The sequence below is a fragment of the Diceros bicornis genome, chromosome 24, assembly GCF_020826845.1.
Source record: "Diceros bicornis minor isolate mBicDic1 chromosome 24, mDicBic1.mat.cur, whole genome shotgun sequence".
NCBI classification, from domain to species: Eukaryota; Metazoa; Chordata; class Mammalia; order Perissodactyla; family Rhinocerotidae; genus Diceros; species Diceros bicornis.
In genome coordinates, this window is record NC_080763.1 from 43,694,981 (window position 1) to 43,767,069 (window position 72,089).

The following is a 72,089-nucleotide window of genomic DNA, read 5'->3' on the forward strand; positions in this document are numbered from 1 at the left end:
AACTGTCTTTGTCTCTGACAAATGTCTCTGTTGCTTCTATGGAATCAGATAATTTACATTTTCTCTCTCTTCTGGATTAAGTTTTAGTGAATTATATTCTCCTAAGAAATTATCTATTTCATCCAAGTTTTCAAGAATATTTAACTGGAGTCACGTCACTCTTGCTTTATGAATGTTACTACCATGTCATTTTTGCATAGATATTGAGAACTGTTATATCTTTACTATTAATGGCAATTGTTAGCATTATAAAACGCAAGAAAGAAATCTTCCAAGTATTCTGATATCTATACTGTGTAACAAACCATCCCAAACTTTAAAATTGTAAAGCAGTAATCATTTATTATTATTCTCTCTCATAGGTCTGGGTTGATGGGCTCAGCTGGATGGTTCTTGTTCAGGGTCTCTCATACAACTGAAGCTAGAGAGTGGTTCGGTCTAGAGTCATCTCAAAAGCCTCCTCACTCATTTCGACAGTTGATGATAAGTGATGGCTGGACCCCCCCGAAGGTCTCGGTGAGAACACCTACATACGGCCTCTACATGTGGCTTGGGTTTTCTCAATATATGGTGGCTGGTTTCCAAGATTAAAGATTCCAAGGGAAAGATGGGCAGAAGCTATATTTCCTTTCCTGACAGCTTCAGCAGCCATTCAGAATCCCTTCTGCCTATTTTTTTTTTTTTTTTTTGGTAGGAAGCAAATTTCTAAAGTAGTCTATATTCAAGGGGTGGGCTATTGGATTTCATGTCTTGATGGAACAGGTGTCAAATAATTTACAGACATGGTCTAAATCCACCACCACAAAACCTGCTTTGTTTTAGTTTTCATTACTCTGGTATACCTTTGCCCAGGCTTTTGTGTTTAACCTTTCCGAATCACTTTGTTTTAGTGATACATAACAAAAAATATGCAATGAGACTTGCCATAGAGGAAATGATGGTGTCTAGAGAGTTACCTGGCAGGAACACTACACTAGTCTTGGAGCCATGGGACCTAGGGGAGAAATAACTTTCTAGGAAAGTGATATTACGCTGAAATTTTGGAGGTAAATAGGAGGTAACAGATCAAGGATAGTGAGGGCAAAGGGGATGGAGTACTCTAAGCAGACAGCACAGCACATATGAACGTCTGGAGGTCAGTCAGAATAACTGACAGTCATTTAGCCTGTCTGGACAAAATGTGTAGAAGATCAGGGGTGCACTAGAGGAGGAGGGAGAGCCGGAGCCCATGGTGCTTTATAAGCCACAATAGAGTGTTTGAATTTTATCTTGGGAGTAGGAAGTAGCTATGGTGGGATTTGAAGAGTGAAGAAATATGATTACAAATGCCAGGCAAATGGGAACACAGTCACATGTTCTATTTCCTCCTGGTCACAGGAATTAAATGGAACAGGAGAGGGAGCCCATAAATAGACCCACAGAAATGTAGTCAACCGATTGTTGACAAAGGAGCAAAAGCAATTTAATGGAGCCAAGATAGTCTTTTCAACAAATGGTGCTGGAACAACTGGACATACACATGGAAAAAAATTATGCTAGACACAAACCTTATATCCTTCACAAAAATTCACTCAAAATGGATCATAGAACTAAATGTAAAACATAAAATTATGAAACTCTTAGAAGATAATATAGGAGAAAACCTAGATGACCTTGGATATGGCAATGACTTTTATATATAACACCAAAAGCACAATCCATGAAAGAAATAATTGATAAGCTGGACTTTATTAAAATATAAACATTTGTGCTCTCCAAAGACAATGTCGAGAGAATGAGAAGACAAGCTATAGAATAGGAGAATATATTTGCAAAAGACACATCTGATAAAAGACTATTACTTAAAACTCAACAATAAGAAAACAAATAACCCAATTTATAAATGGGCCAAAGACTTTAACAGACATTTCACCAAAGAAGATATACAGATGGCAAATAAACACATGAAAATGTACTTCACATCATATGTCATCAGAGAAATTCAAATTAAAATGAGATACCACTACACACCTATTAGAATGGCCAAAATCCAGAACACTGAAACTCCATTTGCTGGTGAGAATGTGGAGCACCAGGAAGTCTCATTACTGGTGGGAATGCAAAATGGTACCGCCACTTTGGAAGACAGTTTAGTGGTTTCTTACAAAGCTAAACATACTTTTGCCATATGATCCAGCAATCACATTCTTTGATATTTACCCAAAGGAGTTGAAAATTTATGTCTACACAAAAACCTGCACACAGATGTTTATATTAGCTTAATCACAACTGCCAAAACTTGGAAGCAACCAAGATGTCCTTCAGTAGATGAATGGATAAATAAACTGTGGTATATATAGACAATGGAATATTATGCAGCACTAAAAAGAAATGAGCTATCAAGCCATAAAAAGACATAGAGGAAGGGCCAGCTCCATGGTGTAGTGGTTGAAGTTGGGCATGCTCTGCTTCAGCAGCCCAGGTTTGGATCTCAAGCATGGGCCTACACTGCTCATCAGCCATGCTGTGGTGGTGACCCACATATGAAGTAGAGGAAGATTGGCAACAGATGTTAGCTCCAGGCCAGTCTTCCTCAGAAAAAAAAAAAAAATACATAGAGGAAACTTAAATGCATGTTACTAACTGAAATAAACCCATCTGAAAAGGCTACTTACTGTATGATTCCAAGTATATGACATGCTGGAAAAAGCAAAACAATGGAGACAGTAAAAAAATCAGTGGTTGCCAGGGGTTAGGAGTGAGGAGGGGAGGATGAATAGGCAGAGCACAGAGGATTTTTAAAACAGTGAAACTACTCTGAATGATACCATAACAATGGATACACACCATTATACATTTGTCTAAACCCATAGAATGCACAACATCAAGAGTGAACTCTAAAGTAAACTATGGACTGTGGGTGATGATGATGTGTCAATGTAGGTTTATGAATTGTAATAAATGCACCACTCTAGGGGGGATGTTGATAATGGGGGAGGCTATGCATATGTGGAGACAGAGTGTATATGGGAAATCTCTATACTTTCCCCTCAATTTTGCTGTGAACCTAAAACTGTTCTAAAATAATAAGTTCTTAATAAATAATGTATATGCATGTATTCAACCTTACTCAATAAGAATTTATTGAGTAACTACCTACACATGGCAAGGGACTACGATAAATTAAGACATGGTCCACTGCAGTTACAGATGGTGACTCAAATGAGAGGGGAAAAAGCATCAATCCCTTCCCAAGTGGTCCAATTATGAATTTTTCCTGTCTCTAATGACCCTTGTAGTTGACAACAGAACTAAATTATTTTGCTGGGTGAGTGGACCCCTGACTACACTGGTCTTTCAAACCCTTGGATCATTCCCTCTGCTACTATGAGACTGAGGTGGTAGGGGAAGGTGGCATCATGAAAATTAGCTATATTAATTGATTCTTACTATTCACCAGTCAATGTTTCTCAGAATTAACATTGATTAACCCATTTAATCTTCACAACTACCTTATGAGGGAGGAACTTATTATTCTCCCATTTTATACATGAGGAAACTGAGGCTCAGAACAAGTAAGGTTTTCAAGAACTGTGAAGCATTTGAGATTTTGTGTTACCTACAACCTAAGGAGTTTGCTTGTCACAGTTTCATAGATGCTGGTAGAAGACATGAGATTCTTGGGTCAGAGATAAAGAACAGTTTTTAAATCATAGTTAGTAATGGACAGAGTATCAGTATTTCTTGCACCTGTTCCCTGAGTCTCAATTCCCACAGAGTGCACAAAGAGAGCTAAGTGACACCTGCACACATATAATTGTGTTACAAAAGAGGATTCCTTGGCTTAGGGAACCTGAATCTCTTATGATGGACGGCAAGGCTGCCAGCTCTTTCCTCTGGAGGGAGACACTATCTCTATCTTTCAAGCTGTTTGCTAGTCCAGAACAAAGAGCAGTCAATGCCTCAATTATAAGACGTGCAGAAACACAAGAAACTCATGGAGAATTGTCTCCCAAGATAAGGCCCTTACCCAAAGTCATGAGTGAGAAGGCTTGGATTCAAATGGGGAACTCCAGAGCCCCCACGCTTAACCAGCAAGCCGTACTTCCTCCCTAGCTATCAGAGCATCCGAAAGACATGGGTGGTTGAGTGGGCAGGGAAAGCACTTTGAGGGTCCATGGGACTAATCTAAAGCAGGAAGGTTCTCTAGGGCCGTGGGTGCCTTGGGCCGTGTATCTAACCTGGAGCTCATTACCTGTGAGGGAATAGGCAGGGGTTGGGAGCCAGCAGGCCAGAGAAAGAAGTCTGGAAGTGAGCTGGAATATGAAGACATAGAAATTAAGACCCAAAAAGATGAATGCAAGGCACTTTGACAGGGGAGGAGAGAGTGGGAGTAAGGGCAGAGCCGGGCAAATGCTTCAGGTACAGTCCCTGCCTCCATGGCTCACTCTGACCTGCATGACTTGTGAGATGGATCTTGTACTTCAAGGGTCAGTTCTGACATGGCTGCTATGAAACATAGGGCTTTTTAAAGGTGAAAAACCTGTTACACAGAATGCTTCATAGTAGAAGATCAGCAGGCTTGGGAATCGAGGGCACAGCCAGCCCCTAGCCGAAGGTTCCCATCCTCAGTGAAATGCCAACTACGGTGACACTGGGTGGGGGGACAGCTGAGGAGACGGTTTCAATGGCAGGGGCTCCGTGTTTGACAAAGTTCTAATCTAGGTTAGGGCTCAATGCCGAGGGCTCTTTGGAGTAAAATCATCTCTTTATTAATGAGATCCAGCCCCATCTCTCTGATAGAAATGATGGGAAAAGATGTCCCTTTGGTGCTATTCAAATGAACGGGAGAGAACAGTGGGTGTTTTTAAAACTCTCTCCCTATCATAGGAGGATGGAGCTCATTAGTGAGGGGAATGACTTCGCTGGGGAAAGGCTGTTACAATAAGAAAACATAACCTACTCAAGATGAACCAGATCCAAGTCAATTATGCTGGGAAAAAAAAAAGGGAGGGGGGAGAGAACAAGCGAACTTCAAAAATACCGCCTCTTTCCTTCCATTCATTTGAATAACAGCAAGGGGACATTTTAGTTTTTTAATCATTTTTTTTTCACTTGAATCAGTCTGGATCTCATTAATATAGGAATGATCTCACTTAAAAGACCTAGTGTTAAACTCCTGTTCAACTGAGATTAACCGACTCAAACATGATTTGACCAAAAAAGAAAAGTCTAAAATATTATATTTATTTCTAATACACTGCAATCTGCCTTTAAAAATAAAAAAGGGTACACATGACATTTATTATTCAGCTTCTTTCGATGTATCTGGAATACATTTTCCTAGGTAAACTGGTATTGAATTTGCAGTGAAATGTGGTTAGCCACACGAAGTTACTGAAAAAGAAGGGATTCAAATAATTTACATGTGTATGAGAAGGAGCAGGATCTGTCAGCCAATGTCAACTCTGGAAGACATATATCTTCCATAAAGGACATATTTTCCTAGGATCTGCCAGGGACGCTCATCGTATTAATCTGAATACAGGCCACAATTAATTAATCTGGGCCACAATTTCTATATGTTGTCAGGTAAATACACTTAATTTGAAGGTTTCTCAACCTCAGCACTGTTGACACTGAGGAGTTTCTCTGGGGCTGTCCTCTGCACTATAGGATGCTTAGCAGCATCTCTGGCCTCCACCGCTAGATGCCAGTAGCCCCCTCCCCTCCAATTATGACAACCAAGAATATCTCCAGACATTGCCAGATGCCCCAGAAGTTTATCTTGAGGACCTCGATCTCCCTCCTTGTCCCAGCCCACATGCTATACTAGTCTGCTCTCTCCCCTCACTCCATGGTAATTTAGCTGAAGTACTTCCGGTGGGAGGGACATCCTGAGGTCACATATTCTCTGAAAGAAAAACATGTGTGGCAAAGAACAGAGCCTTTGGAAACAGCCATAGCCCAGTTTGACTTTTGGCTCTGTTATTTCCTGAGTATAAAGTCTTTTGGCGAAGGCTTAACCTATTTGAGAGTAAATGAAGCTACTGCTAAGGGCATACCCGTGGCAGACAGACAGGGAGACAGAGGAGAAATACCCTGGCTTCTCCTTTCCACCTGCCTCCAGGTCTCTTACTGGGATCCCCAATGGCCACACCCCAGCAGAAGCCAGCTGACAAGGGAGGAGCCTGGAGAGGTGAGCACTCCAGGAGAGAGAGAGAGAGCTGAATAGGCCAGAGTAAGGAATGTGTCTGAGGGAAAACTAGGATAGGACCCACACGCATCCAAACCCCCCAGCATGGATAAGGTCATTATGTGTTAATTGCTTCTTTTTATTTTTATTGAGGCCATATTGGTCTATAACATTGTGTAAATTTCAGGTGTACAGTACTATATTCAGTTTCTGTATAGACTGCATCATGTTCTTTTCATGGTGGTTCTCCCGGCTTTTCAGAGTCAGAAACTGCTGTTGACAGTTGAGTAAAATATACTGTCAAGAATAAACCTCGGGAGACATCAGCATTATTTCTCGCTGGCCTAAGCCATCCAGAACCAGACCCAGACTCAAGAGAGCCTCTTCTTACAACTCTACAGGACGAGGTCCCTGTAATGGAGGAGGGGCCTTGGTGACATGAGGCTTGAGGGCAGGAGGTGGCAAACTTTCCCTGTACAGGGCCAGCTAGCAAATGTTTTCGGCTTTGTAGACCATACCATGTCTGTCGCAACTACTCAGATCTACTGTTGTAATGCAAAGCAGCTGTAGGCACTCTGTAACAGAATGGCTATAGCTGTGTTCCAATAAAACTTTATTTGCAAAAACAGTAGGCTATTTTTGCATACTTGGCTCACAGGCTGTAGTTTGCAAACCCCTACTCTGTAGGGCTGAACAATATCCATATCTCTCCAAGGACACTAGTTCTACTGGATTGCCCTGTGTGCGTGAATTGATCAGTTTGCAGCCATTGTTTGGGTTGGGGGCATTTAAGTAATGAAGCACTTTTTTGTCTAATGGTTCATGTTTAATGTAAACATAAGGCTGTACTAGTCACACTTAAAAATATACCGTGGATCAGGAGATTATTAAAAATGATTTAAATTGAGAGACAGACCTAATTGCACAGGAAGAAAATAATTTTCCACAGCATATGTGTTTCTTCTCTTGCAGAAATGCACATCAGTTTCCTTGGCAAATTCACAGCCTGGCATTCCGACGCTCTTAGTATTCATGCACGCTGCTAATGGATTTACAATTGCAAATCAGCCCTGTCCCGGAGCTGGTGATATTTTAGACGGTGTTTATTATGTCTCTGGTGTGCTGCACACACGTGTGATGATCCCTGTTTCTTATCCCAGAACAATTAGCAGTGGGCGGCCCTCCCATGTTCATACTGGTGTAGGATCTCTGATGTGGAGAAGGGAAAGGGCTCATCTCACTCTCTCTTCACAGAACCCCTTGTCTTTGCCGTGAGGAAGCAGCTTTCTCTCCTGGGACTAAACGAGGTGCAGTTTTCACTGAGGTCTGTCTCCACTTGGGACATTTAAGGAAATCTGACACAGGCTTTCCCCGTGCACCAGCTGCTCTGCAAAGGTGAGAGCAGTCCACAGATGCACCTGGTTTGTGCCTGTCCTGTTTCTACTGCTCACAGCCTCCTGTTGGCTCCCAGCTCTCGGTGGTGACCTTTACGTGGGTCTCCTCTGGGGCCCATCTCAGCTTCCCCTCAAAGACGCCAGTCTGGACTGTCGCCCTGATGTCAACTTATTCAGATGGAGCAATACAGTTTGGAGGGTGGGGGTGTGAGTTGTGGCTTGGGGCTGATCCAGGTTCCTATTCCAGCTTGCACTGGCTCACCATGTGACCTTAGGCGAATCCTTGGGCCTTGGTGCCTCAGTTTCCTCATTGGTAAATTGGGAGTAATGACACCAGGTATGGGCTGAATTGTGTCCTCCTCAAATTCATATGTTCAAGTCCTAACCCCAGTACCTCAGAATGTGACTGTATTTGGAGACAGGGCCTTTCAAGAGGTGATTCAGTTAAATGAGGTCACTAGGGTAGACCCTAATCCAAGATGACTGGTGTCCTTATAAGAAAAGGAGATGAGGGCACAGACAGGCACAGAGGGATGACTATATGAAGACACAGGGAGAAGGCAGCCATCTGCAAGCCAAAGAGGGAGGCCTCGGAAGGAACCAACCCTACCAACACCTTATCTTGGACTTCCAGCCTCCAGAACTGTAAGGAAATAAATGTCTATTGTTGAAGGACCCAGGCTGTGGTACTTTGTAATGGCAGCCCTAGCAAACTCATACAACACCCAACTTACCAGACTGTCCTAAAGGTCCTAGTATGTAGTGCACATAACAGTGGATACCTGTTTTTCTTTTGGCTACTTTGCATATGGAGGCTCTTTCAAAATTTGAGAACACACCGGTTTGTTTAGCAGGAAGCAGGATCAAACAAGGTAAGCTGCTCAGAATGGTCATGCCCTTTCAGGTTAAATGCCTCCAGAGACAGCACACTCACTCTGGCAATGCAGCCTGCCAGATTTTAGCAGAGTCCACTGTTAGAGAGTTCTTTATTAGTCTAAACTGCACTGATTTTCTGTACCTGTCTTCTGCTGCTCCTATTTAACCTTCAGGAACTTATAAAATAAGTGAGGTAGTTGAACACAACATACATACCCATGTTTACTTTCTTGGGGCTAAATGAGGCCAATCCTTAACTGATCCTCCTGTGATGTGATTTCAAATTCCTCCACCTCTCTCTCTGTCTCCTCTGAAGGATACAGCCTCCCCTATTTAAACGGTCCATGCAGCCTGGGTCTCAGTGTCTACGCTTTGCGCTTAGGACGACTATTTTGGTGGTTTTTTTGCACTTACGTGGCAGACCTCACAAGGTTCATCAAGATAGAAAAGATACTCTTTAATTAGGTTAATATTTTATTTATGTGGAATTCACCCCCTGGTCATGTCTAACAGAGGTTCTATTTACAATCTTGCCAAATACCACAGAATCAATCAACAGGACCTAAATTTACTTTTCCAAAAGACGCTGTTTGAATGAGATTTACATTTGAAAGTTTGTGTTTGCATTTCCATGTGGGCTCCCCTCCCTGACTCCTTCTTTACAAGAATATCAGCTTACACAGCTTCCCGAGGTTTGAAGATGTTACTTTCACTGCCCCCTCTGCGCAGATTAATAGTCAAAAAAAAAAATGAGGAGCAGGACGCCTGGGAACATGATTGAACTAGAAGTCAAACAAGTCATTATCGCAAAATTACAGCTACTTGTGCTAAAATTAATAATGATATGGCATGAGTGACAGCCTGCGTGGATGCAGGTCCTACTAAGTGTTAGGCACTGTAAGACCCTTTACGTTTCTTAACAGTAAACACCAAAACAACCTCGTGAGGGTATAGGACAATCTGTTCTGCTATGACGCGTATCCTTGAAGCAGGAATTAGCTCACATCCCACAGCTCAGTAGGGAATACTGTCTCAGCATGCAGGAGAGGGGTTTGCTTCACAGGAGAGTTCTCCCCTATTAAATTTCGCACCATCCGGTAACAGCAGCTAGACTTCAAGTGACTGGCCCCATGGATCTCCGCAAGCAGCGGAAGAAAACAGTCCTGTATTGTTGACACCGGCTCTCCCTCTGTTCTTTGTCATGGCTCAGTTTCACCATAGGCTCTTTCTCGAAAGTTCTTATCTTGTGGATCCCCCTACTCTGAATACATTTTGCCCTTAACCTTCCCTTACAGCCCCTTCCATCAGGATCTTTTACCCTTTATTACAGGTAAAGAACTATAGTTATGGTTGCGTGCTTTTATCTATTAGAATTTAACGCAGTTTTTGTAAGGGCACCAACCTTTTTGTTTGTATATTTTTAAGGGTCTGGTTGCAAAGTTACATGCCTTTTGAATTGCTAGCTCTTCTCTTCACACTATTTCTGCCATAAGCCCTGGTATTTTTAGGATGTGATCTTGCAGAATGCCAGGTTTTTCAGGCACATGTATATGGCATTCATGCAAGAAGCAATTTGAAAGACAAGGAAGGTGATGCTCATAGAAGTCAGGTAACATTCACGGAGCCCCACAGTTGGAGGGTTGATGGGGCTTCATTTAAGCCAGGTCTGCCGTCCCTCCTGAGGTTCACATTCTGTCTGTCCTGTAACCCTCACGACCAGAGTCACCCAAGGGAGAGATGACTCTTTCCCGCCACGCATCCTCAGGTTAGAAGGTTTGAGACTTGCAAAACATTAGTTAATACTTCTATTTCCCTGGAGAACCAAACCATGAACCAAATTATGAAAAAAAATGTTACAAATATTTTAATAGAAAAATCAATAAAGTAAATAAATAATATACTCATACCACACTTTTCCTCTTCCCAGATGCTGAATTTATGAGAAACAATGTAGAAAATGTGCTGTGAGCAGAGCCTGGCACATAATAGATACGCAATAAAATGGTACCTAATATTTGGATTGAAGGGACTCCACTGATATTTAATGCTTGGAACACAAGGAAAATGAACATCATTAGTCAGAATCCCCTACCTTCTGTCTTGGCCTACTGAGTGAAAACTACCTCCCACAGTACAGATTTCTTTATTTTAATGCTAAAAATTATCAATATAAACCTCCCCTTTATACTGTGACCTTGGTTTGTAAAGGAAGCAAAATAGCCTCAGGATGCATTGGGACCCCCTAAATTAGGGGCCATTTCTCTTTCTTAGAGGGGGGGTTGTTGTCTTAATATTGTAACTTAAGTTGGCCTGTTTTTGCATTTTATATAAAAATGAAATCACGCTGTCTATTTTCTCCCGTGCCCCAGACCTTGTTCATGAAGCTGAAAGTGAGTTTCAAAGTGAATGGACGTGTCCCTGGAGATCATGGTCCAGTGAGAAGAGGTAGGACTTCTGGATTTCAGGATTAGCGCTAGATCTGCTGTCTGTTGCTGCTGTTGGGTACTGGTGCCACACCCTGGCTTCACTTCTTGCCAGCATTTTTGCCCTGTGCACGTTATATCCCATCCCATCTCAAGGACTCAGTTTCCCCGTCTCTACACAGAATTGATGTCTCTTCCCCATGGCATTCTTTCTGGGTTAGGCGAGGGACAGGACGTGACCGTGTTCTTTAGGTTGAGAAGGGCTATTTGAACATAGGGAAAAATGATGATGACTATATAAACAATCATTATTTAGAGTGACATGACCTGACCATGGCATGGTGACCGTGTGGCACAGTTTGCAGGCATCACCTCATCTAATCACTTGCTGTTTCCCCCATTTGATGGTATGTGCTGGAATAGAGCACCATCACCTCTTTCTGGGTGGTGTCGTTCTCTACGAGTGACATGGACACATGTCCCAGCAAAGAAATTAATGTTCTCATCACAACGGACTCCTCTAGCAGGAACAAGTAGTGACCTGCCAGTGTGGATAGACACGGCAGAGGAAGGTCACCTCCTCTGGTGAGGGTGAGGGTGGCATAGATGGAGGTATGAGTCTATCTCGGCACCACATTCCACATGAAGAGGGACATGTCAATCTCTCTTGTTCCACAGTGACCCTGGGAGGCAGGGGAAATCCACCTGCAAATGTTGTACTGACACCAAGACAAATGCCGTGGATCAAATGATATGCCGAAGACGCGCCACCCCTCCTCTGAATACACAGGACGTCTCCTCTGAGAGCTGGTTCCTTACCTGAAAGGTTGAGGTTAGTAAATGCTTTTAGAGTCCCTGTGCACATTTGTGGGAAAATGTGCGTGGAACATCCCAAACCACACACTGAGTGCCTCACAAAGTGGGGACCGGTGGGCAGGGAGACCTGGCTAAGGCTACTCGTCTCCACTGCCAGACACCTCCCTCCCTTTCCAAAAGCCCCTTCTCTCCTTCATTCTGGCCTTCTACAGTCTGCCTAGAGTGGACTGGATCTTGGGTAGCTCCTTCCTTCTCTCTCAGATCCTACAACTTATTAAATTAGACCCAATCAGTGTGTCGGACTCCCTAGTCCTGCTACACAGGATAATAGCCCCAATTTTTGGGATCCTACTATGAGCCAAGAATTTTATAGATGCTTTGTTGTTAAATCCTCCTAACAAATTCCACGAAGAAGACATTATCATCCCCATTCTACAGATGAGAAAACCCACGCTCAGAGACAAAGCCAAGATTAAGGCTCAGGTCAAAGATGCATTCGTTATTCATGCATTTAATATCGATTAACAGGCACCTACTATGTGCCAGCAACTCTTCCATGTGTTGGAGATGCAGCTCGCCTCCCTGGTGGTACTCACAACCCAGGGGAGCTGGCCTTTGATTGGACCTTGACGCTCTCCCTTGACAATAGGTGCCAGGGTTAACATGCTCTGCCTCCCGTGTGTCATGTTTGCTTCCGACGTCTAGACATCCAGGAACTTCTCCCAGAGGAGTTGACTCTAATAAGAGGAATACCAGCCTTTGGTTTAATCCAGAGGCTTACGAAATATTAGAATTGGAAGGAGCCTTAGAAGTAGTTTAATCTACTGTTTTGTTTTGGTTCTCCCCAATGATACTACTCTGAACCATCAGGGTTTCTCAGAGGCCCTCAGGGATCCCTAGGGTTAGCATGGCAGTGGTGCAACAAAGTGGGGGGCTGGGCCGATGAGCAACAGCCCCCTCAGACACACCCCCACATGCAAGTCTTTGCTTCGAGGAGTGGGATCCTGCTCTTCTATGCTTCCCATGTCAGGCTGCCATGATTGCCTTCTTTTGAGCCAGGCTACCTCCCCCAACCAAGGGAGAAAAGCTGACATCCCCTCATCCAGCCGCACCTTTTGTTCTGCTGATGCTACAGCAAGGCCCAGAGTTCTTAAGTGCCCTGCCTCAGGCTGCACAGTGGGTTAGCAGCAAAGCTGTGGGCTTCAATCTTCCAACAGCAACATTTCTGCTGCAGAGCATTGATTCAAATCGATGAAAGATTAAAGAGTAATTACCAATCCTTAAATCATGCGGCAAAGCACACAGTGGCCTTCCATGGACCCAGAGGACCAGAGCTTCTTCTGAGCTGTCTTGTTCTATCAGCCACTTGGCCAGTCACTATAGTTCTTTGGCAGAGAGGGAGCCACAAGAAAATAGACTCTGCCCAATGGATGAGGTGGAGATGGATTTCACACGATGCCTTTCTTCTCCTTGGGAAGGATCAAAAACATCCAAAAAGCTTAGCTATAGACCTAGAGGCTCAATATTATTCCATTTCAATGGTCCTGTCCACTAGGCCTCTGGTCCACACCAGGTGTCATTCCAGGCACTGAATAGGCTCTCCAACGTTCTTGTTTTCAAGGAGCTCAGTGTCTGTTGGAGGAAGCAGGCTTATCAACGGAAGTCACTGGAAAGGGAGAGGTCAACTCTTTGAAGGAAGGGAGCTGGGAGGTCTTTCACAGGGAGGAAGCATCTCAGATGGGTTTTCATGTTAGAATAAAGTGAGGATATAATGAGACACACATATATTCAAATTTTATTGTTTTTTGTTAAATCTCATAAAAGTGAGATATGTCTTTGCATTTGCAAAATTGGTTTGGGAATTGCAAAAACACAGGGATTGAGCAGGTCACCCCCCTATTAGCTTATGGGTTCATTCCTCATGGATGATCAGATGGTTTGGCATTCACAAATTTTGGTGTCAAGGCTCAAGGTCCTTTCACTAGTTGTGAGTCTGGTCCCCCCAGAATCCTGGTCTCTCATGGGTAGATGGGACCTAGAAGATGCAAATATCTTCTCTTCAGCCGAGGGGTTTTGTGGAGAAGTTGAGAGTCTGTACCAGGGAGCTATATGTGCCAAGGGTGCTGAATTTGTGGCTTGCTCCCCAGTAATCCAAACTGCTTATCTTGAGTCAGCTTTTTCGTGCTTTCTATAAATTTTATTTTAAATTAAGTTTCTGGTATTAAAAAAAATTTTTGATTCTCTGCTTCTGGTTGTTGCCAGAGGATAGGAGGAGAAAGAAGTAGAGAATTGTTGAATGGATACAAAGTTACAGTTATACAAGATGAATAGCTCTAGAGTTCTAGAGATCTGCTGTACAACATAGTGCCTAGAATTAAAAATAAGGAGTTATGCACTTAAAAACTTAAGAGGGTAGACTTCATGCTAAGTGTTTTTACCACAAAAAAAGAAAGAAAAGAAAGAATGAAATCAAGCAAACAAGGGGACACAACATATCTTTTGGGGGTGATGGATACGTTTATTACCTTGATTGTGATGATGGTATCATGGGTGTGTGCATATGTTTAAACACATCAAAATGTATATGTTAAATAAGTGCAATTTTTAATATATTAAGTATATCTGAAATAAAGCTGAAAAAAATTTTAGAGTTTTGAAATTTCTGAACTAGCTAATTTTTTTCCCTTCGCCGCACTTAATTTTGCATTTAATAATATTTGAGCATTTACCAAATGCCAGTACTGCTGCCTCATTACTTCTTTAATCCTCACACCTCTGGAGGCAGAGGGTGTCCATCCCTTTAACAGAGATGGAGGCTGGGGCTCAGAGATGCAAGGGCTTAACTTGATTGGTCTCAGCATCACAAATCATAGACCTCAAACCCAAAATCTTTAATTTGGAAGTTCATGGTTATGCCACTCTGCCATGAAAACACACACACACCACTGAGATCTGAGGATACAGTATATTTGGACAGAGTTTGTAGCTTCTGATAGCAGCCATATTGAAGGGTGACACATATGTAGATGGGCAAGTACCAGAATGTTCATTAAAAGTAAGCAGCAGTTGTATTACTGTACAGTCTCAGGGTACACATATTTCTTTTTGCAAGCAGCGATGCCATGTGCGGAGAGGGAAAAGGATGACGCCGCTCTCAGACGCATTGGGGTAAAAAAAAAAGACAAGGAAAATCCTCCACAATTTTTCTTCTTTCTCTAAGAAGAGTCCACTCTTGACCTCATAATGTAGAATCTTCCAGGGAGGCATTCTCTGGCTCTAGCTAAAGTGAGCAGCCATGCTCTTCTCGAGAAGTCTCTTAAAGAAGAATACCTTGAACAATACCACCGGCCCAATGCGAGGCACAAGCAGTGCTGCTGAAAGTTCATGGATGCTCAGGTCCCAGAAGGGGAGACACATGACATTCAGGTTCAGCACAGACAAAAGCACCACCCGCCAAAGTCTCCTGTCTTAGGGAAGCTTGCGCGTGTGTGTGTGTGCGTGCGTGTGTGTGTGTGTGAAATCTTGTTAACAGTTTGTCACCAAATCCAAGAAAGAAAACAGGTCTTCTGCCAAGTGACATTGTCTACATCAGACATGGCTTCCCATCCTTCATTAAGTCAAAGCTTGAACATCACTTCCACTGGAACGCCTTCACCAGCTCCTCCAGCTAAGTTTACACAACCCTCTTAAATGTTTCCATATCACTCTGTTCTTCCCTCCATCATGGGACTTGACACAATGTAATAAAATTCCCTTGGTTTCTGGTCTGCATGTTACTGGCTCCACTGCCCACCATGAAATTACAAGCTCACTAAGGAGCAAAATCACGTGTGGTATTCAAGATGGCATCCCCAGCAATCACCACAGTATATGCAGTAAAGCTGAACAACTGGTAACTTTTTGCTGAATAAATGAATGAACAAATGAATAAATGAATGGACCTCAGTATACACGGTGAGCTGCAATATTTTAGCATCATTAGGGATGGACTTGGGAAAAAGGGACATGGTGAAGAATGCAAGGTTTTCATGAATCATGGGTTACACATGTTTTTATATTGTACCCTTTCTGTAGGTGAGGGAGAGTGATACGGGCAGGACCCCCACATGTCCTCATCCTTAGCATTTCAGCACGTATCAACCCTGCTCCAATTGTCAGGACTTTCCTTTCTTGGCTGAAGGATTTCTCTGGCCATCAGAGCCCACTTTGCTCGTGTGGACAAGCGGGGCCTGGGAAATCCCCAGGAACAGCATTCAACCAACTCCCGCCAGGTCTGCTTGAATATACACCCCAGCTCCCTTGCCCTACGTGGGAAAACTTGGAAGTATTATGCTTCCATTGCTGCCCCTGGTGGCAAGCTGCTGATTAACACACTCCTGGAGTCACTTCCTCATTCTCATACAAGTGTCTCCTGGGATCATGACCCAACTAAACCACATTTGTATTATGTAAGTGTTTTCTCATAAGCACAGAAGAAAGGAAGGTGGGCAACACTGGTTGTGTGGACCCCTTCCTCCATGATTGAAAGTCTGCACTTTCCTGAGAGTTGACTGGTAACTTAAAGGGAGGCATGGTGAGAGGTTCCTTTTAGAAAGATGGCGCTGCTCACTATGTGGAGTGGATGGAGTGAACATGGAGAAAGGGAGACGAATTAGGAAGCTGGGGAATTGTCCAGGGCACACACATCCCTGGCCTGCACTTCTAAGGGAACCTCTTTTTCACCCTCTCCTCAATAATGTGCACACACGTGTGTGTACACACACACATTTAAATCAAACCACATTTTGGAAGATGCCAGCTCTTCACCATGAGGCTAACACACACAGGGATGCAGTCCATCTTGGACATGAAGGCTTCCCTTCTGCACTTCTTGGATGTGACGGATGTTCCCCCACATTCCATTGCCTGGAGAGAGATAATCCTTGTCTCTTCTGGGACAACTGGGCAGTATATAAATTCAGCTCCTCCCTGCCTGCCCTTAACTTGTAGTCATTCTCAGTTCTTCTCTGTGAAAAGGGGCTTTGGAAAATGGAAAATGACTTTTGGAGAATTGGAAAATAATTGGAAAAATGAGCAGAATATTTAGAAATTGCCAAGTGCTTCCCTTGAGGACCAGGACAAGAGCTGACTCATTCTACCCCTGTATAAATCACATCTATATGGTGATGTCTACCCCTGCACTGTGGATCCTAAACCAGCTAGTGAAGCCAAAGGATGAGATGGGGAAATGAAGACAGCACAGTCAACAGGAACCTAATGAACTTCTCCATATGAACTTGCCTGCCTCCCTCATAAGGCATTTGAATTCAAAGGAGAAAAACATGCAGTGTCAATTTACTGCTCCTGATACTAATTAGATGGAGCAGGCTTCAGCCTCCAAAAATCAAGTCATGGAGAGCTCTTCCAAGAACAGCTGAAGATTGGACATGGACATTCCTCCAAGTGCACACATGCCCTCTTGGCAACCTGCCCAAATGTGACACCAGATCTTTCATCTAAGAGAGTTTCCTACCACAGCAACACTGGTTCTTTCTTCCTCGGGCACCTGCTCATAATGGGATAAGAAGAAGATGAGAGGACACACACTTATTAAAAGTCTGCTCTGTCCTACTCGACAACATTGATGCTTTTCATCTTCAAAATAGCCCAACTATTCACAGATTACAAATCTGAGAGTCTGAAAGGTTAACTTACTGGCTTAGGCTCACTCAATAACTAAGGCACAAGCACTGTCCATTTCCAGAGAAATTGTTCTGACTGGTTTCAGGCAATCTGTGATGACACAGAGAAATTAACTTGGATGACTCCACTTTATGGCTTGTTTAAATGTTCTTATTTCAACTGTGTTTCTTGAAATGACCTACGCTAGCCTCTGCTGTTGATCAAACCAGCCAATTTATTCTCAGAGGCAATCAGAAAATCTGAGCTGGACTTTTGGTGGATCTGAACTTGAATTCCACATTTTGGTGAGAATGTCTTTGGTTGCATGTATGGAAAATCACTTCAATGAATTTCTACACACACAAGGAAGATAATGGATAATCTTATGGAATCAAGGGCAGAAAGTATTGTGTGGCCATATAACAGACTGGAAACAGAATTCAGAAAGCTGTTGTGACCCAGCAGGCTCCCCCTCCTGACTTGGCCCCACTCAACAAATGTGTTCCACCCATCTCTTTTTCTCTGCAGCTCAACCCTTGGGCAAGGGCATAACACACAGGGCAGTTGTGAAGCATCCAGTTACATGTTCTCAATCCAAGAAACTAGCCTTGAGCAAAGAGTGTTTCTCAATCCCCCTTACAACTCTCCCCCAGCATAGACCGTAGGCTCTGATTTCAGGGCAAGATGGTTTACGAAGCACATTAATACCATCCTTCCTGCTCCAAACACATGGAAATATTAGATGACACATATAAATTATAAAGCAAATATTTTGCTGAGCTCAAAAGCCAGAAAGAAAATATACAGGGACTAGAAATGAAGAAGAAACCCAGAGTCCTGAGCTTGTGGTCCAAATTGGGGGATCTGGACCAGACCCCAGCTGTATAAACTGGCTCACTGGACACCACCCCACATCTAGACGTGAGAGTCTAGGACACAAGACCAAGAGCAGCAAGAAGGAGACAATAAGCTTGAAGCAAAGAATTGCCCTTTCTCTGAACTGGGACTAGAATACCTCAACCCATTGGCCTGAAGCTGGCTACCTGTCCCAAGCCATGTTGAAAACAGTAACTGATGAGACATGAGAACCACAAAGGTGTATAATAGTGGGTACAGAATTCAAAGAGAACAACGTATGGGATACAGAAACGAAACTTAAGACCCCCCAACCTGATTCATAGCCAGTGAACTCTGCAGGATCTGGGAAGAAGCAAACCCAAAATTTCCTAAAAGGACACCTCCGTACCTCAGACCATGCAGGAAAGAGAATGTCCACTGAAGATAATGCCCATTGGAGATAACCTAGAACATAAGAATTCCAGAACAAACGGCACCACAAATGATAGTCTATGGATTAACAAACGGGAGAACTTAGACCTGGGGAATGATGTAAAGTTGAGAAGTCTGAAAGGTACTTACAATAAGAATATTTAATATATTCAAAGATATAAAGTAACACCATACATAAAACAAGAAATAACAAAGGAAAACCTGTAGGAAAAATAATTGATTAGAAATCCTAGATATCAAAAATATGGTCATTCAAAAATTGTTTTTAATTTCAATAACTGAGTAAAACAGTAGACTTGATGCAGAAAACCAGAGAATTAGCAACTTGAGAGATAGGGGAATGCTAAAAGTATGTCTTCCAGAAGGATTAAGAGAGTGAAGATATAAAAAATAAGTTTAAAAATATAGAAGCTCAAACTTCTCTATTAAAACACCTTGGTGGAAAGAACATAGAGATTTGTAGAAAAGCAATCTTTGAAGTGTCAATGGCTGAAGTGTATCTAGAAATGAACACAATAGCCATAATTTGTTTGGAAGCATCTGAGTCAATGGCTATGCTATTTTTGGTTCCTACCTTTTCCACTGATTCTGCCTGGAACTTAAGAGAAGGCTGGACCTCCAGCAACCATGTTGTGAATATGAAGTGATCTACAGGCCATTGAAACAGAAACATAGCAGGAGGCCAGGTCCCTGAATATATTGTCAGAGCTATAACATAAGCTATATGGTCTGCCTGATTCTGGTTTTACGACTGAATGAGAAAAACAAAACCCTCATTAGTTTAAGCCACTGTTTTGAGAGACACTCTATTACATGTTGTTGACATAATCTTTATCAGATTCAAAAAACAGATTTTCAGATATTTGAAAAGTAGGAGAATTCTAGCCACAGATCTTCATTGAAAGGAGCCACTATAGGAGATACTTTAATAAGAAAATTAACTCAGAAGAAGTGGGAAGCAAGAAGTAATGATTATTAAACACATTGGTAATATACATTGGAAATGCTAAATCAGAATTGACTTTATATAATAATAATCATGATTATTGTTACTGTTAATCATTTGTGCATAGAAATGAATTAGAACTGAAATATTGAATAATAACCGAGAATTTAGGGGAATGAGTGGAATTCACAGTTAATTAAAAGACTTTAAATTCTTCAACTTGTTTTGGGGAAAGTAGAAGTACTAATTTGCTTTAGACTTTGTTTAAAGATGTAAATTCAAAATTTAAGAGTAGTTGTAGCAGGGCTGTCAGTGTTTGCCTTCCATTCCTTCTAATCCTTGACCATTACCCTGCATACCTGCAGAGATCTATTCAGGTGTGCACACCTGGGTCATGCAAAACTGGCCAGAGAGCAGGACCGCCGAGTAAAACCACGGCTACCCATGGACCCTTCCTGAGATAACCGTGGCAACAGTAATCTACAGAGAAGATGGTAGTGGGTGCAGCCAACACTCCTGAAGATGGGCTTCACTCTCCATGACAATAGGTGATTCATTTCTCCATCAGTGCAAAGTCCTGTGATTCTGAATGAGTGATACCGCTTCTACAAACCTTATTCCCCTCCTTCATGCAATAGGGTCAATTAACACCCCATTTCCCCTTTGTAGGGTTGTTTTGTTAAATTCAGTAATGAACATAAATGCTCCTTATGAAGATGTGCTGTACAAACTTCACTTGGTGGTCGTGTTATTTTATATTTCAATGCTGTTGGAGAGTCTTTTTCATCCTAGAAATGAGACGTCCTTCCCGAATAAAACCAACTATTTACTTTTATGTAGAGTTTTGCACTTTCCTCTTGAGCACCATATATGATGCTTAAGTAGACGCTCAATGAACTTTGGTCAAGTCACCCACATGTGTGATCATAGAGAGAAATCATTGGCAGGGAACTACTGGCTTCATCCAAAGGAGGAAGAAAACTAAGGGACTCCTGAGGAAGAGAATAATCTGCTTGAGGCAGTGAGAGTGAATCACAGAAAAAATTCAGAAAGCGCAGCTCATGGCCAAGAGAGTGTTGGGTGTGGCTGTGTTTGGCACTCTGACCTGTTTGTTGTCTTGGTGTACTACGAGGAGAAGCACGGAGGATCTTTTCTCTTGCTCTTTATTTTTCCTGCTGACACATCCCTTATTTAAAGTGACATGAATTTCACTCACTGTCTTTGAGAATGATTGTCTAAAAAAAACCCAGCTTGTTTGATTTTTTATACTTTAAATCCTCCTAATCCACTTTCTCTTGGCTTGGAGTGCCTTCTGGAAAAGAGAAGGTGCCAGGCGCCGGCTCCTGTCATCCCTGCCAGCCACATGGCATCCCGAGTCTCTGGTCCTGCTGCTGAGCCCATGAGGGAGCCTTCTGGAGGGGTCCCTGCCTGTCCTGCTCCAGCAGCCTCAGGCAGCTCCCTGCACTCCTGGCTTCTGCCTTTCATGATTTTCCACCACAGGAACTCCTAAGTCTTTTCCCCTGGGTGGGGTTGTTCAAGGCTCTCTCTCCTCCCCATCCCTGTTCAGCCCCATGTATAATTCTAACAGGGTTTTGTAATTTCTTCCTTGACTGGCTGCCCTTTCACAAGTTGGATTAGTGACACATTCTCATCTCTTAGCTCCTCTGATAGAAAATTCTCATCGTTGCCATTCAAGCTTTATAGGAACTCGAGGAGAAGAGGGTTCACTTAGATTGGGCAGGCATTTTGTACCACCTTACTTCTATTGTTATTTCTAAAACTCCCAACAATCTATCTGCTGTATCATCCACGTTGCAGTGGTGAAGAAGGTGAGAGTGAGTCCCACCCTTTGGATGATAGGACTGGAATTCAAAAAAAGTCCAACCCCAAAGTTCCCAACTGACTAATTTTCTGATGCCTCTCTTTGCATGGATTTCCTCTCTTCACCTGGATAGTAACAGCCTCGACCAGCAGCTCATTCTAAGCACATGCTTAGTCTGTTCCAGGATTGCTCCTAAACACTGTGTGTGCTAACTCACTTAATCCTTGCTAAATAGCAGAAAGCTGGCACTATTTGCACCCCCCACTGTAAAAATAAGAAAACTGAGACTCAGAGAGGTTAGATTCTAGGGGCCCAGAGCTAAGAAGGTGGATTCAAGTGGTCTGACCATCAAGTCTTCCTTTTAACCATGGCTCTGCACAGACTCTCCTCCCCCACAGTGGAGAAGTATGTGTCAGATCCAGGGTCCCATTAACCCCTGCACTCTGCTGTATATGAGGTCAATTTCCTCTATGTTTTCATTTATATGTATTTGTAAAATTCTCACAGAGGTGAGGAGACATCAAGAGGAAGTCCACCTAGAAGGATGGCCCAGGAGACTGTCGTCTGAGCTGCTGGGTCCTAGAGTTGGGCATTCACCCATTCCCTCTCCCAGGATCCAGGAAGACACAGGTTTTACTTCCTCTGATTGGGCCAATAAGCACCAGCGATCCCTAGAATTTTGTAAAATCCTGGACTCTATTCTGGAGCAGCAGCCGGGGAAGGAGGACAACCACAGGCCCTTGCTTGGCAGAGGGGCTGTAGGGGGTCTGATGTCAAGGCCCTAGAGGAGGCAGCCAAATCCTAGACCTCTAGAAGATTAAGTCCAGGTGAGCTACACAGGTGTTCTGGGAAGCCCCCATTCATGCCTATATCCTCCTTATTCTGCCTGAAGCATGGACAAGTCCTACATGTCTATATTCCTTCTCCCCTTGTGTGAAGTTTTAAGGATCCTACTAAAATGCAGTGATGGGACATAGAGAGCCACACAACGGATCTTTGGGGAGACAGGGACAGCTTGCAGAAAAATAGCATGCATGGGAGTTAAGCAGGGGATACTGCAGGATGTTCTGAGGAGGAAGGAAGGGATGTATATGCAAAGGGCTAGAGGAAAAGGAACATGTAGATATGTTTGGGAAACTCAAAGATTCAGAATAGAGGTCCGAGTGCTGGCATAAGAGAAATGAAGAGGGAAGAGTCGAGAGAGAAGCAGCACCAGGTACTGAAGGACATTGGATGCTATGATGCCAAAGAGTTTGAACTTGAATCTGAGGGTGGGGGGAGCCACTGAAGATTTTTGAGCAAGGAGGTTGACACGATTGAATCCGTGGTTTGAACATAGTGTGCAGCATGGGCTGGAAGAAAGGGAGTCTGGCCACTGGGAAGCTGGTTGGGAACACACTTCAGTGGTCAAAGCTGCAGATGATGAAGCCCAGAACCAGGGCACTGGACAGTGAGAAAGACACAGGGGTGGGTTTGAGAGAGGCTTTTGAAGTGACTTTCAATGTAGGGATGGAGAGTCTGGGGCATCAAAGATGATGGGTGCTGATGGGTGAAGATCAGATACAGATGAATATCTGATGAGTATCTGCCTTATAATAAATATTGGGGAGTTGATTGTGATGATGAGAGCTGACATTTACTGAGCTGTATTATGTGCCAGGAGCTTTTCACATGTAACACACATGTTTAATACTCACAATAATGGAGGGGTTAAATGACTTGCCCAAGGCCTCATAGCTAGTCCAGTGGCCAGGATTCATACCTGGGCAGTTGAAGTTTCAAAGTCATGCTCTTAAGCATCGTGATATCACTGCTACCAAGCTTAGCTTTGTACCCGTTGGGTTTCAGGGGCTTGAGGGACATATAAAAAATGATTCCCAATCGCCCATTACGTTGACAGTACCAAGTTCAGAATCAAAGAAGAGACAGCTTGATGGATCTACGTGATTTTCAACAATTACAAATGTAGAAGAGACCCAGTGGGATGAGATCTTAGAAGCCCAAGGATTTGGTAATAAGGAGTCTGGTCACTCATTCTTATACTAAATCATATACTAATTTATTTAGACTATTTATTGGATACCTCTTATGGCCCTAGCACTGCCATCTCAGGCCAAATAGTAGGGACTTTATTTAATAGATTAGGAAGTTAATAAAGGAAATGTTGACTAATTGTCACGAAGAACATGTAAAATTACATACATTATACAGTGTAAAACAAACACATGTGCTACCTACATAATATACATTTATAATTAAAGCCATTTTAGATGAGCCTGCACAAGGGGTAGTGAGAGATAATAAGACATCAGGTCCCCTCTGTGTCACTACAATCAATTGCTTCTCTAAGACATTATAGCGCAACATGCTGTTCATCATAGCCTCCTCTTGAATCTGTAAGTCCTTAGAGGATATGTAGGCATATATATGTGAAATGTATGATTTCTTCATAAATAAAAATAATTATTGATGTCATATGGCTGAATGACTACCTAATAAATATCTTTTCAAATAGCCAGCTAAAGTCTAGAAATGTCTGCTATGGAAATGTCGACAGCATATAAGCAAAGAGACCATTTAATTATCTCTGTCGACTAATAAAACTAATCTGAGTTTTATTCTCACACGGACTCTGATGGGAAAAATTACCACAGGTTTAATGAACCTAATGGGATGTTCCTTCTCATACAAATTTTGTTCCTGCCTATGTTATAACAGTTATCTCTTTGTCCCTACACTGTGCTTATTTGTGTATTTTTCTTGTCTTTGACACACCTTTTAATTTACAAGCACCTTGAGAGCTGAGGACCTCTTTGAGGAAGGGAGATAAAGTGGAAGAGATATGAGCTGTAGAAACAAACAGAACTTTGTTACATCCACCCTCGACCTCTTAATACCAATGTGATCTTGGGCAAATCATTTATCCTCTCAGGATCTCAGTTTCCTAGTATGTAAATAGGATAACAGTACCCAACGCAGAGGAGGGTGGTGAGGATTAAATGAAATTATGTGGGAGAAAGGACCCAGAAGCACTTCGCTTTGCTTTTGAGTTTTCATTAGAATACATTTGGATGTGAATTTAAGTTGAATGAAAAGAATCAACTTTAATGGCAGGTTGACTGTAATTAGGTTTATCCATCGTAAGAACACTTGGGTGAATGTTAGAACACTTATGAACCATTTCAAATTGTTGGTAATGTATTTATCAGAGGGCACATGTGCATTTTTCTTCTGGGGAGAAGGCCTGTTGCTTTCATGATTCCCAGAGGTGTATGTGACCACCACCAGGCGGTCATGCAAAGGGGCATGTGAAGGCAAAGGAGGTAGTCACAAGGCTGCCTCACTCAGATTTCCCTTTAAGCTCGGACTTGCTACCCAGCTGCAGGAAATGTGGCCTATGAACAGCGTCCAGCTGTCAGTTCCTTTAGGCTCTCCCCCACTACAAAGAGCTATTCTGCCTGAGGTCACATCCTTCCCAGGGATACTGCGTCTTATGACTGGGAATAAAGAGCTGCCCATTTCTCCTTGATGTGGGACTTTCTGATAGGCAATACTCCCCCCAGAGACCCCGGGGTTACCTGAGGCATTGTTGTACCTACATCAACGTTCACCTTCCTCTTCCCCTTGACCCCTCACAGGTGTTGATTCCTAGTAAACATCTTGCACCACGGACTTCATGTTAGAATCTTCTTCTGGAGAACTTGACCTGTGAAAGAAGATAAATAATAAGAAAAATAGAAGAGAATAGAAGCTCATGAAAGAGTTCCAAGAAGATGGGGGTGGTTATCAGGGTCAAATATTGCAGAAAGTTCGAGATAAGAGTAGAAGTGGTTCAGTAGGATTAGCAATTAGTCCGTGGAGCCCATGGAAACTGCAGTTTTATGGGACTAATGGGAATGCTTTGGGGGATATCTGATAAGTCATTGGGCTATGACAAACAGGAGACAGCTAGTTAGAACCCTTCTTTTGAGGCAAGAATGCTGGGGGAGTGTGTCACAGGGTCAAGGAGAGACCTGAGCATGTAGATCATTTGCAGAGATAATTTCCAAAAATCTTTGCTTATAAACCACATCTTCCCCTTTAGACATGTCTGAAAAACCTTGGCAAGAACAGCCTTCAAATCTCCCCCAAATTATTAAGTCAAGTAATGGGCTTTCAGAATATAGGAAGTTCAAAAGGCTGTCAGGTTGGAGCCAGACATCTGAGGAATGTGCATGCCCCCAAGAGGAGGCATGCATCCATTAAGACATATCAGGTGGCTCTTATCAGAGAACCCCATCGGCCAGTCAAAGGACAGGTTATTGTGTGTGCCAGGTCGCTCAGAAATGGCCCCTCAGAAGTTAACTGAGAGCAGTGGCTCAACCCTCCCCTCCAACCCTTGTTCAAACAAAGCACAGAACTCTGTGGTTTGGGCAGAAAAAAAGTACTAGAAGAAGATTCTACGTTATAACAAGTCACTGAATCAAGTCACAAATAGTCACTTTCCTGGGCTACTTATTTCTGCACCACCTCAACAGCAGCCTTTCGGGGAGAAGACTCAGTCCCTTCAGGAGGAATCCTAGCTTGAGTAGACATACGATCTTGCCTTGGTTCCTTTAGTGCAACTGAGATATGCCAGCATTTTCTAAATAATAGGCCAAAGACCTGAGGCAGAATAGAAAGACACTGATGGTCTGTGTAATAAGCTGTACAAAAATACTAAAAAAGACAATTAGCCAGTATTCTTCTGAAAAGACTCTATTTCAGCTACAAAAGGCTAACACCAGAGACACAGTGGCTGTGTCCTTCTTGCCACCTCCTCACCTCCCATCCCCCTGGCCTCCAGCCACCATCTTGTTTTTCTGGCTTCACAAGTGGTAGTCTAATGGAATTTGATGTTATTACCCCAGAAAAAACAACTAAAACACACTCATTAAGGCTTAAACTCTTTTCATAGATGCCCATCCTCTCAAGACCCTCTTACTTAGTCTTCCCCTGGAAACAATGACCTTTGACATTGAACAATTCCTCTCTGATAATGACCTTTGACATTAGGAAAGTCCTCTTTTGGCTTCAAAACAGAGAGGAGGAACTAAATGATCTTACGATATTTTAAGATTTGACAAATACTAAAATTCCATGATTCCTAATTCAAATCGAGGGTTCTATATTTTATACAACTGATAACAAGTTTCACCACTCTAAGACAAATATTTCATTTTGTTAGGATATTTTATGGAAAACAGGCAATCAGTTATCATTTGATAATTTGTAAGGATAGCTTTTTCTTTTTTTTTTTTTTTTTTTCTTTTGGTGAGGAGATCAGCCCTGAGCTAACATCCGCCAATCCTCCTCTTTTTTTTGCTGAGGAAGACGGCCCTGGGCTAACATCGGTGCCCATCTTCCTCCACTTTATATGGGACGCCGCCACAGCATGGCTTACCAAGCATTGCGTCGGTGCGCGCCCGGGATCCGAACCAGCGAACCCCGGGCCGCCGCAGCAGAGCGCGCGCACTTAACCGCTTGCACCAGGATAGCTTTGTAATAATGATGATATCTGTACAGCCTTTCTGAATTTGTATCTGAAGTACTTTCACATCTGTCATTATCTCATTTGATCCTCAAAATAGGGCGGACATAGCTTATACCTATTTTAAAGGTTAGAAAATTGAGGTTTCTAAAAAGCAACACAATGGGCCGGCCCCGTGGCCTAGCGGTTAAGTGCGCGCGCTCTGCTGCTGGCTGCCCGGGTTCAGATCCCGGGCGCACACCAATGCACAGCTTGTCAAGTCATGCTGTGGCAGCGTCCCATATACAGTAGAGGAAGATGGGCACAAATGTTAGCCCAGGGCCAGTCTTCCTCAGCAAAGAGAGGAGGATTGGCATGGATGTTAGCTCAGGGCTGATCTTCCTCACAAAATATAAAAATAAAAGAAAAAAAAAAGAAAAAGCAACACAAACTGTCCTGCTGGAAACAGCAAGTCCACAGTGGAACTCAGACTGCTCCATTCCCAGTCCTGGGCTACTGCAAGAAAATCCACCTCTTAAAACCATGCTATATAATTATTGCCTAAGCAACCTTTGCAAACTTGTAAAAGAACTGCCGCTAACGCATGTTTTTCACAAAGAAAATTTCTTCTGTTCAGCTCCTGGTTGAAAATACTTCCAGAACTATTGAGCGCTCATAGAAAGAAATGAAACCAAAGAAAAAATAAAATGTTCAAAAGGCTATTTTATAAATAGCTTCATTAATAAATCGAGGACTTTAGATACTGGCAAAATGGATGCTTCAGAATGGGTGTCTCCCAAGAATGCCTAGCCCTGGTCATGTGGCCTGCGCACTCCACAGCCACACAGCCCAGGGGCACCCACTCAGGAGCACCACAATGGTTGGGTTTGTAATTTATAACGTGAGGCCAACCAACAAATTCCATTATTCAAACATGTGAAGCAGACCCAAAGAGAGAAGTACTTTAAACTAATCTTTTGCTCAGAAGCGACATTTGCAGCTCTTTTCACTTACTTTTCATTATTTCACCACAGGGGAACCGTTTCCAGGAATTATTATGTTAAGCAGTATATTAAAAAATGAGCCTTGGTATTTTTTGCAATAAATAACGGTTCACATTTACTCTGAGAACAGAAACACTCACCAGAACTTACTTACATTGTCTGCTTTCAGAAGTGCAGACCTATTAGAAATGATACAGACTCATTTCCTAGGAGTATTCGCAATAATCCAAGCCCTCAACTACTGGATGAGCACTGGCCATATGCCAGCCCCTGTGCACGGCGCAGGAGACACAAAGATGAGTAAGGCATGGGCCTTGCCTTCAGCAAGCACTTAGTAGGAGCTTGAAGTGGTATCACTAAAGACTATAAAGAGCAATAGCTTTGGAATCAGAGAGATGCAAATTCAAATGTTGGCTTTGTTGATTCTGCTCTGAGAACATGGCCAAGTTGCATAACCGTTCTTAGCCTCAGTTTTCTCATAAGTAAAATGAGAATAGCAATATAGTTCAGGGTCTTGGGAATGCGGAAACAGATAAAGACCATACAAATGAGAACAAACAAAGATTATTGATTTAGAGTTTGTTATAGCAAAGGAGTCAGCTACCATCCCTTGTGTTTAGCAGAGACTCAAAGACAGCAGAGAACGGGGCAGCTTGATAGGAATTATGAGCAAAAGCTCTAGCGTAGCCCTGATTAGAGGCTGTTGACCTGAGGATGCTGGAGGCAGTTGAGTAGGAGCAGACATCTGATGGGATTTGTTTGGGGAGCATATTCGGCTTTCTCTTGTTGGTCTTGAGTTGGAAGTGAGAGGGAAATAAGGAAACTGGCAGTCACCGAGCAAGTTCTAACCATTCTGGGCCAATTACTGCAGAGGTTGTGGTTCGGCTTCCTGGGCTGGTTGCTGCGGAGATTGCGGGTCACAGTTCTGTTGTCATATATGATTTGGCCTCTGTCCATCTGTATATCCAGTCTCTCATGAAAAGACAGAGAGACGGACATACACAGACACACACAGTGAACTCATCGTGTGATAATTATTATTATTATGTGACTCCATCAGAGAAGAAAGAAACATGTGTTAAGTTAGAGGTACGAAGTCCTTTGGGAAGCGCTAAAAAGGAAGTTACTAAGTCTGCCTCAGAGTCGGAAGGATTGGCATTTGTGTCAGGGCTCTGTATGATGAGGAAGACTCAAACAGACAAGGAACTAAGGAAAACTCCCCTAGACGGAGGACACGTCATGGCCAAGGGCAAAGAGGTACGCAAGTGGGAGGAAAGCATATTGGCGGTCCTGGACCCCACTCGCTCTGGGACTGACACGAAAGAGCAGAGTAGAAGGGAAGAGGGGGTCAGATTGGGGGAAGGGGCTGAGCTTTGAATGCACACTTGGGTTTTGCAGATATCAGGACAGAGTTGACCACAAGAAAATGACCCCTGCCTAAATCAAGAAAGACCATGTGAAGGAAGCAGTAGTAGAAGAGCTATAGTAGAGAAGAATCCATCACTTTCTTGCAACCTGGCCAGGGTCTATTGTTCAGAGCCCCAGGCCTGTTGTTTAGTGAAGGGTAATGTCTGGCTGTCTCAGGTTGCGTCCTTGGGTCTTTGATACTCAGTGGACTGGCTCCAAGAGACTATAGCTGCTCCAGCCCTCTGCACTGCCAGAGAACCATGGCGTAATGGATTCTTCTCTTCTTCCAAATAGGTTATAGGAGTTGCAAAATCAGAGCTTTCAATTTACATTTTTGTTGACTTACTGTCTAAGCAGTAAGACGTCAGTTGCAAAGAACAGAATGCTTTCAAGTGAGCGCCAGTAGAGAGGGCGTCATTACAAACCCAGGCATCTCATGGTTCCAAAATAATTGTGCACACGTATCTATAATCAAGGTGGAAGTCAAGGTATATTATGGCGCCATTGGCATCCAAGTTTGAATCATCTAATGTGGTAGGCTCCACGTGAAAGAGGCCCTCCCAACCTTTGCCTTGCACATTATCTTGGCTATTTATCTTGACCCATTTGCTCTTCAACCACTAAAGTGTAGGGCTGTGGGGGGAAGTGGAATTCCCCAGTTTTTGATTGGTGATTCCATTAAAACTATAGAATGATTACTAACCCCTATGATCTGACTCAAGATCCCTAAGTAACTTTCTGGGGATAAATTTGATCCCAAGTAGCCAACCTGGAGTGTGAAAATGTTCTGGTTGGAGGGTCATATTGCCTAATGCCACTCATTAGCAGCAATGTTTCTCATTCAAAATTGATATAGTTCCATCTATATCCAGGCTTATAGATCATTCTCATGTGAGAGTTTATTCATGAAAATGAATATTGTCGTACCTATAAATTAGATTTATGAGGACAGCACAGTGGAGCATTTTACCAAGGTAATGTCACCATGTGAGGGCCCACCTATCCATTCAGTGGCCTTCCATGATGGTCTTGTGATTGTGGACCTCTTCCTTGAACCCTACACCTCCCTTGTATCACTTAGACTGTAGCATTTTGGATTCTGATCTGCCTCCTTCATTAGCCTGTGGACACCTCGAAGGTATTCATTTTTTCCTTTAACAAATATTTATGGAGCTATTCCAGGTGCTAGGAGACGAACCACAAGCAGTTAGACACAACCCATTTCTGGGGAGTTTATATTATATGGGAGGTTGGATGGTGGTAGGGAGATAAATGATAGACAGATAAATACAAACAATATCAGAGAGTGATCAGCGCTGTTGAGGAAAGCTACTTCAGACTGGATGAGAAGGGAAAACCTCTCTGAGAAGACAACTTTCATGACATGAAGGAAAGGAGCCAGGGACCAGAAGATGAGGCTGAGGATCATTCGGCAAAGGAAACAGCTGGCAGAGAGGCCCTGAGGCACCAAATACATCGGGGACAAGAAGGAGGCCAGGCTGAAGACTGGTGGGCAAGTGGGGGCCTGGTTTAAAAGGAGTTCACAGAGGTGGGAAAGGGGGAAGAGCAAAGAGGACAAACACAGACCGTATAGGCATTTGTTGTTATTCTAAATACAGGAGAAGCTACTGGCAGTTTTAAAGCAAGATAACATTGTGATCTGAGTTATGCTTCAAAAAGATGACTTGGTTTGTTGGGCAGGTTATGGACGGGATCACTTGATACGAGAAGACCATCTGGACAGTTCTATCCACAGTCCAGAGAAAGACAGGGGCTGAGTAGGAAGCAGTAGGTAGGATGGAGAGAAGTGGACAAGTTCAGGGCACACTTGGAAGATACAGGTGGACAATAAGTCTCATGTATCTCTGTGCAGCCAGAGCCTTGCACAGTGCCACGTACACACTAGGTGTCCAATAAGTGAGAATTTATTTGGAATGCACTGGATTGATTCAATTAAAGAAAAATGCCTTGGTTGAATGAGTCAAAAGCTGAACGTGTCTTTAACTTATCATTTAAATATTAAGAATTTTGGATAAAAGAGAAGCAATTATTTTTCACTCTGCAGGAAGTTCAGATCTAAATCATACTCAAACCCCTCATATAAATATATATATCACAGCACTTATTTGATCGTACAAAGTCTCTTTAAACAAAGCAATCCCAAAAGGAAGCTGCCGGTACTTTGTATAACTTCCATTTCCAGCCTATTCGTGTCAACTCTGGACAGAGACCGAGTCGGGAAAGAAAGCCCCAGGGCTGTATCATCGTCTGGTCCTCATGCCATGCAAGGCTCCAGGAAGGAGGAAACAGCCTACACTTTCTAAGCCCCTTTTGTCCCTATTTCAGAGACAAGAAAGCCCAGAAACCAAGCCATTGACTGGTTGGCCTTTGTCTTCACCTAGCTATAAATTGGCTAAATCATATCTGACATTGTATTCAGAACAGGGTGACATCAGGTAGAATTCAGCCAAGGGACCCAAGAATATTACATTACAGGTTTCTGGAGAGAGAGAAATATGCACAAAGGATTATGACAAAAAGAAAGAAGGTGCCACTTGATTGATGACTGAGCTTGGACCCAAAATTAAAGTGTAAAGAACTCAGATCACTTAAGATAAGCCATATATAGCCTGTTCTATAAGCTAATCCCTGGGCCAGGCACTCACCATTATTCCTGAATTTTCTTTCCATTTTACAGATGAAGAGACCAAAAATACTAAGATTTTTCATGGGGAAAAATGCTAAGATAATTTCATGGCATCTTAGAGCTGGTAGGTGGCAAATCTGGGAGTTAAACTCAAGTCCAATCTCTATGCTATCCCCACTTCATTCCTCTACAAAAGCATTGTTGTGCACCCAACATAGCACCCTGAAGCCATTTCAGTTAGTTCTCCTACAGAGAGAGTCAGAGATTGGGTTCAATCCTGAGTACCTTGGGAAGAAAGTGTTGAAATACCAAGATGGAGCCAATCCTGCCTAGGCACCATGTCACTGAACCAAAACTTAGATCACTTGTGTGTCCTTGTAAATATTCTGCTTGAGCAGAAACACAGTGTATTCACTAAGCCAATCGCCAACCACCAAGCCAAATCTGGGCCTTCTCACCCCAAACAAGGTTGACTATGTGGCCTCAGCCAATCAGATATTTTCTACTTTTCTCTTCCCTGTTCTTTATTCTTTACCCTGTGAAAGCTTCCTACCTTCTGCCCCATTTTGCAGTTCTCCAAAAGGAGACTGTCTACTTCAGGATGTGTTACATAAATTTTGTTTGCATCACGTAAATTGTTTTCTTTAATCATTTTTTTTACAAAAGTGAAAGTTTGCCCAATAGCAGCTAAGTGGCCAGATATGCTGAATTCTGCCCTCTTATCTCTGATTACTCACCCGAAGACAGAAGAGCATTTCCAATCATTTCAAAGAGACTTGAGATATTCTGATTAAAAAAAAATCACATTCACTCCACACTGTTTAAGGCAATAACGGCTGACCAATTTATGGTTTATACTACCATAAAAAGAAACCACTGCAACATCAACTCTAGGACTTCTCAAATTTCCAACTGCTTGGGGACACCTCCAGTGGAATATTCTGACATCCATGCAATTTGTCTAAAATTGAAATCATCAACACCCTTGCCTTCCACTTCCCAAGTAGTATCTTATACCAACTTCAATATTTCTGCAAATGGCAATGTGACCTCCAATCCACTTGTGTTTGGACCATGCATCCTGTAAAGCATTTCTAAGATTGGCCCATTTCAGTAGCCCCCAGATCCTTACAAAGTATAAGAACAAAGTCAGGGGCTACTGGACTTTTCTTGAAGCCAGACATTAAATTATGCCAGCAGTCGGGCGGCCCCGTGGCTTAGCGGTTAAGTGCGCGTGCTCCGCTGCTGGTGGCCTGGGTTCGGATCCCGGGCGCGCACCAAGGCACTGCTTCTCCGGCCATGCTGAGGCCGTGTCCCACATACAGCAACTAAAAGAACGTGCAACTATGACGTACAACTATCTATTGGGGCTTAGGGTGGGGGGAGAAGGAGGAGGATTGGCAATAGATGTTAGCTCAGAGCCAGTCTTCCTCAGCAAAAAGAGGAGGATTAGCATGGATGTTAGCTCAGAGCTGATCTTCCTCACACACAAAAAAATATGCCAGCGGTCTTATCCTCAGAGTCCAGTAGAATAATTTCCATGGGTTGAGTCCTCAGTGAATATATGTTTAATCGATGATCTGAGTTCAAATGATGTACGTTATTTGTAGACATAAACTATCATGTTTCATATCCTCTCATAACTCAAATTAATATAAAAGAAAGAAGGAAGGAAGGAAAGAAAGAAGGAAGAAAAGAAAGAAAGACAGATGGAAAAAGGAAAGACTTGACTTTGATCTCTTTCAATATTAATTAAAAACTCATTTAACCCACATTGATTGAATGCCTAGCTGGTGGCAGACCCTGTGCTTGGTGGCCACCATGGAGAATTCTAAATGAAGCCACCCCAGAAAATCACACAGGAGGGGCTGAGGTAGTGCACCATTGTATTTGGAAGATTCTGCCTGAAGTTGAGAATTGCAGCATATCCTTGTGCTGTTGATCATTTTTCGTAAATCCCCATTGTTTCATTTGCTCAATCCTAAGAACTTATTGTTCTTTGCTCCCCCTATCCAATAAAATAAAACTAATATCATGGTGTCATTTGAAAATATATTTATGTTTGTTTTTCCTATAAAAGAGATAATAATGTTATGTTCCAATAATATTAAGTTGCAATGTTATTTGCAAGATTGCAGAGCTTTTAATTTTCTGATTATTTCCACAGTGGGAGTTTCAGCTCAATTTCAACGAAGACACTTCTATCTGTTTCGGTTACTTTTTTATTACAGCTAGAAGCAACAATAATTGCCTTTAGTGCAGGAAAACATCACAGAGGAGACAATCGTTGTCCCCAAAGAATAAGATCATCAGGGCAAATTTTGGTGTAAAAAATTTGTAAATTAATTGAAGAATTCTATAAATATTATATTTACTAAGATTGTGTTGGCTGCTGTCTTCAAAGAATTCATCTTTTTTGTATTTCTTTTAAAGAAATAGATTCTTGAGAGCCACATCAACAAAAATTGAATGCAGCCATCAAACTAATAATTAATAGACATATGATGTCCACAAGGAAGGAGTTAAAGCCGGTAGAGAGAAAAATCCCAGACAACTGGGTTTAAGTTTTGGCTCTCAAACTTAATAGCTATTTTATCTTTAGTAAGTTACATAAACATATCTAAATCTCAATTTCTGGTAGTCAAAAAAGTTTATTGTGGGGCCAGCCCAACGGCCGAGTGGTTAAACCTCCACACGCTCTTCCTCAGCCACCTGGCTTTGTGGATTTGGTTCCCAGGTACAGACCTCTACCACTCATCAATCCATGCTGTGGCGGTGACCCACATAAAAAATAGAGGAAGACCGGCACAGATGTTAGCTCAGGGCTAATCTTCCCCAGCTAAAAAAAAAAGTTTATTATGAGATTAAACTAAATAGTATAGATGAAATGACCTATTACACAGTCTGACAAAAAGTGGGCACTAAACAGTTGACGGCTGTGATGATAAGGATGTTTATGTTACATTACTTCATTCATTCAACACATATTAAGTGCCTACTATATGACTGCTCCAACCACTGTTCCAGGCCCTGGATGTTGGTGATGAAGATGAAGAGATGATGATGATGATGCAGATCTCCATCATTATGTTGCTGTGATTGCATTGCCATGAGCTGGCCAACCCTACTGCAAAATCCTCAAAGTGGGCTCCTACAGTATTCTGTTAACATCTACAAAAATATTAATATCATAATTATTCTTTGCATGCCCATGACCTGCAAAGGGTTGTCCCACTCGACACACATTCCCACTTTCCTTTTGCTGATTTGCCCTTACTACAAAAGTTGGAAAACTTAACATGTATATTTTTCAGCCTCTCTTGCAGCTAGAATCTACTGGGTGACCAAGTTCTGGAACTTGAAATATAAGAATATACCTGCTGAGGATTTCTGTAGGGCTTTTGCTTCCATTTTATAGGGGCCACCCTTCCTGGTTTTCTCAACCTATACAACATTTACCTGAGAAATGGAGAATGACTGGAAGACAGGAAGTAAGCATTATTTATCTAAATGTTACCAGGATTTAACACTGCACCTGATACACAGTAGGTACTACGAAAATGGGAAGGAAGGAAGGAAGGGAGGGAGGAGAGGAGGGAGGAAGGTAGGAAAGAAGGGAGACAAGGAGGGAGGGAGGAAGAAAGCTCACTAGATATGGGACATAGATATGATCTGGACCTGATTCATCCAAAACAAACAAACAAACATAATTACCACAGTTATTCTGAACTAGTAGATAATATCTCTTAAAGAGAGCCTATAAAGTTTTTGTGGAGAAATGTTTCTTTCAAGCTCTGCAAGGATTTCAAGAGTTTCATTTGCACATGCACTGGTGGAAATGTACTGCTTTTATGAGAGATATTACTTATGAGAATGAGTCAGGCATGAGAATGACGTATGCACAAGAAGAATTACTGGAATTAAAAGTCATACAATTTGGTATAAGCGAATTCATTTCTTCTGAGGTCCTCTGTAAACAGCCTCGCTCTGCCCCCAAGTTAATCGCTGTTATATTTGGCATTTATCTTTCTAGACATTTCTCTATGTATTGGCTTACTGACAATATGGCATCTGTGGAAATTCATCAGTGTGCACATGTGTGAGTGTGCACGTGTGTGAGAGTTTCACATAAATAGTATCATAGGTGACATAGTGACCTGTAAATTCCTTTTCTCACTTAATAATACATAATAAAGCACTTTCCCAATCTCTGCAGATAGCACAATCTCACCAGTTTTAGCTAATGTGTATGATTCTATTATGCAGATATACCAAATTTAAACATGCCCCTTCTTATTGGCACTGAGGTAGCTCAACAGCTCTTCCAACCTGATACTTTACTGGCAGTTCATCACAGCGGGATGATGTTTCCTCAAACTGTCATCAAAGCTTGACACTCTTAACTTTTTAATTTTTTCCAATCTGATGGTTGGAAAGGAGTATGTCACTGTTGTCTTAATTTACATTTGCTTGATGTTATTTTATATAGAGTATCTATTTTCACCTGTTTATCAGCCTTTTGTATTTTCTCTACTCTTCATTGCCAACTTATAAGTTTTGTCTTTTTTATTGTGTTATTATTGCCTTATTTATTTGCATGGGTTCTACATATATTTGGATACCCTTTCTTTATATTTTGTTACATGCAGAGATGGTTTGTAAGTATTGTAGAGATACATATTTTGTAGGTTTATGTAGGTATTTTCTCCTGAACTCTCACCTGCCTTTTAACTTCTTTTTAATAACATTTTTAAATGTTGACATTTTCAGGTAGATCCATCTTTTCTTTAATAGGTATAGATTTGGTGTCTTGTTAAAAAGACATGTCAACAAGAATGTATACACCTAAGTTTTCTCGCAGTATAAATAAGAATATAAGAATAATTCATCTCAAAAGTATTTTTGTAAATGGCTTGAGGTAGGGACTGATAATCCCTTTTAAAACATATAGCCGATTGAGTAAATACCGTGGATGAAATAGACCATCCTTTTCTCCATCACTTAAAATGCTACGTTTAAGGTATACTAAATTCTCTTATCTATGTTAGTCTGCTTTCATACTCTTTGTTAGGTTTGTAATATAGTCTATCTTTTGGATAATAAATTTTTTTCAAATTTGTTCTGAAAAAAAAAACAATTATTTTATCTTCTTTTTTTGTTCAAAATTATTTTTGGTAAATTTAACACACTTACTATAACAAATTTAGAACTAATTTGTTAGGGTCCTTGGGGGGAAAAATCCTCTTTGGATTTGAATGGATTGTATTAACATGATAGATTAATTTTGGATAGAGGAGATATTGATTCTTCCCACTCATAACCATAGTATTTTCTTAATTTATTCAGATCCTTTTTTTTTTTTTTTTTTTTTTTTTTTTTTTTTTTTTTTTGTGAGGAGATCAGCCCTGAGCTAACATCCGCCAATCCTCCTCTTTTTTTTGCTGAGGAAGACGGCCCTGGGCTAACATCCGTGCCCATCTTCCTCCACTTTATATGGGACGCCGCCACAGCATGGCTTACCAAGCAGCGCGCCGGTGCGCGCCCGGGATCCGAACCAGCGAACCCCGGGCCGCCGCAGCGGAGCGCGCGCACCCAACCGCTTGCGCCACCGGGCCGGCCCCCAGATCCTTTTTATGTTCCTTTTCAAAACGTTATAAATTTCTTCAGAAAGGTTGAGCATATTTCTTTTAAAGTTTGGTACTGGACACATTATAGATATTATGGCCACTGAGAAATATTTTGGTTACCTTTCCCAATTGGTAATGCTGTTTTATAGAAAAATGTAACATATGAATATTGAACTGATTCACGTCCTCTTGCTGAACTTCTTTAAGTACTCATAGCTAACCAACTGATTCTTTAAGACCATCACTCACAAATCATGGCAATATTATTGCATTTTAATAAATTTTCATTAACTCATTTGTTATTTAACTTCAAAGTCTAAGACTTTGTTATATACTCTGCTACATCATCATAACTAGAACAATGTCTTGTAAGTAGGTGATTAATAAATATTTACTGTATGAATGGTAAATGAATACTACTGGGGTTTTTTTGTTTGTTTTTGGTGAGGAAGATTGGCCCTGAGCTAATATCTGTTGCTAATCTTCCTCTTTTTGCTTGAGAAAGATTGTTGCTGAGCTAAGATCTGTGCCAGTCTTCCTCTATTTTGTATGTGGGACGCCTCCACAGCATGGCTTGATGAGTGGTGTTTAGGTCTGCACCCAAGATCTGAACCTGCAAGGGATCCGAACCTGTGAAACCTGGGCCACTGAAGCGGAGCTCCTGAGCTTAACCACTATGCCACCGGGCCAGCCCCAGAATACTACTGTTGAATAGTTTTATCACTAAGTATGATATGATGGAGATTTCTGATCATTGTGATTGAGAAAGGTTTCTATTAAATCTAGTATGATAGGATTTTTTTCTTTATTCAAGATTATATATTGTTTTATTGAATGATTTTCATTGTCCATTGAGATAAGATGATTTTTATATCTTAGACTATTAATATAATAAGTATTTGGACAGATTGTCAATATTGATCAATTCTTGCATTCTTTAAATAAATCCTATCTGGTTATGATATACAACCTTCTAATATATTGCTGAAATCTCTTTATTAAATTTTACTTAGGACTTTTGCTTTTATGGTCATTAGTGATAGCCTATAATTTTCTTTTACATTACTATCCACGTCCATTTTGACATCAGGTCATAATGACCTTATAAAACGAATATTGACTTCCATTTCTGGCAATATAGCAGACTATGTATAATCTAAAACTTTTCCCTTTACAGAAGCACATAGAAATAAAGAATACAATGTAACAAGCAACCCTTAAGTGCATAGATAAACCTTCAATAAGGTAAAAAAAAAAAAAAAGTGACAACAAAAAACAAAAGGGGACAAAAATCCAGACAGTAAGAAAAGCTGACTCTACGCTATCAAGGAAATGCTCATCTTCATAATTTAGACACGTCAGTTGAATGACCCTGTAGGGACAGGGGACAAAATAATGAGCCTTTAAAACAAGAGTAATTGAGACTCAGTGTCAGAAGAACATTAGTTTCCTCAAAGAACAGCTAAAAACAAATTCACTTATAGTTACAATGAGCCAACAATGAAGTTTTCTGTTTCAAAGGAAGATCAGAGAGGAGGAAAGAGGCAGTTTTGAAGGTTTGCAAACATGACTGGGTGGCTTAAACAGCAGAAATTCAGTTTCTGACAGGTCTAGAGGCTATTTTTGTCACAGTTCTGGGCATCTTCGGGAAGCCATTATTCTGCCTACCACAGTCGCGAAAAAAAAAAAAAAGAAAAAAACTTCCAGGCCACGACAGCTTCATTGGTGAATTCCAAAAAAATTAAGGAAAAACAAGATCTTCACCTCTTAGAGAAAATATATAAGGAATATGTCCCCTCCTATTTGTGAGGTCAGAATAAACTCTGATGCCAAAACTTGACAATGATCTTTTTAAAAAGGAAATTATAGAGCAGACTTTCATGACCATGGGTGTGAAAATCCCTAACATGATATCAGCAAATCGAATCCAGCAATATATAAAAGGATAATACATCATAACTCTGTGAGATTTAATCTAGGTTGGGTTAATATTTGCTTATTTAGATTTGAAAAGCAATCAATAAAATTCACCCAATAAATGAATGAGAAGAAAAATAATAATATTATTTTAATATATGCATAAAAAGTGTTTGATAAAATTCAAATTCCATTTATGGTAAAAATTCTCATAAAAGTAAGAATAGGTAAAAACTTCCTAAATCTGATAAAGGACAGTTAGGAAAAATCTATAGCTACCGTGATGCTAGACAACAAAACATTCAACATTTCTCCCTAAAAACAAGAGCAAAGCAAGAATGCCTGCTCTCATAACTAGTGTAATACACAAGAAAAAAAAGTCTTAAATATTACAAAGGAATAAGTAAAACCATCGTTATTCACAGATAATGATTGTGTACATAGAAAACACTACGGAATATGCATAAATATTAGTAGAAATAATATTTAAATTTAGTAAAGTGGTGAGATACAACTTAATATACAAAACTCAATTGTATTTCTCAATTGTATTCAACCAATACACCAAAAAAATTCAATGACTAAAGAAATTCCTTTAAACAAATTTTGCTAAAATAACTGTATACCTGTGTGGGAAAATAGAAACATAACCTCTCTTAATTCTATACATAATTATTTTTATTTGGATCATGGATCTAAACTGAAAAACTAGAAGTGTGAACATTCTAGAAGGAAACAGGAGAATATCTTTGTGACTTTGAGTTAAGCAAAGATTTCTTAGAGAAGACACAAGAAACACTAACCACAAGAAAAAAAATGATAATTGGACTTCGTCAATGTTAAACATTTTGCCAATTAAAAGACACCACTAAGAAAATGAATATGAAAACCACAGAGTGGGAGAAAGTAATTGTAGTACAAATATCTGACAAAAGATATATCTGGAATATATTTTGAAAAACTCTAAACATCAGCAATAATAATAATAATCCAAATAAAAATTGGGCAACAGCCTTGAGCAGAAACTTTACAAAGAAGACGTAAAAACAACCAGTAAGTACATGGGTATGTTCTAAGTATTATCAGCCATCCGAGAAATGTTATATAAAACCACAGTGAGATGCCACTTCATACTCACTAGAATAGCTACTATAAAAACCACAGACAATACCTAATATCTGTGAGAACGTAGAGTAATTGCAACTCTCATGATTTGCTGGGGGAGTCCAAAATTGTACAATTACTTTGAAGAATTATTTGACAGTTTCCTAGAAAGTTAAAAATATACCTACCCCATGGTCCATAAAATTCACTTCTAATACTCTATCCAAGAAAAACAAAACATACGTTTACATAAACTCTTGTACAAGAATGTTCATAACAACCTTATTCATAATATATAAAAACTATAAACAACCCAAATATCTATCAACAATTGAATGGATTAACAAGTTGTTATATGATAATTCAATGGAACACTACTCAACTATACAAAAGAACAAACTACTGATAAATGCAATGACATAGATGAATCTCAAAAATATTATATTGAGTGAAAGAATTTGGACACAGACCATATAAACCGTATGATTCCATTTATATGAAGTCCATAAATAGGCAAAATTAATCTATGGTATTAAAAATCAGAAAGTATCCCCAGGAAGGAGAAAACTTTCTGGAACAATGGAAATGTTCTCCAGTGTGATTGTGTGTGTGTGTCTGGGGTGGAGGTAGGGAGGATAGTTACAAGAGATGTATAAAATTTTCAAACTGCATCACACTGAACACTTATGATCTGAACACTCTGTTCTATGATCTCACAAATTCACACCTAAACACATTATAATGAAATTATAGACACCAAGACAGGAGAAAGTCTTAAAAGAAATCAGAAGAAGAAGATAGATTTTCTACATTGTATTGATAGACTCTCAGTGGTAGATATCCCCCTCGAAATGTGTCATAAAAGAAACACAAAATCTTAGCATGTACCATGCCCTAGACACAGACTAGATAGAGCCATGACAAAAGAATTTTAAATTAAGTTTATTTATGCTGTCATAAAAATAATTTAAACATAAGTTCAACCAGTTTTGAAAAAAACATAATTAAGAGATTTTGTAAATGAAATATCTAATTATTAAAATAAAATAGCCAAAGAGTGTTAAAAAGCAAACTGGAGGGGCTGGCCCGGTGGCGCAAGCGGTTAAGTGCGCGCGCTCCGCTGTGGCGGCCCGGGGTTCGCTGGTTCGGATCCCGGGCGCGCACCGACGCACTGCTTGGTAGGCCATGCTGTGGCGGTGTCCCATATAAAGTGGAGGAAGATGGGCACCGATGTTAGCCCAGGGCCGTCTTCCTCAGCAAAAAAAAGAGGAGGATTGGCGGATGTTAGCTCAGGGCTGATCTCCTCACCAAAAAAAAAAAAAAAAAAGAGCAAACTGGATATGGATAAAGATTAAATAACAAAAGTTGAAAGATTAATTTGAGAGATTTCCTCAGAACACAGTGCAAATAGTGGGAGAATTTGAAAGAAATACATTCCACATGTGTTTCATGTGGAATAACTCCAGAAATTTCAACATCTATCTAATGGAAGCTCCACTAGAACAGACATCATTTCAAGATATAATGGCTAAGAATTTCCTGGAATTAAAGGAATTCACCACACTTCAGATGGAAAGAGTCCACCAATTATCAAGCAGAATTAAAGACCATGAACAGTCATATTTATAAGCTTCCTATTGAACCATGATAATCAAGCGTTAAAAGAAAACCCTGATAGCTCACCAACAAAAAGATCATATTATCCACAAAGAACTGAGAACCCAATTTATTTCAAACCTCTTATCAGAAACACCACAATGGCAGAAAACACTGTGGCGATACCTTCAAAAACAATCTGATTGATTCAAAAAAAACTTAAAACCTAAAATAGTATATCCAGGAAAAACATAATTTTGGAGTAAGTGTAAAATAAAGATACTTCTGAAAATAAAATGACTCAGAAAGCTGCAAACCTTTTCTGAATTTTCTTTAGCAGGAAAAAAATTAACAAGAAGGAAGTAATAGAATATTGGAAACAATAGTGAGCTAAGAGATCAAATATTGGTAATTCTAAATAACTACTGTATATAAAAATTATAATGCGATATACAATTTTGAACAAGCTCAAACTGAAACTATAAGCAACAATAATATGGCAAATGAAAATATAAAGGTGACTGGAATCGAGTATAAATGAAATAAAAATACACAAATGTTCTTGTCATATCAGGCCAAAAATGAAGATATCGATGACATTCTAATTTATGTTATTTATAAAAAAGGAATACCTTCCTTTATTATCTGACGTATTTTTATTTATTTTATTTTATAGGAGAAAAAACTAGAAAAAATATGCCTCAATGTTTATAGACCACGATTGTGTGTTGATGTCATCTTGGTACTTTTATATATTTTTCCAATTTTTCCCCAAAATAATTAAATTCTGGGCACAAATAAATGTATAGAGTATAATCTCATGCAGTTTTCTAAAGAATAAAGCAAAAGCTTAGAAAAAAATAAATGAAGGTAAAATTGTTTCTCTGAGTGGTGGAATTATTGCAGCCTCATGGTTTCCTTTCTATTTTTCCTAATTTTCTACAATTCAAATACTTTAAACAAAATAATGAATACTTAGGCATCTCACAGCTAATCCCCAAAAATCAGTACTTCAGAATTTGACACTGTATATGATTAAATCTTATGTCTTCGTCCCTTCTTCACTTTAGTAAAACTCTTTGCAAGATTATAAAGTTATTCTTGCAATTTCTTTTGATTAGCAGATATTTGGTCCTGTCTAGAACATCCATGGAGACATTTGGTCCACAGCAAAAGGTCCTTGAAATCTGGTCCCAGATTATAACTGGTCCATGCCAAATGGTCCTTGATATTTGGTCCTGTCAAAAATGTCCACATGTAGAAAATGTCCCTGGGTTCAAATACCCCCTGACATTCATTTATACTTTTGGCTTACAGGATTAATACATAAACAATACTATCATGTTTTCATGGTCCAATAATTGTGTTGTGCCTGTATGGCCAATAATAACTCCTCTTGCCTTACTAGCCCAGCTGGTAACGGCACACAGGGTTAAGTAGATCAGCTGGGGTTGGAATCTTGCAGAAGAGCAGAATTTATATTAACTCTGAGTACAAAGGACAAGTCCTACAGTTAGAGAAACCCACAGGGGACAACAAGTCAAGGATGGGATCTCGAGACGCATCGTGCGTTAATATGTCACTGGGTGTTTGGTTCGATGTGGCTGGGTCATTCAACAAGGGTGGAGTTTTGAAAGGAGGAGCTTGATCAAGCCACTATGTAAAACAGGCAGCCAACATGTTGCTGTGAACATTTTACAAAGCATTTCCCTTGTTCAGAAAGAGTGAGAATGGGTTTGACTCTCCTACCACATAGGGTTCGGGGTAATAACTGCTATGAGAGGGATACTGGGACCCCTACAACCATCTCCTCTCCCAGGGTTAATGGGTGATGTTTCCCTTGAGTTGGTGTCTGATAGAGGTATGATCTCAGTAGACCACAAGAAGTGTCTGCTGCTATTTGGAGAGGTTTCAGTGGGTGTGACTCCCACAATTACCTGCCAGTCAGTGTGGACCACCATGCCCTTGGCTGGTCCCTACCTACTGGCTGATCCAGCCTGGCCAAACTGGGTGTCAAATCCACAAGACAGTAAAGTTTCCCCAACCAGGAAACCAGCAACCATTGGTCAGACAGCTACAAAAGAAAACAAATAACCCTTCCTTTGTTGCTTGGCAATATGACATCTTTATTTGAAAATTCTCAGTGGAATATGGCAGAAATAGTATACTCACAAAAAGAAAAGCCAATGCTACATTATACTACAGTATAATGGTTTTTGTTACTGTTTAGGAGTAAAAGGTACTGTGCTGTAAAAAGAGGAGGATCTGCAATGGCCGATAACTGGTCAGGATTCAGATAACATTGCAATCATTCAAGATGGGACAGGAAAACATCAGTATAATGTTGGTGTTGAAGGAGAAGTAAAACTTTGAATAGGTTAAAATGACACGCAGAAGAAGAACCAAATGCAACACCATCACAGGTACTTCAAAGAACTCACTGTGATATTCATGATGAAGAGGTCCTATTAATGCTACCAGAAATAAATTCATAATAGAGGCAAGTAAATAGAATTCAAAATACCCAACTTCATTGCATGGTATTGAAATTCCAGAGGAGCATAAACTGATCAGATGTGGAGAATCATTTTTTATGAATGATTCCAGTGCTCAAGATGATGAAAGAATTCTAACTTATAAAACTTATGACAATATTTGATATTTAAGTGCCAGTACCACATTATTCAGTCATGGCACCTTCAAGAAGGCACCAACATGTGAGTATACGACAATGGAAAGTAATGCCCCTCAGTGCACATCCATGTTGTTTGGACTTTCTGTTTGTGCCTTTGGAAGATATAAATGAAAGTTTGGAGTACATTGTGAGAATGCAGAAGAAAATAAAATGACCTAAAGGATTCTGTTGAGAGAGTGTATGTCCGTGGAAAGGTTGGCAGAAGCAGAAGACCAGAAGCTACAAGATTTCCACCAGAAACTTTCCACCAGACAGATAATGATGAATCAGTATATATACAACAGTACTGAGTGGTGATCACAGGATGAACAAAACAGTGGAAGGTTGGCATAGCAAATTTCAAAAGCTGATGGTAGTACACCTCCTTCAATCTGGAGATTTATTGAAGTATTACAAGACAAAAAGCAAAGCAATGAGCAAGTTATCATCCAGCTTCTTGGTGGTCACACTAAAATAACGGCCACCAATATCACGATGATACCAACAAAATCAAATTCGTATAACCAAAATTTTTAACAGATATCACAAATATAAAGCCAATAATCAGGTCAATATATACTTGAAAGCAATTGCTCACTGACTTATGAGTAACTTTACCAAACTTCATGACGAGAAAGAACAAGAATAAATGTGAAATCTGTGAATCCAAAATTCATCATGAATTACAATAAAAATAATATAAATAAAATTTTAACATAGATAAATGTTTGTATTATTTAAAAAATCATGGGCCAAATGTCTCCATAGATGTTTCGGACAAGACTAAATATCGAGGACCTTTGGCATGGACCAAATGTCTCCATGAAAGTTTTGGATGGGGCTAAATGTCTTGCAAGGTTTCTTTTTGTAGCTTTCCAAACGCATTTTATTATGTTTCATTTTCAAGAGTTTTTTAAAATTAGTATGCCTGTAGTTGGTTCATATTTTAATGGAGATAAATTTCTCTTTGTCCTCAAAGAGTTCACAGTGTATAGGGAATGTCAACAATACTTGGCCCCAAAGATGGGGAAAATGGGAAATAAAGACACTATATCATTTTATAACAGAATCAGCTTCTCTGCATCAGAGATGGCATTTCTCACTGTCCAAGAGGTGCATTCAAGCTCATGAAAGTTCTTTCTTCTTCATATATGGCCAACTCTTGTTTCCAGAATCCTCAATGCTCTCCAGAGAAATATAAGAGAATTTCTGGAGCCATTGCTTCATGACTTTGAACAAACTGTAAAAGTCAATTTTTGAAAGAGCTTGAGCTTTTCAAATCAGACAGACCTGGATTTTATTTCTGGCTCTACCAGTTAACAGTAGAACTTAGTAGAAGGATGAGGATGATAATACCTGCTATTCATTTTGCTATCAGAGAAGGTGAGTCTCGGATTCTCTCACATGGCATGTTCTCAACAAATGGTCATCGTTACTTGTGATATTTAGTCCAATGAGTGGCGAAAACTAAAAATTCTGATATTTGAGCTTTGTAGAATCAAAACAACAGATTGAATGACTGAGTTTTTCACCTTTTAATCCAAATGCTGGACTCTTGTAAACAGCCTGAGACCCAAAAATCCTGGATACATTCAGCAGCATGAGACGGTGGTAAAACTGGGCTTTGAAGTCATATAGGTCTTGTTTCAGTTTTAAGTTCTACATGTTTCTGGCAATTCCTTAGAAAATATTAGCTTAACTTTTTAGTCTTAGTTATTTGCATCTACAAAATGGATACAATCAAACCTATTTTACACAATTTTTTACTAGGATTAGCAAGAATGGATAGCCATTACCATTATTACCAAATAATAACAGATAAAATTTTTTGAGTACTTAAAGTGTGCCAAGAATCATGTTAAGTATGTTTCCTGTAATTAACCCTCACACAGCTCTGCAAAAGAAATGTCATCTCCATCCTTGCTTTCTAGATGAGGAAACCAAGCACAGAGAGTCCAGGCTTCCACACACTTCCAGGTGGGTAGGACTCATTGCTCTTAGCTCTGTAACGAAACTGCAGACATTCACCAATCTTCGCGAAATAAAACCAAACCAAAGACAAAAAGACAAGCCCCATGGAAATTTGGCTTCCAGACCAGATAGTTCTACTTATTAGAAGCTGGAAGCTATTTCCAAATGGGCTATTTCCACTTGCAGAGATATTCAGCTGATCAGCAACCATTCCAAGTCATTGGCCAAGTGTTCAGCGGGTTTTCTCCTCTCTGTTCCCATGTCCTTCAACTGGGGCTGGTGCAAATACAAACCAGTTGATTGATTGGCCTCTTTCCTCTCTTGTCCAATCTCCAACCTTATCATGGCTGGTTGACCCCTCATGGCTGGCCAAGTCTGTGCATGCAGAAGTCATAATCTTATATCTTGAAGTAAATCATGCAAGGCTTTAGTAATGTGGAATTAAAAAAAAAAAACTCATTTTTAGATGCAAAGGTAAACTGAAAATTTCTCTCTCCATTTTTTTTGAGATGATTTGAGATGCCAAAACAGGAAAATGTGTTGACTTGAAGACGGACATTTTTATTTTTAAAATCTAAAAATGAATTCTTCTGCTTCTTATTGCCAAGTTTAAGATTCTGTTTCATAGTAGCTCTGACTACTGAGACTTTTCCAATGTCTGCTGAAAAATGCTAGGGGCCTCCTCAAACTTGTGGCCTGCATGATGTGGGGACAAGTTGCACTCTGAGATAGATGTTGACTTTGGAACTATGAAAATTTTAGAAACCTACTAAAGGAGATTTTGATGGGGAAATGACCAGCCTATTACTAACGGGGGGGAAAAAGATAGATTTCTTTATAAACGCCTGCTTTTAAAGGCAAAAGAAAAATAGACTTTGGGGACTTGGACTCCATTAACCTACATTGAAAATGCATCATAGTCATACTTTTTTTTTTTTTTTTTTTTTTTGTGAGGAGATCAGCCCTGAGCTAACATCCGCCAATCCTCCTCTTTTTTTGCTGAGGAAGACGGCCCTGGGCTAACATCTGTGCCTATCTTCCTCCACTTTATATGGGACGCCGCCACAGCATGGCTTACCAAGCAGTGCGTCGGTGCGCGCCCGGGATCCGAACCAGCGAACCCCGGGCCGCCGCAGTGGAGCGCGCGCACTTAACCGCTTGCGCCACCGGGCAGGCCCCCATAGTCATACTTTTTAATATAAATAATGGCCGCCTTCTACCCTCTCCCAGTTTACATTGCACATAGCTTCGTTTTGATCATGACCTTATATCGTTCTTGTTTTATTACATTTGTTTGGTTTCTTTTTTGGTGCTTTTTCTAATCAGCTGGTCTCCCTCGTCAGACTGTAAACTCTTTCAAGAAGATATAGAATTGAATTATTTCTGTTTCTCCAGTAACTATCTTAGGACCAGACGTATTCTATTTTAGTATTGCATTTGTTAAACTTCCCAAGTTCAAAAGTTAGGTCACAAATAGGCCTTCTGGGCTGCATATTCTCAGAGCTCTATTCAAACTGAAAGACAAAGGGAGGAGACCGGAGGATTTTACACCTTGTATCTTCTCAGCAAAGTATCACCTCTCTTTATTTTTCACTGACCTGCTCTTCCAACATATGTGTTGTCTATTCAGTGGCACAAAAACAAGCGGCCACAACCAGCAAGAATTAGAAGGCCCCGGCTCCTTCTAGAACTGGCTCAGCCTTTCTTGAGCCCTGAAGCACTGGAATAGCACATCACCTCCTCTTGAAGCCTTGATTTCTTCATTTGTAAAATGGGAATCCTAATGATGGCCACGCCTGCCCCATGGAGATACTACAATTATCTGATGAGTCACAGCATAAGAAAGTGCATGATGATGCGGGTGGTGGGAGATGTCCAGAGAATTACCTACCTTGACACAATTGATTCCATTTTTCACTTGTCACTCTTGGTGTTTGCATCCTTTAGAGGCAGGGATGCAAATGTGCAAATGATCAGAAAACAGAATAAGCCCCTTTCATCATTTTGCCCCACGTTTCTGAAACAGCTCACTTTCTGTTTCTCAGAGGAGATCACTGTAGCTGAGAACAGTGAAGTCACTCCTCCATAATTGTGCATTTAGCAAAATGCCTCGGGTAGGTTTTGAACCAGAGTGCCTGACAGCTCTTATATTAATCTTTTCAATAACAACAGTAATAGTTGTTTGGAATGCTAATAGAGTCATCCATTTTAGAAAATGCTCCCAGATATACTCTTTAAATGAGTGCTTTCCAAAGGCGGGTATGGGTACCACTGTTGAAGAGTGAGATGATTTTAGCTAGTACACAGATTAATATCTAGAAAAATTAAGAAGTATTTTTTTTTTCCGCATTAAGGAGTTACTTTACGGTAAGGAATATCACTTTTTCTCAGACAACTATGGTATAGTGTTTCCTTTGTAAATATCTTTATGTACTTTACCAAATTAAAAAAAATCAGTTTAGAGAAAAATATAAAGTGATGGTACATAAGATACACCTACATGGCCAAGATTGCAAATGCATTAGATGAATAACTAATTGTTTGCCAAACTTTGCTCAAAAGGTCTTCATTAAAACTTGAAGATATAGACATTACGAACCCCATCTTTCAATAAAGGGACTGTAACCAGAGAGGTGAAAGATCTTATAAAACTCTCAGTTTTTAAGGCACAAAATCAAGAGCAATAATAATTGAATCCAGGATTTCTAATTTTGAAACTGGTGTTTATGACATCAGTTTCTATGGACTGCTCTCATTTTTTTATGTATTTATTAATTCATTAATTCATTTGATTAGTATCTCTTCAGTGGACATGGATTACCTTCAGTCACACCAAAAGTAAATCTATATGATCCAACTTGAATTGCCACCTGTCTGGCTCCTCTTGGCCCAAGGGGTCCTGTTGAAGGGTGATCACCTTTTTCTTTGTAAGAAAAGGCAGAAAGTGTTTTTCATTTAAGAAACATCTCTCAAGCCTCATAAGTGGAGAACTAAAAATTCCCTCTATACTGTTGAGAGTTAAGTTTCTGTTTGGAGGAAAGTCGATCTCCTCAGTTCAAAGAAAAACATATTCAAAAAGAGAGACCAATACACACAGTACAGGCAGCATCTTGAACATCAGATAGCCTAGAAACTGAAATGCTGATCTATGAGTAAAGAAATCAGAACCATATGGCTTTTCCCCCCTTAATAGACATATGGGCTTTACAAAATAGGGAGAAACATACTTGGCAAAATGCTTTTCAAATTTTACTCAAACCACAGAACTTTAAAAATATCTTAACATATCTAATGAACCCAAAATGTGTCCTTGCTCACCCAAATTAATCTAACACCATTTTAGTAAACATTTATACCTACTATGTGCCAGGCATATAAACACACACACACACACACACACACACACACACACACACACAAATGTTGAAAGTAGAAGACATTATATTGGAAGTAGATATATAATACAATGTAACGCATTGATAGATATTTGTGGGAAAAGTCGTGAGAACTCAGAAGAGAAACAGCTAATTGTTCCCCCAGGGCAGAGGGCTGGTCTGGGAAAGCTGCTAAGAGGAGGTGACAATTGCATCGGGGCTTTACAGATAAGTAGGAGCCTTCCAGACAAGGAAGAGAAGGAGAGAAAGTTGTAGGCCAAGAGATCAACGAGAATAAAGGCATCAGGTCCTGAAAATATAGGGTGATCAAGAATCCAGGTGTAGTCCAGGAGGCTACAGGCCAGGGAGTTGGTGATGGTGCAGTGGATGGGACTGCTGAGCGTGGCTGGTGAAGGCCACCCAAAGAACCTGGACTCAAGCCTTTAAATAATGGAGAGCCTTGGGGGAAAAAACAACTTTTGTATTAATTATCAAAATAATATATACTTGTGAAATTTCTTTAAAGAGGAGAATGAAAAGTGGTTCATTCATTGAACATGCCTCCTCAATCCTCACCTCCCAGCCAACCTGGACTGAAGAGGAAACAACAGTTTCCTATGTATTTTTCTAGAAATTTCTACATGTATCATAGAATATGTATGTGTGTATGTGCATGTGTGTATGCATGTACTTATAGATATAAATCTTTTTAGATTTAACCTTGTTGGGGGGAGTTGAAGCAGAGGGGTGACATAATCAGAGCTGTACCTTATAATAATCACAAGGACCTCAAAAGGCATTTCACACACATGGTGCAGGAGCTCAGAAGGAGCAGGAATGTCCGGTTCTGTTAGGTTCCATCCCTGGATGCACCTGAGATCTTTCTGAGACCCAGAGTTTTATGAAATTTGTCTCTGACTCTTTTTTTATTTTTTTCCTGCTGTGCTATTTACTTCCATTCATAGACTAGCTTCAGTTCAATAAATGATGTGTTTGCCATCAGAACAATTTGATTCTCATTCTAATTATAGCAACAAGCTGCTTCCCCTAAGCATATTATGGGTGTTTCATTATTTTAAATTGTTATCTTCCATATTAATTACAGAAACAGTTGATCTTTTCCGATAAGCAGGCAGCTGCAAATTCCCTTTTTATGTCTCATTGTAATAGGTGAAGCATCAGGTAAAAATTAAATCAGACTCTAATACAAGTCATGATGGAAGCACATGGAGGTTGCAACGCACCGTCTTCACTGGGCCCGGACTTGCTGTTTTTCAGAAGCACTGAGTGCCTGGCTCAGCCCTCCGGCAGGGCACACCCTCCAACTAGCTTAGTGCTGCTGACCAAGGTCTCGTAAAAGCCTCCTCCCCCGGGAAAATGTGTAATTGACACAAGGAGTAAATCAGCTCCTGAAGTGGGGAAGGTCAGAGGAGGGTGACACCCTGCTCTGACCCATAATTAGGGCTGTCACTCACTGGAAGGAGGGGTCAGGGTGGTGGGACACTGGTGTTCTGGGAAAGCCTCTCCCTGCGAGGAGGGAGGCCAAAGGCTCAAATGACTCACCTCCGATGTTCCTGATTACCATCAGGATGGGACAGGTGGGGCCATCCCAGCTCAGAGCCCAGAAGCCTGAATATGCCCAGACAGGCCACCTGCCTTTCCCTTCCTGGTGTGGCCTGGTCATGTATCAAGGCCAATCTCAGGAGCAGAGGCGATATGACTCCGGAGGAGTGGCCCCCATTTGGTGTGACCTCCCAGATCACAAGAGATAAGCTGGGCCATCTCCAGCCCCACACCTCCACTTCTGCTCCCCAGGCCCCCACTGGCTTAGCCACTGACATTTGATTGCTCAGCTCCTTATTCCTGTAGGCTGGTCTAGAGGTGTTGAAGGAGACACTTAAAACAAAACAACAACAAAAATCCCTGAAATACGGTGGGATGAAGACTAAGATAAAGAGGGAAATAAAATCAGAGTGAGAGAAGACTGAGAGCAGATTAGCAAAATATATTCAGGGGAAAATTAGTTTACAACAATGGATGCTAGACAGTCCTTCACAATCGTTAAGGCAGAGTTGGAAATTTAGTTCTGAGCCTCCTAGCAGCTAAAGCAAAGAAGGAAACACAGTCAGTTATAAGATCTACAGTATCCAGAGAGGAAAAACATAAGACAAGTCACTCAGGAGAACTCAAGTCTAAGATGAATTTCTCCAGGATGTCCTCATAAAAAGAATGCTACGTGTGGGATTGACAATATCCCCAGTAGCAATCCCACAATAAGCCTATTTTTCAACATCCCCATCCCAAGTGGAAGTTATAACACCAAAGTTTACTTCCATTAAAGGCCCTCTATAAGGTGCAAAAGCCCCAGAATCCTAGGTGGCATTGGTTTGATCTTAAATGAAGTCGGAGCCCAGAATGTATTTGTACACCAGTTGAGATGCTTCTGCAGCACAGAATCACCGGAATACACAAATGAGATTCACAGCAAAGCTAAAATTCAGTGTGTTTGGGGAGCAACAGGAGAAAGCCTCTGAGACTTCAAGGTCAGTACATAAAAAGAAAAGCAATGAAAAATCCCTTTCCTACGTAATATTAGCAAGTCCTCACTCTGGTTTTACAGTCTAGCTGCAGTGCTGTCAAATGGGACTTTCTGTGATGATGGACATGTTCTGTGTCTGCACTGTCCAATCCGGCAGCCACATGTGACTATTGAGCACTTGAAATGTAGCCAGGGCGATGGAGGAACAGCATTTCTAATTTGGTTTAATTTTAACTAATTTAAACTTGAGTTTAAAGAGCCGCACGTGGCTGGTGGCTACCATGTTGAATGGTGCAGGTGTGCACATTCACTTTCTCCAACCCACTGTGGTTTGTCCATCCTCATAGTATCCCTTTCCCAAATGAACAGGATTTGTTCTTCTCTCCACTTAAAGTTGAACACAGTACATGTGGAAACCTTGCTGAGGACTTCCCCTGAGTGTGGGCGAAAGAGCAGGGTTCAAACTTTGAATCTGAGTGAACTTTGACATGGAACATCGCTTCTCCGAGCCTCTGTTTTCTCATCTTTTAAAGAAGGAAAACAATCTAATCTCCTGAAAGCCTGTGGAGGTACAGTGGGAAACGGACAGCCACGCAGAGTCACAGCTGTACATGTGTGAACCTAGAGAAACAGGTTTAAATGGGTGGACACCAGAGTGAAAAGAGAGATAACTTGGAGAAGGAGCCAGCACGGAAGACTGTCCTTGTCTTTACTTTCTTAACGTCAAGAAGATATTAACATTTTTCTTGTGGATTTTTTTAATAAAGCTAATTAGAAAAAAAACTACCCAGCATACATTTGTTTTAATTTTCTTTTTCCACCCCACATACTATGTGTCATTGTGGGGGTGGAATCATTCATTCATTTGTTCATTTATTCATTCATTCAATGAATATTTGACTCCACCATCCCCTTCCCCACTGAAACCCCCCATTCTGGAGGGGCTCCCCACAGGGCATGTTTTTCACCTCTCTGATAGGAAGGACGTCCCTCCGGCCCAGGTCCATCTTTGGGAAACCTCCGCCCAAACCACCGAATCCACACCGCTGGATGTTACTGAAAGGATGCTTTCCTCAAACCACGGTGGTCTGCTAATGGAAATGCTGTGATCAGTCTTACTTGACACAACAGCTGTTATCTCCTTATAAAAACTCAAACAACCTTGAAAGGCAATATTTTGCTATGTGTTTAGTGTTACATGCATAAAAGATACTAAAATAGATCTAAACAACTGGGGGTGGGGGAGGGATAAGCCAGACGCCTCTCAAGAGAGACTTGGACTTAGTGCTGCCTGCTTTTCCCAGAACGTGGGGCTCATCCAGTCACCCTGTCTGCTGAACACCTGACAGTGATGATGCTTAAAAACTCTACCTCAAGCCGAATCACGTCATTATTGTGTTTTCGAGTCACACAGAGGGCGCTGATCACCCATAGAGGAAAACACAAACTCTTTGATGCAACATTCAAGGCCCTTCTGACTCTACCCCTGCTCAGCAACCTCACATCTATTTCCTACTCTCCCTGCTCCAGTTAGTCTACCTGTCTCCCTGCGGTTCCCAGGCACACCTGGCTGCCTTCCTCCGTCATTGTCTTTGCTCTCCACTCTCTCTAGCCTTTCCCTTCCCCCTGCTCTTCTTCCTAGGGAGCTTCCTCACTCTTTGGGCCCGGACCAAGCCTCAAGTCATAGCCTCTTTTAAGTCCTGAGTCACTTGGGCCTGGCCAGTCATGCTGGGTTCGCTTCCCAATCTCTGTGCGTGCGCCACTCAATTGCAATGTTCGATTTCCCTGAGCCTCTTTCCATGAGATTATGAGCTGTTTGGGGTTGGGGGTCCAGCCTTTATTAAAAACAGTTGCTCACATGTATTAAGTCCTCACTCTGCTTCTAGTGCTTTTCTGGAATGCCCTTGTTTCATCCACAACAATCTCCAACTCCATAAAACACAATGAGGCAGCCATTGTTACAATTTCCATTTTTTCGGATGAGGAAACTGCGGTAGAGGCAGGTTAAGTGATGTGCCCATGGTCACACAGTTTCTACGTGACAGAGCTATGGTATGACTTCAGGCAGAATAAATCCAGAAACTAAGTGTTGCCATCTCTCTGCTCCCAGGACCTAGATCAATGCCTGGCACACAAGGGATCAACAAATGATGGTGGATTGGACTCTTATAAGTGAAGGGATAAGAAGTTGAGGACCCTATGGCCAGGCCTCTGAGGGACCTGGTCATCCCTTACACCTGGGCTCAGCATCTCCTTAACATGTACCCTCAGCCTGGCAGAGTGAGGCTTAATGTGCAACATGCCTCCATCCCCATCCCCAATTTGGTGTGTTCCATGCCGTTGACCTGAGACACCCACTGCCCCGGCCTGTTTCTATCTTTCCATCTTACTCTTTTTCTGAGAACGTCCAATGATGCCCTACTTCCTCAGTGACATCTCCTGATTACTCCAGGCCTGAAAACTCCTCCCCTCCCATTTCAATTCAGATTCAACTGACACGTGTTGATCATCAACCACGTTCTACTCTCACAGGCACTTCTCTATGTGTTATTCATTTAGTCCTCCCCCAAGTCCCTAAGGGTCAATGTTATGGTCCTCATTTTGCAAAAGAAAAGTGAATCTCAGAAAGATTGATGTCACGCAACTCGAGTACGGCAAGGTAAAGATTCACTTTCATGCTCGTGTTTCTATGCCAAGATGCAGGCAAGAGACACAGTTGCTAGGTGGCTAATGTCAATCAATAAATTAGGCCAGGTTGGGTTTTTCTGTCAGTTTTCAGTTGTGCTTTTCTTTATGCGTTTTTCCTTATACTTGTTATAGTTCTTGCAATATTTTATTTCATGATGAAAACTTAAGTTGTATTCTTGCAACACATAAACCGTTGTTGGCTTGTATGTCATTCATGTAAGAATGGTCTTCACTTTATATCATGATATGCTGTCCCTCTTTTCCATGAAACACTCTCCTAGTACATGGTATGCTTCACTTTCGTCTTAACTCTGTTATGGGTAGAATGACAGGGTACATATGCATGTAAGGATTATCAGAGTTGGTGAGACAGCAGGGCATGGTGAGGACTGCAGCAAACTAAAGAGAGCATGCTCCACCCAAAAGACATAGCTGCAATTAAAATCCAGTGGATTGTTGTCTCAGGATTTCCATATCTTCCCACTTTTAAAGAGAATCAGGCAAAAAAAATTTAAGTTCAAAATCTCCGCAACTAATTCAAATGTTTTACGTTCTTTATTTTCATATTTTATTTTTTCTATGTTAAAAAAATATAAAACTTGTCCAAAGGCCTGAAATAGCTTAAAAACTGCCAGCTTGTGATTTGCTTTACAACATAAATGGCCACCTCTAACTCTCTGCCTCACCTGAGTGATCTGCCTTATTTACCTTATCAATTAGCACCTCTTATGTTAATTCCCCATCTCCCACTAAACCACAACTCCTTGAGGGCAGGGATGCAGCCTGACACTGCTTCCATCGCCACAATTTCCCACTGAGCCTTGGAAATGTTTCTGATGCACTCTGATTAATTGACTTCATTCCTTCCACATGAAATATTAGAGCGGAGAGCAACCCCATTTCCTGATTATCTGCCAGGCAGAGATCTTTGTACTAATTATCTGATATATGCATTATCGGATTTGATCTCATAGCTTCACTACAAGGCAGGCATAATCCCTATTTTAAAGATAAGAAAATTGAGGTGCAGCAAAGTGGAGTCATTTGTGTGTCACATGTCAGCGTATAGCCCACGTCTGTTCAATTCCAGAAAGCACTTTTCTCGCACTACCTCACGCCCACACAAAAGCCAACATTCTCCCAAGGATTTGGTTTGAAAAGGTGTGTTCCAGTTAAACGACTTTTGAAAATGCAGCCATCGGAAGAATGCGTCGAGTACCTACCGCGGCTGTGATTAGAGTCTGTGACTGCACAAAACCAGCAGACTCCTCACAGACAGAGGGCCTGAGCTGATTGCTTCGGTACACAAGCGAAAATGTCTCCCTTTAAAATGCTGAAAGGCAAATCAAACCCCTTGGGGATGATTCCAATTCGGAGACTCTTTAAATAGAATTTCTCTCCACCAGCCAGGGCACCTCCTCAAAGAGACACGCAGAGAAGAAATGACGAGCGCCAACCCAGCTGGCCAATTGAGGCTTGTCCCTCAAGAGCGTATGATTTGGAGTCACTGCAGGTCAGAAGGGAGTGCTCAGGAGCCTGTGAGCTTCTCCTGGGAATCAACAACCCCCATCTTCATGAGATCCCCCCTGCAACCTCTATTGCCTCCACAAGCAGCCATCATAAAGCAAACTCGCTCCAGAGAGTGAGTGAGGAATCCTGGGTCCTATCCCTAACAGTGCTGTGTGGCTTTGATCAGGTCACTTAGTCTCTCTGGACCTTTATGTTATTACCAATAAAACCGGCACACGGCAGGCTTAGGAGGGAGCATGCTACCTAAGGTCCCTTCCAGCTCTGATGGCTTCAGATTCCATTGAGTTCTTCCCAGCTCCAAGCTCTGAGGGTGGCCTTGGTGGCCTCCTCTGCATGGTGGTCTCTTTTGGCATAGTCTTCCTCCTGGATAACCAGGCATGGAAGCCAGGGGCCCATTTTCTGTTAGTGTATTTATTGGTGTTTCCACGAAATGAGAATGGCAAACACTTCCAAGTGCTTTGTATCTATTAAGTCATTTAATCTTCACAACAATCCTGTGGAGTAGGTATTATGGGGAAACCGAGGCATAGAGTAGTCAAGCATCTGCTAGTAAGTCTAGAATCTGAGATTTGAACTCAGGTCTGCATGGCTTCAGAGAACTTGCTTTTCACTACTTTATCAGTGGTTCCCAAGTTTACCCGCACCTGAGAATCGTTTGGAGAATCTTTGAAAATTTCCACAGCTAAGGTCATACCCCAGACCAATTAACTCACCACCTCTGGGGATGAGTGATAAGCATCAGTGTTTTAGAAAGCTCCCTGGGTGATCCCAATGTGCAGACAAGTTTGGGAATGCTCACCATCCTATAGAGTCTCCCTCTACTCTATCCTGGTGTGTGGGAGATGAGATTATCAAGTGGTAGAGAGGGACAAGCTTTTGGATTCTGCAGACTCCAGTTCACCTTCTGGCTCTGTCACTTCCTAGATGTGCAAACCTTCACAACGCACCGAATTGCCCCAGCCTCGCCACTCTTTGCTCTGGTATTAGCTCAGCGATCTTGAATAAGTCACCTGACGTTTCTGAGGCTCCCTTGAGCCTCATCTTTCAAACGGCTTCCTAATACCTACCCAATAGGGTTCTCATGAAGGTCAGAGGGAACAAAGGGCGTGCAAGCAGAGTAACTGCTCAAAACTTTTAAAAAGTGTGTTGTGTCTGAATACAACACATACATCCAGTTCACACATCCAGTTCGGAGAGCACAAACACACACATTTACACACGAGTTCAGACAACACAGACACGCACTCACACACAGCAACGACGTGAAGGTAAGCCTAATTCGATTTCTGTAAACGAAATCCTCTCTCACAACTTATTTTTCATTTGCATGTTATAAAGAAATCATCAAAATCTCTCTTTCTCCTTGTTGCTTGATGGTTGTTTGTCTTTATTTAAGTTCAGAGAAGAAAAGGCGACATCCACTGAAGATATTTTCCGGGCTAGACTAGTGGTGGTGGGGAGGGCTTTTTCATAGATTTGAAAAATAAAATTGTTTTCATTTCTTGTTGCTGTAATAACCTTGCAAGAGTTAGAAATGAGAGCCTATTTTCTCATTGAAATTGTTTTCCTCAATCACGGGCTCACTCTTCACACTTGCTGGCTGTTATTGTAGGATCGCTAATGAATGTTGCCCTTCTACTGGCGCTTGCAGTAATGCATTCTTTTAAATACAACAGTGATGTCTTAAATGACAATGAGGTTTCAAATAAGAGGATAATGTATGTTTTACTTGGGTGGCACCATTCATCAGAATTGTCTTTTTACCAACAGAGTTAATAGAATAATCCTCATTCAGGTTTAATACCATATTACCACAAGATGCCAGATTATTGCCATTCGCTATTACAGTGGCTCCTTGCTCTCTCTCTATTGGTCACTGCAAGCTGAAGAGCTATTCTTTTAAAAACCCCTTGAATATATCCTCGACTCTAAAACCTTGATCCTGCTAAGTGATCATCTCTATCTCTTAAGCTTCTTTTGTCTTGATTATTTCAAAGACTGTCTATCTGATCCCCCTGTCTTACTACTCCGATCCATTCTCCCACTGCCACCAGAATTATCTTTTCAAGCACAGATCCCACATCATCCCCCTGATTTAAAACCTCTTTTGGCTCTCCACTGTATACAAGAAAAAGCATGGCACATAAATCCCTTAGGGACCTGACTCTCCTTCAAGTCCCCACCAGGCTCCTCGAGCTCCAGGCAATGAAACTTTTCAACATGCTCTGAGAATTCCACCCTCTTTCACTTTCTGATGGCTCTGTTGCTATAGTTTATTTGCCTACATTGAGAAAGGAGGGGGGCAAATTATTTTTTGAGCAGCTATTATGTGTGTGGTCCTGGTAGGTAAACTACATATATAATCCCTTTTCTACCACCCTCGCTCCTATGCATCCTTCAAGACGAAATGCAAGTAGCCCTGCTCAGTGAAGCTTTCCTAGATGTCTTAAGGAGTATTCTGCTCTCCTTCCTGCCTACCATGCCTTGAGCTGCATTATAGCACTGTGTCTTGACAGGCTTTCTACCTGAAAAGCCTGAATGAGGATTCTTTTGCAGGGAATGTGTTGCAGGAGAGCTCCCAGGTGAAACCTATAAGGAAAGTGGGCAGCAAGATGGTGCCAGGGAAGAAGATGTAGTTTCAGCTGAAGTCCAGCCTCAGCCTGATCCCATGGGGAGCTCTGGAGCATGAGTTGTCCTGCTGTGAAGTCAGGGGCTAGGCTTTTATGGTCCCTATCTGCTGTTCCTTGGCTACAGGCCACATCCTGACTAAGGAGTGAGCGGAGGTGTACCCTCCTAGGCATCACAGAGCAAGGCAGTTTTATTGGCCGTGGTAACTGCCTGGAGAAGCATGAAGCTGTGAGCCGTTAGCAGCTAACACTCATGGCAGCTGAGGGATGGCCACATCACTTTGGCAGAAGTGATCTGGGGGTCTATTACAAACTGAGCCTCAATTGTTTCTTTGTTTACTTTGCATAGGTCCCTTCCACAGCCTGTTAGACCCTTGAAGGCAGTGAATGTGTCTTCTTCAAATTAAATCCTGAGAGTCTAGGCCAATATTTTTTGACATGTGATAGGAACACTATATTGTTTTGAATGAATAACCCATCTATGGACTACCTACACTCATCAGAGAATGGTGCTAGGTTCTGAGAATTTAATAAGTTACTAAACATGATCCTAGACTTTCAGAAGCTTGGTGTCCACTTGGGGGGATGGGGAATACACTTGCTGAGAGCTATCATTGCAACTCTATCTGAGGTCGTGTTAAAAGAACGTCATGTACAGTACAGAGTTCCAACTATAGGCTAGGCACTATTAGGTGTTTATCACGTGGGATATAGACAGAAATTAGTATGTTCTTTGACCAAAATTGTTGATGAATAATCACAGTCTTACCCACTCCTCTGACTTCTAAAGGAGAAAGATCCCTACATGTTAGGTCACATCAAGGGTTCTCCTCTCTTGTGAAGAATTTGGGAATTAAGCATGAAAAAGAGAAAATGGAAAAACCCAGAAAGATCGACTGATCCATGTAATTCAGAGCTGAGAAAGAGAGTGGAAGGAGAAGAGAGAAAGGGACAAGTTGTGTGGGTTAAGTTTGGTATTGCAAGCAGGAGAGTGAAAATGTTGAGAATTAGCTATTGGGGGATTTTAAATGTGACAGTGATGGGAAAGTGGAATTTTTAGATATCTGATGTGTATTAATTATGTATTCTTCCCGTTTCCTTGACATTTCCTTGAAAGGGTAAACAAGATGTGAAGTATTTTAGCTACCTTTTAGTTGCTGAAATGTATTTGTTTGAATGTAACAGTGTGCTGAGATAGCATCACATGAGGCCCAAGGATTCATCTGAGTTATTCACACAATATCTCATTTAATGGTTATTAAATGTATTTTTATGATAAATGACTGAGGCTCAGAGAGGTTAAATAAGGTGCCCAAAGTCATAGAGGTGGTAACTATTGATTTCAGGATTTGACTCCAAGTTCATCAGACTCCAAATCCATACTCTAGTCACTATGCTACACAGCATCCCTGATAAAGAACAAGGATGATGTCAGCCCCGTGAAAACTTGCTTGGGGGAAACTCAAATGGACTTTAGGTCCACTGTCTTAAGGACTTGGCTTTAGGTGGTCCAGAGTAAAGAGAGTTTTCTATGACATGAGATGAAAGGAAAGGTCTTGTGAGCTAAGATGGAACTTGAGCTGGATCTGGACTCTGAATCCAAAATCCCCGTTGAGGCTTTCTGATTTCAGAGACTGTCCAGGGCCACTTGGTAAAAAGTAAACTGAAGAGAGGCATTAAAAGCAAGAAATAAATATTGCCTGGCTATTTCAAGTAAAGCTACATTATTCTTATAGACTCAAAACCAGATTGACTGACTTCGATATAGAAAGATTAATTCACTTCAAGAACTACCTAGATTTATTCCTTCTTATTTGCCTCGCATGACACCAAGTAACTGGTGAGACAAGATGGTTTGACTCTCCTCTTTTTGGTTTTGAAGTTGTATTGATATAGCCATCAAGCTGTCATTCACGGAATCTGAAAGAAGCAGTGTTTTCCTTCCCTAAACTCTCCTGTTGTTAGAGATTCTACTCCCCTGTTTCAGCAGCTTAGAATTATGTCAAAAGCCAGATTCCACTTGAAAAAAAAAATGAAATTTATTCATTCTTCAGTTGTGAGAAAAGCCCAAGGCACAATAGAATAAAACCATGAATTTGGAATCAGAGGCTAAGAGTTGCCAACTACGTGATATTGGGCAAATCATTTCATTTCTTGCAGCCTTGGTTTCCTCCTCTGTAATGTGAGAGATGCTTAATCCTTGCCCTTCCCACATCATAGGATGGTTAAAAAGATGAAATTAAATAACGGATAAAAGCAAAGCTTTCTATACTGTGAACTGTTGTACACATATAAGTGGTTATTATTAATTACCATTTAGTTTAGAGCATGAAGTGGTTTCCCAAAGCTTAAATGATAAGCATCTAAAGAATCAAGAAGAGAAATATTTATAGAAAAGATGTTTGCTTTCTCTGGCATGAATCATCGATGGTTCTCATCTGGTGTTTTAATTAATAAGGTGTGTGATTTTTTTTAATTTAAATAAGATTAAGTCTCTGGAAAGAATAATAGCAGTGAAACATGAATTATGTAATAAAAAAATTCCCAACGATGGTCAGGATGAAGTGATTATCTAGAAACAGAAGGACTCTTGTTAAATTCTTGGAGGGGACTGCACTGATTAGCTCTATTGTTAAGGGTGCATTTTCTTTTCCACTATAGATAATATTCACTTATTTTAATATTCTTTTTAGGACTTTATGTCTTTTCCACATTCCAATGCATTTTTTTAAAAACATTTCCCTCTCATGTTCTATGGCATGATCAGGAAGCAGATGCGGGAAATGGTGAAGTATATGACTTGTCCCAAAAAAAAGTTGGAAGAGTTCATTGAGAATCCTACATAAGCTGGAGGTGACTCGCCAGGTCACCTAGGATAGAAGCCTGGGAATCACCCTCCACTCCTTCTCACTCACTGCTTCCATTCAATGACAGGAAGAGCTCTAATTGCCTGATATCTCCAGATTCCCTTCCCTCTTCTCCATTCCTACTTTCCCAACCCAATGCAAACCCTCTTATCCCTATGAAGACATTTCAACGGTCTCCAAAAGGATGTCCAGCCTCCAGCCTAACCATGCCAGTCCTGCTGCTTGCACCAGCCAGAGAGCCTTAAAAAACCACGTGGAGGGCCGGCCCAGTGGCGCAAGCAGTTAAATGTGCGCGCTCCGCTGCGGCGGCCCGGGGTTCACAAGTTCGGATACCAGGCGCGCACCGACGCACTGCTTGGCAAGCCATGCTGTGGCGGCGTCCCATATAAAGTGGAGGAAGATGGGCATGGATGTTAGCACAGGGCCAGTCTTCCTCAGCAAAAAGAGGAGGATTGGCAGATGTTAGCTCAGGGCCGATCTTCCTCACACACAAAAAAAAAAACAAAAAAAAACACGTGGAAAGACTTCCACTTCCAGTCAATATGGAACAACAGGGGCCACATTTAATTCTTTCACCTGTAACAACTGAAAAAAACAGACAAAATATATGAAACAACAATTTTAAGCACATTGGCATGAGGCAAAAGAAGCAGGGATCCATGAAATATGGGCAACAAGTAAAGTGAACTCTACAAGTTCCTCAGCTTAGAGTTTTCAGAACATGGGGGCACTGAGGCAGAGCCTGGTCTCCCCGAGTGGAAGCAGCGCAGCTGGAGGCCAGGGAGGCCGAGGCTGCTGGAGTTTGCAGGGCACAGCATGGGAAAGGAGAGGGCTGCACAGAAAGACAATGTTGAGAAGGTCTCCCTCTAGTCTTGAGCAGAGTATGGATCATCATATCCCTGGGAGAAACTATCCAAGGCTGACAAAGGACCACCCGAAATCATTAGGGGACCAGTCCTTGGAGCCTACCAGGAAAGATTTCCATTCTCACCAGCCAAAGTGGAAAACTCATAATGCACAGACTATCAGGTAGAATACTCAGAACAGTTTGACCTCAGTGGTGGGGGAAATTGTCTCTAGTCTCAACACTGCTCTGGAACCACCTAACAAAGCTTAAAACCAAGGTGCAGACTCAAACTTTTTCCAAGTAACTTAATCAGGTCCTAGAACAAAGTTCAAAAATAGTTATTCAAATACAATGATATCCGACACCCACAAGGCTAAGTTCACGATCTCTGGCATCCAGTGAAAAATTACCAGGCATACAAATGAGCAGAAAAATGTAAGTGATGATGAGGAGAAAAATTAATCAAAATTGACCTGGAAATTATACATACAACAAAATTAGTAGATAAGGATATGTTAAGTAGACACAAAGAATATATGGAAAAGACCAAATCAGACTTCCAGAGATGAAAACAACAATGTCTATTTACCCTTTGACTTACGGTACAAAGTTTCCGTCATGTAAGATGAATAAGTCCTAGAGATCTACTGTATGGCATATGCCTATAGTTTATAATACTGTATTGTAAACTTAGAAATTTGCTACAAGGGTAGATCTTTTGTTAAGTGTTCTTATCACAAATAATAATAATAGTAATAATACTAAGTAAATAGGGTGAGAGGAAATTTTTGGAGGTGATGGATATGTTTATGGCATAGATTGTGGTGATAGCTTCACACACGTATGCTTATCTCCAAATTCATCAAGCTGTACACGTTAAATATGTGCAGTTTTTTGTATGTCAATCATACCTCAATAAAATAGTTTAAATTTTAAAAAGTTGCTATGAATACGATGTCTAAACTGGAAAATACACTGAGTAGAATTAGTAAAAGATTAGATTTTGCAGAAGGAGATATTACTGAACTTGAAGTCAAAGTAATAGATAGTTTCCAAAATGAAACACAGAGAAACAATATGGGGGAAAAATTGAAGCAAGCATCAGGGATCACTTCAATAAGGCTAACATATGTGCAAGGAATGGGAGGAAAGGGAGGAGGGCCGGATTAGCACTTGACAGTTGTATAAGCAATAACACCAAAACTTAGTTTGAAACATTTTCTATCTCATATAGTTTCTGAGGGTCAGGGACCCAGGTACAGCTCAACTGGATGGTTCAGGCTCAGGATCTCTTATGAGGTTGCATTTGAGCTGTGGGCCGAGGCCCTGGGCATCTGAAGGCTCTGCTGACGGAGGATTTGCTTAAAGCTCACTCACGTAGGTGCAGCCTCATTTCTCTCCATGCAGGCCTCTCCTCGGGGCTGCTTGAGTGTCCTCACAATGTGACAACTGGCTTCTTCCAGATCAGAGAGAGAGAAAGAGAGCAAAACAGAAACCACAGTGTATTTTGCAAATTAATTTTGGAAGTGACACACCATCACTTCTGCCATATTGTAGCAGTGCACAGCAGAGCATGGGAAGACAACATACAAGGTGTGACTATCCTCAGGTGGTGGTCATTGGAGGCCATCATAGAGGGTGCTTACCACAAGGGTCCAGAAAAATATTTGAAGAAATAATGTTCAAAAAAATTTCAAATTTGATGAAAACTATAAACCCACAGATTCAAACAGCTCAACAAACCCCAAGCACAAGGAACACAACAAAAACCACAGCAAGCCCATCATAAACAGTTATAAAGAGAAAAATCTTAACAGCAACCAGAGAGCTTCCACTCTACTCCACTAGAGGGGTTAACACACAGGACTGGTCATACCAAGTATTACAGAAAATGTGGAGCAACTGGGCCTCTCATGCACTGCCGACGGGACTATACAATGGTACAACCATTTTGGAAAACAGTTTGGCAGTTTCTTAAAAAGTTAAACGTAAACCTATCATATGACCCAGACATATGATATTTACCCAAGAGAAAGGAAAGCATATGTACATATAAAGGCCTGAATGCAATGTTTACAGCAGCTCTCTTTCTCATAGTTGAAACCCAAAGACAACTCTAATATCCATCCACAGATGAATGAATAAACATCGTGGTATGTCCATACAATGGAATCCTACTCAGAAATAAAAAGATATGAACTACTGATACATTCAACAACATGGAGGAATCTCAAACTAAGTGTGCTGAGTGAAAGTAGACAAATACAAAAGAGTACACTAATCTCATAATGATGGAACATACATCACTGGTCACCTGGGGGTGGAGCCCAGAGACAAGTGGGAGGAAAAGATTAAAAAGCACGTTGAGGACACTTTGGGGAGTTATCCATATGTCCGTTATCTTGATTGTGGTGATGGTTTCATGGAGGATTCCAAAACTCATCAAATTGTACACTTAAAAAATGTATAGTTTAACTGTATGTCAATTAAACCTCGATAAAGTTGTTAAAAATAAAAACCACATGCCATATAGCCCTGTCCCTTCCAGGTTTAGCCTTCCAGTGGTTCCCCGTAACCCTCAGGGTGAAATCTGGACTTTGGGGAGCCATCTGACCCTCCTCTAATTCCCATGCCAGCTACTCCTCTCCTTACGTTCATATTCTCTCTGTTTGAAACTCAGTGCAAGTCCCGGACCGTGACCTTGCCTCTCATTCTACCATGCTCTGTCCTTCCTTCTACTTAGAATGTTCTTCCTCCCCAGTCCCAACCCCTCCAGTTAACTCTCACTCAGCTTAAGAACCCACTTCTTGCTTCCTTCCAGAAAATAGTCTCTGGTCCTCGTCTCCCACTCCTGCCTTTGACTCTCCACAATGTTGCCTTCTTACCTCTCGTGCGCTTCTCGCAGCCTCCCCGTCAGCCCCACTCCATTGTGGGTACCCAGAGCAAGGCTTTCATTCATTGTTGTTATTATCTTTAGCAGTCACTGTCATCGTAACAGTGTTTCTTTCTGCTCCTGCAGTGCTTAGTACAGTATTGGATACACAGTAGAAGCAAGGGATATTTTTGAAATAATACATGAAAAAGTTGAGTTCACCTAAGACTTCATTCTGTGGAGAGCTCACCCAGAATATATCTGCAATGGACTGAGTGTGTCCACCCAAAATTCATATGTGGAAATCCTAAGCCCCAACGTGATGATATTAGAAGGTGGGACCTTTGGGAGGCGATATGTCATGAGGGTGGAGCTCTCATAAATGGGATTGGTGCCCTTATAAAAGAGACCCCAGAGAGCTCGCTCACTCTCTTTTCACCGTATGAGAGTATGAGAAGTCAGCTGTCTGCAAGCCAGAAGAGAGCCTTCACCAGAACCCGACCACGCTGACATCCTGATCTTGGACGTCCCAGCCTCCAGAACCGTGAGAAATTTCTGTTGTTTATAAGCCAACCAGAGCGGACTAAGATAATGTCTACCCCAGAGACCTCAAACCACTGCTGAAAAGGTCACATTAGATTCTTGCAGAGAACCTGACAAGACAGACTGTTTAAGCCCTACACGTCTTCTCAGTAGGATGGTGGACCAGGACAACCCAGGGGTGGTGAATTTTCATTTCATTTATGAAGCTCAGGACCAGGTAGAGGGATGGAAAGGGAAAGAAGGTGAGGGAGGCACGCTCTGTCTTCTCAAGGCAACTTAAAACAATGCTTTCTAATCTTCCAAGCAGCTGTCAGGTTAGAAAGATGCTGTTTATATTCAAAATATCTATTTTTAGTCCACTGGTGGTGATGAGGGCTATGCTTATATGATTAATACCAAAACTTTAATCTAATATTAAAGTATGCTACTGTTTCCATTTTGATGGGGGAAAATGGGGAATTTCTTGGGTTGGTTTGTCCAAGGAGGTCACCATAGCTGTTCCCTTACTTTTGCTTTGTGAGTGACTCTAGACTGCGTTATAGGATAGAGACATTCTTGTGAAATATCCTGGAGCTGTTGTCTCCCCCTCCCCCACCACACCATTGCTCTCTATTTCTCAGGGTTTAAATATTGAGCAGGTGAGAAAGGTATTTGGTGACATGTCTGACAATATCCTTTGAAATCTTTCCTTGCATTACGTTGTTATCTGCAAACCAGCGCAGTGGACGGCTCAGCCATCGAGAGTGAGGAAGCTAGAACACCAGGTAGGGAGGGCCCCGCTGCTGCGCCTGGACCAGGGGAGGCAAAGGATGGAGGCCAGAAAGGCCGAGGTGGAAGATGATTTTCTCCGGCAAGCACTTGCAAGAAGTTTATAGCTCATTGAGGCATTTAAGCACCAAGCTTTCCTCTGAGACTCAAACTTTTCCAGAAAAGAAAAAGAAACTTATAAGTTTGGATTCAACACTAATGCCAGGCAACTGGAAAACAGTACTAAAGCACTTAGATTCATATCAAGCATGAGATGAGTGATTTTATTTTCTATGGGGAGGTGGGAAAGAATTTTCTTTAAATTTTTTATAATGGAAATCTTCAAACAGACACAAAAGGAGAGAGGAAAGGATAAAAGTCCTCATTCATCCGCCACTTAGTTTCAACAATGATCAAAATTTTATTTTTTAAATTAGAAAGGAAGTGGCAGAATGTATGGATACAGATCACGGGCTTCAGGAGATTGGGCGTAGAACAGTGTGAACAGAGTGACACTGGGCTTCGGATTCAAACTCCTCTCCTCCCTCCTGCAGGGTATATAACCAGGAGCAAGATCTTAACTTCTGGCCAGACTTCACTCACTGTAAACCGTGGATGAGGATATCTACATGGCAGGGTCGTAGACACATCAAAGGGAAGCACAGAAGTAGTCACATAGCAGGTGCTCAGTAAACGGTAATGTTTTGCTGTGGTTACCAAATTCAAAGGCACCAGGCAATCACACCCAGGAGAGAGGCAGGAAATGGTAACTCAGGCCAAGTGGGAGCGGAGGCCTGAATCTGACACGTGTGGGATTTTCCCAATATGTTTTCTTGGAAACAATCAGTGGCAAAAAGTCTCAAGTTCATGCACGTTACAGATAAAGCAGATGTGTTTCGAATGGCAGGGAAAGTGGAAGACTGAAGTGAAATTAGTTTTCTTTGTCTTCTAGTTTTATTGGGACCAGTTAACCATTTACTATCCCTGTAGCGTCTGTAGTGTTTCAGTGCTGAAGCCCTAAAACTCATCCTGTCTAGGCTAATGGTTCTTGACTGGGGGCCCTTGTGACGCCCAGAGGATATTTCACAATATCAAACGACATTTTTGGTTGGAGACACTTTTGGTTTTCATGATGGGGTGGGAGGGTGTTTCCGGTATCTAGTAGGTAGAGGCCAGGGCACATCCTATAATGCACAGGTCAGCCCCATCACCACCCCCCAAAAAATATTACACAGCCCCAAGTGTCGTTAGTACCAAAGTTGAGAAACCCTGAGCTGGCTCCAAACAGATCAAGCCTTGGGGTCAGACAGAATCGTACTGAAACCTGCTTTGTGTCTTACAAGCTTGACACTTTTCTGTAAATGTCTCCATCTATCATTTGGGGATGATGATACTCTCATCGCAGGTTTATGTGCTTAATCAGAGATAGTCTGTGGAAAGTGTTGGCCTCTGTGCCTGACACATAGGCACTCTGTTATTGGTGGCTGTTGTCATTGTCCATTGATTGCTGTAGTTTTTGACATTGTGAATAATAATACCCCATTTCTTTTTTAAAAGTATTGATGAGCCAAATGAAGAGCTAGATCCTGGGAGGAAACAAATATGGTTGTGAGTGGACCATGCCGTCCTGTCCTGGAAGCCAGGTGTGAAGGACCAGAGACCATCAAGGGAAACTGTGCTCACGAGAGCACTGGATGTGGGATGAGTTATGAGTAGATGGGACTCTTGATTATGAAATGGAAAAAGTAGATTTTTGTCAACCGTGGCACTGTTGACATTTGGTGCCAGATAATTCTTCATTATTGTGGGGGCTGCCCTGGACACTGCAGGATGTTCAGCAGCATCCCTGGCCTCTCCCCACTAGATGCCAGTAGTAGCCCCCCACCCTCAGTGCAACGTGTTTCCAGACATTGCCAGATGTCCCTGGGGGGAAGTTGAGAACTACCGATTTGGATCAATGAAGGCAAATACAGAGTATCATGCCAACCACACCCACCCTGTCCCTTCACCCTCCACCCTCAGTCCATCCCTAAAGCAGACGTCACTCACCAGTCACGGCCTCTGTGCTTCTTAGCACAGATCCGGAGATCTTCTTCACCCAGCACACCAGACAGCCACTACAGATCCATTGTTTTGAAACTTCTTACCCATCCTAATCTAGACTCTCCTGTCTATGCCTTAACTTGTTTCTCGGCAGTATTTTAAATACCTCTACCTCTCAATAAAGTCTCTTGATTCTTTCTGAGGTCATGACGGTCTTGGACATCCATGCCTATCATTCCATTGGTTCACCTTCGACAATCTTTCCACACGCTGGATATCATTAAGCTGCTTCCTCAGAGATTCCTAACTTTCTCTCCTGTTTATTAAAATGCAGGTTTCCCCAAGATAGTAGTGTTAGTCATTATTTTTCAATATTAATGTTATTGTTTTTCTGAAGCTTCTGTTGTTCTGTAATTCAAGGACCGCTTGTCGAATCCCATATGTAGCATGTTTATTAGATGTAATATTTTATCTCTCGGACTCAGTGCCTGACACTATCATTTCCTTCTTATTTCAATAAAAATGATCTCCTTCCTTGCAGTTCTGACAGGAGCTAATGGTTTTCTTTATCACAAGAGAAAGTAAGAGTCAAGCAGTGCTAAAAGACAAAATGAACTGTATGTATTTGTGACTTAATTCAATTTATAGCATAAACTCCAATCTTAATAAAGTAACTTCATAACATGAGATATAACTAAAAAAAAAAAACCCACTGTGAAAGTCTAGGGGTCTCCAATTTTTCTGGATTTACAGATTGTAGGTTGGAAAAAAGATACCCAAACATAACATTGTGGAAATAGAAGATATCTGGCACAAACGCTCAAGTGATTTCTAGTTTTCCTTCCTTCTTTCTTTTTTTTTTTTTTTTTTGGTGTGTATGTTGCAGGGCAGGGCGGGGACATTTCTCTCCGTGTAGTTTAATCAAGTGCTAATAGAATCCGGTACAACTGTCACTGACAGAGGCACAATATTAGTTGTTTGGTGAGAATTCTTTTTTGCATGTGAATTCCAGGTGGATTCTGCGCAGCTTTGTAGATTTATTGGGAAAGAAAAAATAACATATTCAGTGCACAATTAGATCATGAACATTCCAGCAGGGAGCTAGGAGTTTTAGAGCAAATGCCAGACAGTTGTGAAAATAAAGGCATTTAAAAAGCACCACCGAGATCTCATGGAGAGATGAAGATAACAGGACAAGTTTCGAAATCTTACAAGTACAGAGTCTTGGATTGGTCCTGATCGGAAAGGTGTCCGGACAACAGCAGATCACCTCCTGGTGTAATGATCTGTCAGCATTTGTGTGGAGGACCAAGGTCTTCACGTGGTTCAGGTCACGCACTCCAAAAATAGTCTGACTTGGTTCAGGATCCTGGGTCTGCCCCTCCCCAGCTGTGTAACCCCGGCAAACATGGCTTAACCCAGGCAAGTGTCTGATCCTATAAAATGAGGACAGGAGAATGTAGCCCCTCAGCACACTGTCAGGATTAAATGATGTCTGAACAGTGTTTAGCTGGTGCCTGGTGCAGAGTAAGAACAAATAGGCAGCAACTGTGCTCTTACCCTGTTATCTTGTTGCTACCTTTGGTCAACATTGTTACATTCAGCCCTGGGGGTTCTGACATGGAGTAGACTAGAAGGCCCCATTCAAATGTGAAATTCACGGGCACTTAGGAGGCGCCTAGTGGGGCAGTGCCCTGTGGAAGTTGCTGTAGGGAATTCAGAGAGGAGTTTGACATGATCCCTGACTCCCAGGGGCTCATTAGCACTGGGGGAAGTGCTCACCAACACCAGCAGTTATGTAGTGATGGCATGTTCTTTATGTTGACACTTGGTGAGTTGTCGCAGTCCTGTGTGCAGTGGTTTAGGGAGAAATGCTGCTTCATAGAGTGTGAGCTCCTTTAGGGCAAGGCAGGGGCCATTTCTGAATCACTTCTGCATCCCCAGTGTCCAGCACAGGCCCTCGATCATTCATTCACGCGTTCCTTTAGCAAACTGTTTATTGAGGACTGGCCATGTAGCAGATGCTGGTGGGGATGCAGTGATGAAGAAGGCATATTTATATACCTGTAGACCTTGCATTACACTCAGAGCAATGGATCATAATCAGACTCACATTATATCTAGCAAGATATCTAGCACAAAACCATGAAATCTAGTTGGTGCTCAAGAAGTGTTTGTTGAATGAATACATGAAATTAAAAAGATCAATGTATACAAAGTCAGTTCAGGTAGATAGCAACAAGCAAAAGGGACATGGGAGTCTATGGGAGCTTATAACAGGAGGACCTGAATTGATGTCTGGATGACGGAAGCTTACAGAGGAAATGAGGAAGCATGGGAGTCTTTTATTTAGTCGTTACACAGGGCTTCTGGCAAAAACTTCCTTTCAGCTAGGCTGTCGTTCTCCTAACCTTTCTAGTTCATAATTTCCCCTTCTTGCATTACGACCTCTGTGTTTTGTTTGGGATGTCTGTCACCTGGGTGTGCAGGCATAGATGTGAAGCCTTGCCCTTCGAGAAGGCAAAGATTAAAAGTATAGATATTATGCTTCCTTGGGGAACCATCCAGTTTGCT